The 60948-nt window shown below is 35.8% G+C and overlaps 7 protein-coding genes across 18 annotated transcripts; 2 read left to right on the top strand and 5 right to left on the bottom strand.

Annotated features, from left to right (window-relative positions):
* Nucleotides 1-14833: 14833 nt before the first annotated feature.
* EMB1379 (embryo defective 1379) lies at nucleotides 14834-18352 on the bottom strand. Its single transcript, XM_089600958.1, has 6 exons — nucleotides 18130-18352; nucleotides 17386-17582; nucleotides 16741-16821; nucleotides 15611-15838; nucleotides 15455-15532; nucleotides 14834-15375 (listed from the first exon to the last, which is right to left on the bottom strand). The coding sequence occupies exons 1-6, from the start codon at nucleotides 18242-18244 to the stop codon at nucleotides 15151-15153; spliced, it is 924 nt and encodes a 307-aa protein (XP_089457084.1). The 5' UTR covers nucleotides 18245-18352; the 3' UTR covers nucleotides 14834-15150.
* A 2017-nt stretch (nucleotides 18353-20369) lies between these two features.
* Nucleotides 20370-22919, bottom strand: LOC149381022 (Fe(3+) dicitrate transport system permease). The gene is made up of 3 exons (XM_089629880.1): nucleotides 22612-22919; nucleotides 21503-21830; nucleotides 20370-20671 (listed from the first exon to the last, which is right to left on the bottom strand). The coding sequence occupies exons 1-3, from the start codon at nucleotides 22757-22759 to the stop codon at nucleotides 20458-20460; spliced, it is 690 nt and encodes a 229-aa protein (XP_089486006.1). The 5' UTR covers nucleotides 22760-22919; the 3' UTR covers nucleotides 20370-20457.
* A 5242-nt stretch (nucleotides 22920-28161) lies between these two features.
* On the top strand, nucleotides 28162-30888 carry LOC149381021 (ethylene-responsive transcription factor ABR1-like). Its single transcript, XM_089602091.1, has 2 exons — nucleotides 28162-28453; nucleotides 30284-30888. The coding sequence occupies exons 1-2, from the start codon at nucleotides 28198-28200 to the stop codon at nucleotides 30661-30663; spliced, it is 636 nt and encodes a 211-aa protein (XP_089458217.1). The 5' UTR covers nucleotides 28162-28197; the 3' UTR covers nucleotides 30664-30888.
* A 1533-nt stretch (nucleotides 30889-32421) lies between these two features.
* LOC149381020 (Tryptophan/tyrosine permease) lies at nucleotides 32422-40083 on the top strand. Of its 7 annotated transcripts, none has more exons than XM_089630239.1 (14): nucleotides 32428-32748; nucleotides 32818-32858; nucleotides 33198-33290; nucleotides 33539-33613; nucleotides 34785-34814; nucleotides 35475-35564; nucleotides 35718-35774; nucleotides 36600-36665; nucleotides 37429-37530; nucleotides 37616-37668; nucleotides 38583-38733; nucleotides 38837-38921; nucleotides 39514-39642; nucleotides 39739-40083. In XM_089630239.1, the coding sequence occupies exons 1-14, from the start codon at nucleotides 32481-32483 to the stop codon at nucleotides 39921-39923; spliced, it is 1425 nt and encodes a 474-aa protein (XP_089486365.1). In that variant the 5' UTR covers nucleotides 32428-32480; the 3' UTR covers nucleotides 39924-40083. The 7 variants fall into 7 exon arrangements, with proteins under 7 accessions (XP_089486370.1, XP_089486365.1, XP_089486366.1 ...); XM_089630238.1 differs by having other exon boundaries at nucleotides 32429-32748; nucleotides 34785-34834; nucleotides 36596-36665; nucleotides 39739-40082; XM_089630244.1 differs by lacking the exons at nucleotides 39514-39642; nucleotides 39739-40083 and adding an exon at nucleotides 39021-39495 and having other exon boundaries at nucleotides 32422-32748; nucleotides 34785-34834; nucleotides 36596-36665.
* Nucleotides 40084-40543: 460 nt separating this feature from the next.
* On the bottom strand, nucleotides 40544-42969 carry LOC149381019 (putative E3 ubiquitin-protein ligase RHC1A). 6 transcript variants are annotated; one of them, XM_089630247.1, is made up of 2 exons: nucleotides 42830-42969; nucleotides 40544-41733 (listed from the first exon to the last, which is right to left on the bottom strand). In XM_089630247.1, the coding sequence occupies exon 2, from the start codon at nucleotides 41709-41711 to the stop codon at nucleotides 40782-40784; it is 930 nt and encodes a 309-aa protein (XP_089486373.1). In that variant the 5' UTR covers nucleotides 41712-41733; nucleotides 42830-42969; the 3' UTR covers nucleotides 40544-40781. The 6 variants fall into 6 exon arrangements, with proteins under 6 accessions (XP_089486373.1, XP_089486372.1, XP_089486375.1 ...); XM_089630246.1 differs by having other exon boundaries at nucleotides 40544-41730; XM_089630249.1 differs by having other exon boundaries at nucleotides 42695-42841.
* A 451-nt stretch (nucleotides 42970-43420) lies between these two features.
* On the bottom strand, nucleotides 43421-45518 carry LOC149381018 (Translation elongation factor EF1B/ribosomal protein S6 family protein). The gene is made up of 6 exons (XM_089600882.1): nucleotides 45304-45518; nucleotides 45093-45209; nucleotides 44928-45000; nucleotides 44083-44200; nucleotides 43852-43965; nucleotides 43421-43749 (listed from the first exon to the last, which is right to left on the bottom strand). Exons 1-6 carry the CDS (start codon nucleotides 45387-45389, stop codon nucleotides 43586-43588), a joined length of 672 nt encoding a protein of 223 aa, XP_089457008.1. The 5' UTR covers nucleotides 45390-45518; the 3' UTR covers nucleotides 43421-43585.
* Nucleotides 45519-54422: 8904 nt separating this feature from the next.
* LOC149381017 (uncharacterized) lies at nucleotides 54423-55541 on the bottom strand. The gene has a single exon (XM_089601269.1). The coding sequence runs from the start codon at nucleotides 55539-55541 to the stop codon at nucleotides 54423-54425; it is 1119 nt and encodes a 372-aa protein (XP_089457395.1).
* Nucleotides 55542-60948: the final 5407 nt, after the last annotated feature.

Here is a 60948-nt window from a genome sequence, read left to right as displayed (position 1 = left end):
TTCTTGTACCTGACAAACACAAAACCATACGGCAAAAATATAATGATGGGAATTTATGGAAGTGTGTTACAGCGGGAAATAGCCAATATATGTATAAGCTATACCTTCTCAAAATAGCATAAGGCCGTCAGCGTATGGATAAGGAATCGGAAAGTCAAAAGGGTCAGTAGCTTTATCACTGTGCCTGACACCATATCTTAAGGGAGTTAGTAGCCTGGCAGGGAAAAATATCTATATACATATACATGTATATAGAATTAATAATAATAAATATAATAAATAAAATGAAGCTCACGGATCCAGGTTCAACGAAATACTCGAGCGGAGCAAATAATTTCACAGGCGACAAGTCCTCCAAAAAACTGGGGGGTTAAATAATTTCACAAACCTCCAGGCGAGCTCGACCTCCAAGCGAGCTAGACCTCCAGGCAGGATCGACCTCTAGGCGAGCTCGACCTCCAGACAGGCTCGATCACCAGGCCGGGAAACGGAGCGAGAAGCCCGCGCCGAGCTGGAGAAACTCGTGCGGCTGTGCCGAGCTGGAGAGTCCGACGCACCGACGTACCTGAGGAAAGGAATTCTCGGTCGAGCGCGATCATCATGCGCCCGCCGCGCGCGTCAGAGATCTCGCCATGTGCGAACAAGATCTGAAAATGCTGCTCCTCGTCGTGGCCCAGGTGACGACCCCCGACGCATAGCCACGAGCAGCTCATACGGAGAAAAAGAAATGAAAGGGAAGAATGCAAATCTCTCGGATCTACAATCTGGTGGTGAAACCCGGAGTGCTCACCATCGACATACTCAGGCTAGGGAACCAAAGACAATAGGGATAACATCCGGACAGGCAACGATCCACCCCGAAGGCACGAAGTTTCTTGAACGACTAAGTCCTCCAAAAAACTCGGGGGTTAATATTGTGTAGGATTTCTCCTCATCCAAAAAACATCAAGGCCCAACTCAACCAAGGGTGCATGGCGACCCCGGCCCAAAGAGTAGAGCCCGGGATTAAGACAAGTCGAGCTCACCACTCAGGGGACCTCGACCTCCAGGCGAGCTCGACCTCGGCCTCATGAGCTCGACCTCGGCCTCAGCTCGACCTCGGCCTCATGAGCTCGACCTCGGCCTTAGCTCGACCTCGGCCTCGTGAGTTCGGCCTCGGCCTCAACTCGACCTCGGCCTCATGAGTTCGGCCTCGGCCCCAGCTCGACCTCGGCCTCATGAGCTCGACTTCGGCCTCATCTCGACCTCGGCCTCATCTCGACCTCGGCCTCATGAGATCGGCTTCGGCCTCGGCCTCAGCCCGACCTCAGCCCCATGAGTTCGGCCTCGGCCTCAGCTCGACCTCCAGGCAGGCTCGACCCCCAGGCGAGCTCGACCCCCAGGCAGGGTCGACCTCCAGACGAGCTCGACCTCCAGACAGACTCGACCTCCAGGAGTAAGTCCAACCCAAAAAATTGTGAAGGCAATCCCAGCCCTGGTAAAACTAACAAAACCTGAGGATCCTTCCGGTAAAACTCACAAAACCAGAGGATCCCTCCGGTAAAGCTCTCAAAACCTGAGGATCCTTCCGGTAAAGCTCACAAAACCTGAGGATCCTTCCGGTAAAGCTCTCAAAGCCTGAGGATCCTTCCGGTAAAGCTCACAAAACCTGAGGATCCTTCCGGTAAAGCTCACAACACCAGAGGATCCCTCCGGTAATGCTCACAAAACCGGAGGATCCCTCCGACCAAGTTTCCATAACTTTTCACATTCAAAATCCTATAAATACCTCCATTTTTCCCATTTGGAGGTAAGTTTTGGCTCACACTTACAAAACCTCAACTTCTCTCTCTAGAACTAAAAAGACGACACCTAGACTAATGTTGAGCGTCGGAGTGCCCGCCGGAGGAAGCCCCTCCGCGGTCCGTTAGCTCACTCTCTTCTCTTTCCTCAAGTGACGAGTCGTTGGAAATCCTTTTCCGGCACGGCAAAGGCATAAGTGTTGGGACAACTTCCCCGTTCGACCATCGCGCGGTCATAGGGTCCGACCCTAGACCGAACCGTGGACCGGTTTTCGTGTTGATCCATTTTCAGGCATTAACACTCAACACACACCCTTTAGTGTTCTTCACCTATATCACACGCTTAGCACCGTTAATGGCCATGTGCTCATCTTGTCTCGTGAATTTTTCATGAGAGAAAACTCTAACTCTCACTTTGGGACGGCACCATCCTGAAATTCACATAGGTGAAATTCTTACAGTATCTCTGTTACGTATAGATACTTGTCCTCAAGACTGAACTTCATTAAGAGTTTAAGAAACTCAACCTCCCGATTGTAACAGTCAACATTATTATATAATGTTACGAATATCCAATTCAATGACTTGTTCGTACCCATTGAACCTATTGTTAGTCATTTCCTAACCTTATGTTGGGTTGCCATCATTGTCAGATCACTACTCAAGGAGTTTAAGACCCATACCTCTCAAGGTCGATCTCACCAAATCTCTTGCAAGAGGTTTAGTGAACGGATCAGCAATATTAAGGCTTGATCTCACATATGTGAGCGAAATGATTCCATCTTTGATCAATTTCCTCACATAGTCATGTCTAAGACTAATATGTCTAGACTTTCCATTATACACTTCACTGTATGCTCTAGCTAAAGTTGATTGACTATCACAATGTATCGACACGTTTGATATATTGTCTTTAGCCAATGGAACTTCTATAAGAAGATCCCTCAACCATTCAGCCTCTTGACCTGCAGAAGCAAGAGCCACAAACTCTGATTCCATGGTCGAATGAGTGATACAAGTTTGTTTCTTTGATTTCCAAGAAACTGCCCCACCGGCTAGTGTAAACACCCATCCCGTCGTAGATTTGTTATCTCCGACACTCGATATCCAACTTGCGTCGGTATATCCTTCTAGTACGGCAGGAAACTTACCGTATTGAAGTCCAAGATTTTTGGTTTTCAAAAGAAATCCAAAAATTCTCCCAATGGCCTTCCAATGTTCGGCACTTGGATTGCTAGTAAATCTACTCATTTTACTAACAGCAAATGCTATGTCATTGCATCAAGTACATAAGACAACCAACCGCACTAGCATATTCCAATTGAGCCACAGCTCTTCCATCATTCTTTTCAAGTTTTACACTTGGATCAAATGGGGTATTCACTTCTTTGAAATTCAAATGTTTGAACTTATCAAGCACTTTTTCAACATAGTGTGATTGACTAAGTTCATAACCCCCACTGGTTCTACGAACCTTGATACCCAAAATAGTATAAACTTGTCCAAGATCTTTCATTTTGAAAGTGGAAGATAGAAACCTCTTTGTTTCTAATATTCCTTTCATCTCATTGCTAATGATCAACATATCATCAACATAGAGACATAGGAAGATCACAAGGTTACCACGCACCTTTGAATACAAACACTTGTCACAAACGTTAGGAACAAAACCATTCGAAAGTATGACCGAGTCAAACTTTTGATGCCATTGTTTCGGTGCTTGTTTTAATCCATATAAGGATTTAACAAGTTTGCAAACCTTTTGTTCATTACCCGGAAGCACATAACCTTCCGGCTGCTCCATGTAAATCTCCTCGTCGAGATCTCCATTTAATAATGCCGTCTTGACATCCATTTGATGAACATTGAGGTTATACAAAGAAGCCAAAGCAAACAACACTCTAATTGTTGTTGTCCTCGCTACCGGTGCATATGTGTCAAAGTAATCAATTCCTTCCCGTTGTCGAAATCCTTTGGCTACTAATCTAGCCTTGTAAGTATTAAGCGTACCATCACTATGATACTTCTTTCGGAACACCCACTTACACCCAATAGGTCTAGACCCTTTGGGTAGATCGACAATTTCCCAAGTGTGGTTTGACATAATAGAATCCATTTCATCTTGGATAGCATCTTTCCAGAAGACAGAGTCTCGAGAAGCCACAGCTTCATTATAAGTCTTAGGATCATCTTCAATAAGAAGAATAATAGGAATTTTCCGTGCAAAACTCTCTCTATTTCCTTCTACTAGGTAAAAAGAAATGATGCGAGAATCTATTTCCTTAGACTTACGGACTCTTTTGCTTCTCCGAAGTTCGGGTTGTTTCACAACTGCCCTAGAAGAACTTTCCTCTCGAGGCATCGAGCCTGCCTGGAGGTCGAGCTTGCCAGGGGTCGAGCTCACCTGGGGTCGAGCTCGCCTGGAGGTCGAACCTGCCTGGAGGTCGAGCTCGCCTGGGGTTTGAGCTCGCCTTGAGGTCGACCCTCCCTGGAGATCGAGCTCGCCTGGTCGAGGTTTTCATCAGTGAAATTTTGAGATTCTTTTCCTGTCGAGTTAAGATTCTCAAAGAATTCCACATCTCGGGATTCTACTATGACATTAGACTCTAAGTTTAGAAGTCTATATGCCTTGCTATTCATAGCATAACCAATAAAAACACTTCGCATCCCTCGAGGACCCAACTTGGTCCTTTTAGGATCCATGTTTTTGTAGTAGGCTAGACACCCCCACACTTTAAAATACCCGATATTGGGCTTTCGCCCTTTCCATACTTCGTACGGAGATATTTGGGTTTTTTTAAAAGGAATACGGTTTAAAATATGACATGCTGATAGTAAAACTTCACCCCACAAACTAAAATGTAATTCAGAATGCGTTAACATGGCATTTATCATCTCTTGAAGTGTCCTATTTTTACGTTCGGCTAAACCGTTTTGTTGTGGTGTTCTAGGTGCGAAACATTCATGAACAATACCATTTTCTTCACAAAATGCATTAAAATCACTAGGAAAATATTCACCGCCCCTATCACTTCTAAAGACTTTAATATTAACTCCTAATTGATTTTCTACTTCAGCCTTATACACCTTAAAAGCATTGAAAGCATCATCTTTATGTTTCAATAAATACACATATGTAAATCTAGAGCAATCATCACTAAAGGTAATAAAATACCTATTTCCCCCACGGGTTAACATGCCATTAAATTCACATATATCAGAGTGTATAAGATCTAACAATTTTGAATTTCTCTCTACACTATAAAACGGTTTCTTTATCATTTTAGATTTTACACATATTTCACATTTATTCAATTTATCGGATTTGCACGAAATTAAACCACATTTAATTAACCTTTTCATAGTGCTAAAACCGATATGTGCTAATCTACTATGCCATAAAGAAACAGAATCAAGCATATAAACAGAAGGAGAAAATTCATTGATAACATTGTCAATAATACATAATTTGACCATCCCTTCACTGGAATAGCCTTTGCCAACAAATACACCATTTCGGGTCAAGATAAGCTTGCCCGACTCAAACACAGATTTAATCCCCGGTTTGCCTAGGAGATCGCCACTAACCAGGTTCCTACACATATCCGGAACAAGGAGAACATTGGTCAAAGTGACCGTCTTCCCGGAGGTGAAGTTGAGATCCACGTTCCCGATGCCGACAACTTGAGAGCGATGCTCGTTTCCCATCTGAACTGCTTGTCCATCGTTGACTTCAGAATAGGTTTTGAAGGCAGCCCTATCATAGGCGACGTGAACGGTAGCACAAGTATCGTACCACCACCATTGAACCTTGCCTTTGACCGCCATGAGTTCGCTCAACGTAGCGACTATGTTAGTGTCGGTCATAGTGGCGTCGACCTCTTTCTCTTCCGTCTTGCGGTGTCGACAGTCTCGAGCATAGTGACCGGGTTTGCCACACACATACCAGCCCCCTTTGGACCCCTTGGATCCGGGCTTGTTACTGGACTTGGATTTGCCGGAATGCTTGAATTTCTTCGAGTCCTTTTTGGAACCCGAAAAACTTTCCTTGTCATTCCACTTCCTTTTGCCTTTAGCGCTCACCGCATTGGCCTTGGAAGTACCGGCATCCGTCTTCTTCTCTCTCATCTTCGATTCCTCCTCGATTCGAAGATGTTTCTGAATTTGCTCCAAAGAGAAGTCCTCGGTATTGTGAAGAAGTTTCTTCCAATAGTCTTTCCACGAATTGGGCAACTTCACAATAATCGCACCAACTTGGAAAGACTCCGGAATATCTATCTTTACAGCCCTCAATTTGTTGACAATAACTTGCAATTCATGAACTTGAGCAAGTATAGGCTTGTCATCAAACATCTTGAAATCAAAATAACTCGAGACAAGGAACTTTTTGGTACCTTCTTCTTCGGCCTTGAACTTGTACTCGAGAGCCTTCCATATCTCGACCGCCGATGGATTGTCGGTGTAGAGATCGTAGAGTCGGTCTGACAAAGTGTTCAGAATGTGACCTCGGCACAGCAGCTCGTCCTCTTGACGCTTCTTCCGGTCCGCCTTGAGTTCTTCATCGTCATCGTCCGTTGGCTCCGGGATGGGCACCAACGCCGGGTCGAGTACGTAGAAGATCTTCATGGCGGTGAGGAAGAACCGCATCTTGTCCTGCCAGCGGGTGAAGTTGGTGCCGTCGAAGCGGTCCAACTTGACGAAGTCCTGGCTCATCACTTTCAAACTCGAAACAGACGCCTCGGTAGCCATAGCACAAGATACTATAAGATTGTTAGATAATTCTTCGAAATTGAAGACTTCGAGGCTTGAATCACGCATAGGAACGCTTTCCTTATAGTATTTCGAGTATACCGCAGGATACGACAAGCCTAATTCGGACTGCACCAAGACAGAGTGAAAATCCGAAAATAAGCAAGAACTGTGTTTCTGGATAAGTGTTTCGGGAAAAGAGAAAGTTGGTTCGAAAACCCTGTGTTGATTACTGAATCCGAAGTCGGATTATATAATCAATCATACCTGTTGGCGAAGAGGTTCGACGAACAGACGCACTGTTTCGGTCGAACTAACGGTCTTCGCGAACAAACGTACTGTTTCGGTCGAACTACGGTTATAGTCTCAAACGACACGACCGTTGGCCAAACGATAGTTCGTTTCGAAGAGACGTGACCGTTAGTTCGAACGGTAACAAAAATAACTACTAAATGAGGAGACGCGACCGTTGCGAGAATCGTCGCGAGAAACCCGCGGATCGTACCGTTTCGCCTAGAGGTCGAGCTCACCAAGGTCGAGCTCACCAGGGTCGAGCTCACCAGGGTCGAGCTCACCTGGGGTCGAGCTCACCTGGGTCGAGCTCGCCTGGAGGTCGAGCTCGTCCAGTCGAGCAGAAATGACTTTGTCACTTCGTCCAGTCGACCTCGCCCAGTCGAGCTGAAATGATTTCGTCACTTTCTCATTTACATTAGTATTTTGTTCCATGTGGGACTCTTTCCCACACATAAACTCACTTTCTCAATCAACAACACACTATTTTGTCTTTTAGTGAACAAATTAAATTGAGCTAATTAAAACACCTATTTAATTTTACTCAATTTCTAACATTACCATGCTATTTTCGTTCGTGCACAACATGAATTTACTCTACACACGAGAAATAAACCTCTGATATGTACTATAAACTATAAAGAATCATACCAATCGTGTAAAGAGTCAGTGAGTTGTTTCAGCAAAAGTAATAATATCATCATTAATCAACTCCCAAATCCAAATTTTGTACATGGGACAAGTTTCGGTGGTCATTTGTAAATGGGACAAGCTTCGGTAATTTTTTTAAAGTATGAATATTTCTCATTTACGATCAGTTGATAAGTAGAGAAAAATGTCAATTTTTTTACAATTATGTCAACAAATCATGTTGATTGTTGATATATATGTCAACAAGTTATGTCAATTGTTGATATTTATGTCAACAAATCAATCAACTTTTCAATGTTTCGATTTGTTGACACGTATATATGTCAAAAAATCATTAAAACAAACTCAGATTAAAAATAAATAATAAAAAAACCAGATTTCTTGACACTATCTAGATTCAAAGAATAAAAATTAGATAAAAAAGTACGGAAAAAAGAGAGTAAAAATAAATTAAAAAAATATTCTCTCTCCTCCTTTTACTAGCATTTTTAAGTAAATTATAGTTTTGATGTAAAATGGGAAAAATATTATGGGATGATAATAATTGTGGCAATTTCTCTTGTATAATCACATCACTTTATATAATAATTCAATGAAAACTCAAGTGATGTGACATATCAACGATTGATTATTGATTATAAGTTTGATGTTTGTATTTGACGGACATACATGCATAAAAACTATCTTTTACTTTCTCCGCAGTTGTTCTAAATATATACTCCTCGTTTACCCAATCATAAGAATAACTTATAATTTTCTAGTTCACTTGCGCTAAGAAGTTTACGGATAAACACTAGTACAAAATATAGCATCAGGTGCGACTTTTTTCGCACCTGAAAGTGCAAAAGTCGCACCTGAAATTATATGCGACAAAGTCGCACCCGAAAGTCCGCACCTGATAATCCTCTTGATTATCAGGTGCGACAAGTCGCACCTGAAAGTCTTCTACTTTCAGGTGCGACTAGTCGCACCTGAAAGTCTTGACTATCAGGTGCGACTAGTCGCACCTGATGCTCTTTATCTTTTTTTAAAAAAATTAATATGCTGATTATATATTACAATATATAATCAGCATATTAAAACTAATCAAAACTAATTTCATTATATTCCTAATTGATAAATTACAATATATCTTAATTTTAATTTCATTAACTAATTACAATTCCTAATTGATAAATTACAATATATCAAAACTAATTAAAACAAAAACAAATTTAAACTAATCACATTATTACAATTACTAATCAATTAACTAATTACAATTCCTAATTGATAAACTAATCACATTATTACATTATTACAATTATTAATCTTAATTTTAATTTTATTAACTAATTACAATTCCTAATTGATAAATTACAATATATAAAAACTAATTAAAACAAAAACAAATTTAAACTAAACATTAACCTAAACATATTAGTATATCACAAACTAAACTAATTACAATTTCACAAACTAAACTAAACTAAACATATTACTATTTCACAATTTCACAAACTAATCACAAATTCTAAACTAAACACTAACCTGCAGAGACTCGGGACGAGGCGAGCGCACGGCGGAGAGTGAGCAGGGGCTGAGCGCACGGCGAGAAAAATCAAAATCGGACCACGCGAATCAGCAAACACGGACCCTCACTCCTTCTTCCTCCTCGGATTTTGCGGCGTCGGTCTCACAAGAATCGAACGCTCGACAAACATAAACAAGTCAAAAGAATTCCCGACACCCTGACCCACTAGCGCTTAAGCCATCATAACTCGAGCTACAAAACTTGAAATCGATTGATTCTAGTGGCAAATGAAAGTAGACTCATGTATCTTTCTTACGAGATTACAAGCATATATACGATAAGAATAGCTATCTCAAAACCAGCCCGTAATTCACTGTTATAATTCTGGAAATTCCGTTTTACTGTTGCGAAACACAAACTTTGGAAATTCATAACTCATTCAATACTCCATGGATTTACATTTTCTTGGTCATTTTAGAAAGCTCATACAGTCTACTATCCATGAAAAATATCCACAAAAATTATCTCAGACCATATCGGACTGTCTACGTCCGTTTACAGAGGCTCTTCAAACAGTTTATCAAATCAAACGAAAATTCGAGAAATCATCACAACTCATCATTAATCCAAGTACAACCACCAAGAATTCGAGTCCAATCACATAAAAAACACATCAAAATAGCTCGGAGAAGGAAAGCCCCAATTCAAAAATAAGAACCCTAATTTTCGGATTCAAAATTTGGGAAAAAAATCAATTCCTCACCTTGAAGTGAAGATGGTAATACGAGCTTAAATCCTTCTCCTTCGACCTTGTACCACTCCGAGAAGCTTCAAGGACAGCAAAACCGAGAGAGAGAAAAAGAAAGAGATTCAAACCCTTGATCTTCATGTATGGGTTTTGAAGATGAAGAGCAAAGAAGTAGACAAGATGGAGAAGATGACGAACGTACACTTACCTCGAAACCAAGATCCGGTCTTCGTTTCTTCTTCCCCGAGCTCTCTCTCTCTCTTTCTCTCTCTATCTCTCTCTCTCTCTCTCTCTCTCTCTCTCTCTCTCTCTCTCTCTCTCTCTCTCTCTCTCACTTCTGATCTCCCTCTACCTCTCTCTTCTGCGTTTTTTTTTTAAACCGAGAGAGAGGAGTTGTTGTTTTTAAAACTGAATGAAAAAATGAGGGAGAGAATTGGCCCGGTTAAAATTTTAAACAATCAGGTGCGACTTTGTCGCACCTGATAGTAATTTTAAACTATCAGATGCGACTAGTCGCACCCGAAAATCATTTAGATGCGACTTTTAGGTGCGACTAGTCGCACCTGATAGTCATGCGCATCAGAAAACCAAATTTTTAGTAGTGAAAATTGGAAAAATTTCATAGCTAACTTAAAACATACGTCACTTTTCATATTTCACTTAAATTTTCAAAGCATTTCTTAGTAACCATTTCTCTTTTTTTTTTCTTTTTTTTTTTGACAAAACCAACTATAGATTAAGGTGTTACCTTAGTTGTTTGGTCTTCAAGTGGTTGAAGATGATGGTCTTCATCAGCTTGGGGCCGTGCTTTCTTGGCTTCTTCTATTGGCGATTATACTCCTTCGTTGAAGTCTCGACAGGGGCTTGTTTCCTTGAAGTCTTGAGAGCCAAGTCATCAAGTTTGTGGAATTCCACCTAAATGGGATATAAGAAAACAAATTAGCCATGACTATTTGTCGAGTCACTAAGCTTGTGAAATTACCTTTGTGAAGTTAATTCTCATAATAGCGGCCTCCTGCACGAGTCCACTAGACACCGACGTGGAAGTTGACCCCAAAATATTTTTATGCTTTTTTCGGAAACACAATTTTTTTCACCCCTACAAAAATAAGTCAAGCACATATAAGTGAAACAATGACAAGTCAATTATAGGGTATACAAGTCAATAACATAACCTATGTGACATAAACTGGTTGATTACGTGAAACATCGGTCATGAAATTGTTGATTTCGTGGTCGATGTGTCACAGAATCAACCAGTTTGTGAGCGATGTTTCATGGAATCAACCATTTCGTGACAAAAATCCACTATTCTTGATACATAGGTCAAGAAAACGTCCGAAATCAAAGAGTTCATGACCAAAACTACCTACAATTTGTCCATCTCATAGAGTCACACACAATCTTTTTTTCACAATCTCGACATGAACAAACAAAATTTTCCCTTTTTTTTCACAAAATGGGTTTGTAATCCATAATTTTTTTGGGAATCTGGGTTGACGGTGTCTCCTAGACTGATGATCCTTTGTCACAGCTTCTTAAATTGGGTGCGACCGATGCGACCATGAACACGTCATTGTCGAAATCGTTCGTTGGCTTATCGGTCTTCCTTTTCGAAGCACTCCTAGGGCTTCGTCGGACTTCTTTTGGCGTCGAAGCTTCAGCCTCGCTCAATTTTGATTTCGACACCTTCACCATTCTAATGGACTTTGATTTAGGGTTTGGATAATGGAGAATATGATGGATTTGGAGAAGATGATGGGTAATGGAGAAGATGACGGGTTTGGTTTATGCGTAGTTGAGAGAGAGGGATTTGAGTGAAGTTGAGGGAGTGATTTAAGCGAGGGAAGGATTTCTAGATTTTTTTAATGGTTTGAGGGAATTTTTTCGTTTTTTATCAGAGTTAGAGGAAAGTTTTTTCGTAGTTGAGAGAGAGTGAAGATAGAGAATGAGCGAGTGAAGAGACACAATTGTGCGAGAGAAATTTTCCCTTTTTTATTTTATTTGTTTAAATGATATTTGAGGGTATAATTGTTTTTACCCTCTGGGCTTGGTACTAAATGTGTCAATATTTGAGTTTTTGGTGATTTTTGATAAGTGGCAAGCCAATGGTATTATTGCTATCGATTTTCCAATTGCTTTTAGCTAGAACACTCATCATAAATTGATATTGTGTAGTTGTTATCAAGTAAATAATATTCCATTTGCAAAGTTGATGAGAAATATAAATTTCTTATTGGAATCTTTCTCAAGTATGTCCTAATGTGTCAGTATGTAGTTAGGCAAAATTGTTTAAAGATATTTTATATCATATTTTTTTATATCTTAGAAATATGTGTTGGCTTGTTTGGCAGATCACGCCCGACTCGATTTATTGAGTATTTTGTGTAAGTTTTATTTTAATTGTTATTCGCTTCCAATTTATCTCCACCGAATCAAATTGAGGCGATCTACAAGGAAACTCTAGCAAGGATTTGTGGTTAGGGTTTGACTCTTATAAAGAGCGTTTTGCCTATATGAGTCTTTTACTCATTCTAGGTGTGAGCTAAAATTTGTTTTTATATGTGCATGTGTGATTTACTCAGTCTACATTTCATATATGCTAATTTGCGAAACAAAATAGGATTTGTGTTTTTGTGATATTGTAAATATCACGTACAATTATAAACGTTGATCAAACACTTGTGAGTGGTTTGAGCAGAAGTGAGGGGATTTCAGATTTGGGGGCGAACTTAGCTGAAATTCTTAGGTAGTTTTATGAAAATAGCACTGGAATGTTGATCACTCAGGTAAGACCGTTGTATACTATTTCTAAAATTGACTAGTGAATTTTCTTTTCATCAGAAATATCATCTCTCAAAACTTAGACGTCGTTGGTCGAATTGGATTACCAATCTTGAGTCTTATTTACTTTCACGTGTTTGTCTGTGTACATTTAATTGATATAATACATTGAAGAATTTGTTACAACTAGGCAATCCCCTAACTTCTCTTAATATTCTAGTCAAAGTTTCATTTTATTGATAAAATACATAGCTCATCATGCCAAAGTAAATTAAATTAACTCAAACATTTAATTCAATGTACTTTGACCAGAGCAATGTAAATTGAATATACTATGTGAGTGAATTCAATTTAATTCGGTTTGGTGAGCTATTTTCTTTTAAAAAAAAAAAAATTATGACTATTTTTCAAAAGAAATGTGTTATTGGGCTACTGACATAATTGTCCCACAATATATTTCGTCACAGAAGTTGTCACTAATATTAAAAGTGACATAAAAATTACAAAAAATTAGCTAAATAAATCAGCGAAAGTCTAAGAATTGCTAGATAGCCAACAATTTGTAAATAGTCACCTCAACTTATTTACGACACTAAAAAAATAAAATACCAAAAAACATTCTCGTCTATTTTGAGTTTTTTTTTTTGTCTTTTTGAGTGCCGTAAATAAGTTGAGGTGGTTATTTACAAAAATTGACTATTATATAAATCGATTTAAGTCAAATGACTATATAGCTAAAAAAAACCCTAAAAATTATTACCAACAAAAAGGAATCAAGTACACTTATAAGTTGCAGCAAAAAAAAAAAAAAATACACTTCTAAGATGGATTCTTACGTGATAATTTAAAATTGTATTCACAATTCAAGGTTTGTGTCTATGATTATGGTTTTCTTAGCTGAGATGTTGATTGGACCCTTGACATATCTAAAAGCTCGAATTAAAAAAAAAAAAAAGCAAAAAAAAAACAAAAAACAAAAAAACAAACTAATCGTAAAATCTTTCAAAAGTCGCTCTCTTAGAAGACAGATTTATCTGTAAAACCACGCAAAAGCACAAGTTGTAGAAGACATGATTAGGCATGAACGGGAATGAGCTAGTATTGAATAGAGAAAGAAATTATGATTTGACAATCCTACATTGAAAGAGAGAGCGTAATTAAACAAAATAAAATTTAGTGTAATGCATGTGATTAAGATCTAAAAATATTCAAACTTTATAAAGTGAATCCCTCTTTGCCTTTTAAAAAAAAAAAATGGCTTCGTACTATACAACAGTTTCATATTGTCAATTACTAGGCAACCCAACGACATAATTAGTCTCACCACGTGTCAGGTAAGTAAAGTAAAACCTGTGTTACCCAAACTCTCTTTTCCCCTTTTCAGTATTAGTTTTTGCATAATGTAAAGGATTTCTTTCCAGATATCTTCTTCATCAACAATGGTTCCAATCTCACTAGAGGAAAGATTCCCATCATTTCCATAAACAGTAGTTTCATAATGTCCGTGTCTATAATAAAATGGATTTTATCTTCAAGCATAGGAAAAGAGAGATGGATGCTTGAAAAGTCATAAACTGAACTACCGTATTAAGAAACGTATAGTTTCACACGTATAGCCTGCAAATAAAGGTTAAATATTGTCCTAAATTGAAGGTCTAACGTGAATTTAACAGCTGTAAGGAAAAAGTGTTAAACAAGTTCTCCCAAGAATATTTATATTATATATCTCTACACCTGGTTAGAATTAACAAATACATGATTTGTACAAAGTTAGAAATTCGTACAAATATTCATATTCATACCAAAATATATATATATATATATAGCGACATAAATCAGCATTTGTATATTAGCTAACATTTTGTAAATTTTTTTGTAAATACCCATAAATATTTCGTAAATAACCAAAAATATGACGTAATTAACGAAACGTTGGTTATTTAGAAATTTTTAACATTTCATATGGTTAGATAACCACTAGACCAAAAAAAAAAATCAGAATTTAATCACTGAACATATGTATGGTATTATTAATTTTAATAGTAATAATAACTATACCTAAACTTGATTTTATCCCAAAACTCAAATAAGTTTGGATCATGTTAATAAAATTGGGCATTAGGCAACCAGAAGTAAACCCCCTTTCATGAGCAAGAGAAGATCAGTTTGGTGCAAATTTCAAATGATGAGTTTTATAACCCATTGTTTACATTCATTGCCTCTGAGTTTAATATATTCAATCGACATAACATGCAGTTTCACTGTATTCTGGATAGATAAATTTTTTAAAATTTTGGTCGAATAAAAACATTAGGGGATTTAACTATCCTGCACATTAAAAACCATATTACACTGAGAATTACGTTATATGTAACCATCCAAAAGCAGTGCAAACAACATGCCCTGCTAAGAAATCAACACTTCTGCAAGGTATTTGGCACTATATATATATATATATATATATATATATATGTCGATACCCCAACTTAAGCAACATTTGTCCGTTCCATGTCACGCAAGTTGGTGTCGAAATTCGGAAAGCGAAATCGATAAATGTTCTAGATTGTGCTTGTTCCAAAATATATACCATAGTTTCATATACCAGAAAAAGGATGTTGTGTCGGAGAACGGGTTTATCTGGCATGGGCATAGCTTCGAGTGACTCTTCTTCTTTGGAGAGAATCGCCACCTTGAGAGTTACATTCAGCTGTAGTATCAGTCCTTGGCCTCTTTCCTTTGCGTTCCAAGGGTACGGGAGCAGAGGCTATTGGATCCATGTTCTCGTCCTTGACGACGACTTCTTCATCGGGTCCATGGAATTTCCATTCTGTCTTACAACAAGGACAAACTCTTCCACCCTGGAAAAAATTTGGAGGATTATTCAAGGTGCAAAGTATTTCGACTGTCACCTGTAGAAAATTGTATCCAGATTGACACCTTGCGCTTGGCAAAAAACTTCTTCAAGCAATACAGGTGAATTCGGGCGGTACAATCTTCATTCTGGCACAGCTCTGCCTGTTGAAATCAACCAACCATATGTCAAGATTCAAATATTCTGTTATGGGATATTAAGAGAATGGTCTGTTGTAGAACCTTGACTCCGGCTTCGTTACAAGCTTCACATGAGGGAACGTCGCTATTACGAAACCAACTTCGCAGGTCGAGGAATGATCGCATTCCAAGTGCAATATTATCATCCGGGGTTCGATTAAGCCACTGGTCATTGATGAGTTCTTCAATGGCTTTTTCCTTTTGAGATAATGAGAAGTTTCTCAATGCAGCGCAACAGCCACCTTGTGATTGTGAAGCACCTTCAGGAGCCTGAAGATGCAGAACAAGCATAAAACAGCTCTACCATTGAGATGATGTTCAGACAAATGAATCTAAAAGGAAATTACTCAACAAAAGATGCACACTAACACAATCTTTATGTTGTCTTCTTATAACACTTAAGATGGATAGATAATGCATTTCTAGTAACCAGAAACTTTTTCCAAGAGGACATGCCACGGCACTTGTACTTCGGATTGCTTTTGTAATTCTTAAAAGGTACACGGGTGACTAAATAAAAAAACGTATATATAGAAGTTTCATAAAGTTTCACAAAATAGACCAAGCACTTGATAATATGCATTCCTCAACAAATGGAGTGTGTGTGTGTGTGTGTGTGTGTGTGTGTGTGTGTGTGTGTGTGTGTGTGTGTGTGTGTGTATATATATATATATACACATACTCATTGAACACCGGTAGCTTCTAAGATCTTATTCAATCTTCTAGCATTATCATAAACCATTACTAAATTTCCCATTGGATACCTGTAGCTTCTTTAGCAGCTAACTGTGCCAGCTCTCATTTCCCTCAGATCATCATTTAATCATATATTATTCGGATAATCGTGAGGTTTGGACATGTATATGTTCGTTCTTCAGTAACTAAAAGTATTGTACAGATCCAGAAGAATGAAACATCATTAATAATACTTCACTGTTTCTTTAAGAATGAAACAAATAAATAAAGGAATATTCTTTCACAGGAAAGTTAGACATATAATTTTGTGTTAAATGTTAAGGGAGTGGGAACCCTTAATCGATTATCATTTGGAAGAACAAGGATAAGGATGTGATGTACGTATAAAAACAACTTGTTAAATAACTGCAGGTACAGAACAAATAAACACAGCAACAATAGCTATAAGCCTATAAATGAACAACAGTGCGGATTACCTGACTCTCCAATTGTAGATTCAGAGCACAAATGTTGGAAATGGAACCTTGAGCAGTAGTGTTCAGCACAATCGCTTCTATCTGACATTTGAACCAGTGTAAAAAGAAGAAAAAAAAACTGCATGACAATTTAAATGCCATATAAGACTTTACATTTAAACATTTATATTTCCATCTTTTCTTTTCCTTATTTTGCGCGAGTTTGAGTCTCAAAATCAATGGGAACAAGTACATAAGGCAGGAAAGAAGCCCTTCTAAGAATTAGTTTTTTCATCATTAAAGTGCACATGGCATCCAAATCTTCCATTTTCAGATGTTACACTCCAGCATGACATGGCACATTTGAAACCATGGAATTGTGAACCCATCTGTTCATTTATCACCATCTTTTATCCCTACCCCCACCAAGCTATTTCAGGGTAAATTCCCGAAGGCAAGAAAATTAAGCTACAACCTATGTGAAAATTTTGATTTTCCAAAATACGTAAATACAATGGAATAATATGGCTGTAGAGGATTTGTTCGGTTTTCTTCCAACAATGCATCTTATAATCACATATATTATGTGTCACATTCGGATTCAAGCACTGAAAAGAACCAAATATTATGCGACAATCAGGAGTTGAAAATCAAAGAGGTACTCACTATAGCCTTGTAAAAAGCAATCTGGGGAACCGAGTATTTTGTTCCCATCTTTGACTGCTCATCAGATATGTTATTGACAACTCCGTAATAAACACGGCCATCGTACTGATTTCTGCAGCACCGGAGCTCAAATTGGACATAAGAAAGCCCCTTGTTTATCTTCAGAAGATAATCATCAAATACTTGCTGATTCGTAACTGTGACAAATCACGAACAGGTCAAGCCACACTAATACACTACTTCCAATGAACAAAATTTGAAACAATTTTGATATAATACTACATGAATCGTCCTTTTTATGTGCAGAATCAAGAACTTGATTTTGCTACCCAATTCCAAACAGTGCTTTTCGACTTATTTATTTTCTACTAAAACAAAGCAGTTTCCATTTGAGCTCGGTAGTTGAGAAGATCATGGTGGAAATATCAATGGATATACAATACATTTCTTTTACTAGGTCAAATTTATGATAACGTGAATAGGTTCTACTGAGAAAGAAATATCCCGTGGAAATACTATGTCTCTAAGAAGTTCTAAGTTTCAATTACAATGGGAACAACTAAAGTGAACGAAATTTGTTTTACGAACTCGCGTTTCGTCAATCCTTTACTAAATTTCGAATTTTGATTCTCTCTCTTTCTCTCTATCTCTCAAAAGTTAGGTTTAGGAAAAATGAGTGTTAATGTCAAACTGTCATTAAAGCCCTAAAACTAAGCGAGAAAACCGATTCGGTGAAAGAAAAACCTGCGCTTTTTCCGGTGATGCCTTTGAAGACTTCATGAAAGTCGACCTCCGTAAGAGGACCTCGAGAAAGCAGAGCCTGAATCAGCGTGTGATGTTTCCAACTCAGTTCCGTCATCTCTTCTTCAAAGTTCTCTGCGTAAACAGGACGAGTGTTTAGATAAAGGAAGAGTCAGAGAGAATGGATGAGAGCTTTATTTTATTTTATTTTATTTTATTTTTTTATGCGAAGAGAATGGCGGGAAGTAACGCAGTAGGAGAAGGGATTTCGGGGTTTGTTCTTTTAAAATTGTTTTTGGTAATAGTGTGCATATAATTGAATTTTAAATTAAGATGTTAAATATTTAAAAATTATGGGTTTAATTATATTTTAGACAAATGTAACCTTTAAACTATTAATCATTCTGTTCTCCCTCTTTGATTTTTGTTCAACAACTAATTTCGAGTTTTCTGGGACATTTTGTGAATATGTATTCCCCACTACTTATTCGGTTTATTAATAAATGATTATCTCCACTAATAGTCATTATAGAATCTAGTTTAAGTTTTCTCTACCTCGACGGCCTTGGGTTCAAGCTTCATAGACTGCAAAAATGCATGTCCCATTTACAAGTGGAAGATTTATCATCTTTTACCTTAATGTATTTGAACTAAATCATGTAATCTTGATCAATAGTGTCACATGCGCTTGTACTGCTAATATATCATGTAATCTTGGTCAACAATGTAACTTATCAAAACAAAAAATTCTCTAATTTAATATATAAATTTATAACACATAAAAAAAATCAAATCGTATGATAGAAATGTATATTTATTTTATGAGTATTGTTATGCGTCAGCACGCTAATGCGTCAGCGCACTCACATGTTAGATACTCACTTGTCAGGTGGGACCCACCTCTTGTGAGTGTGTCAACGCCATCAACGTGTTGATGCTTATCATTTTTGTTATTTTATTATTTAGCATTTAGAAAGATAATATTGGATAGTCAAAAGATGATCTACTTCAACATAATACATTCGCTGAAAAGTTTTGATGTTTAAGAATAAATGACTTGGGAGATGGAAGTGGTACCAATGTGAATTTTAAGGGAGTCTATAAAAAAATGTGAGCGAGATGTTTGTGGAAGGAACACAGAGGTGTAATTGGGAGAAAATTCGGAAATGATATAGGAGTGGGGATTCTGGGAATCCTTGTGGAAAACAAGCGTTTTGTTGGAGTATGACCCTAAAGAGAAAGTGTACGGGTCAAAACCAAGGTTTAAGTTACCGGGATAATCGGTGGATTACCGCGCGATATACCGTTTATCGTCATATCCCGGTAGCGAAACGTAAACAATCGTGAAATATCCGTAAAATCGGAGTTTACCGCGCCAGTACTGGTAGAGAGGATCCCGAGATGCAAAAAAAACCGGCTAGATCTAGTTAAAAACTTCATAAAATCGAGTTTTACCGCAATTCTATATAAAAATATAAATAAAATAAATTTAAATAAAAAATAAAAGTTATGAAAACTTATTCCATATTTATTTATTATGGAAAATTTACCGATTTTTTTTTCGGAAAACACATGGTAAATCCATGAGGTAAAGGGTATACCCATAAAATCTGAGTTCCGGCACAATAACGATAAACATCTCAAACCTTGATCAGAACTCCAAGGATTTTGATTAATAATAATAATAATAATAATAAAAACAGATGAATGGCTTCAACATCCATTTTTTAAGTGCGACTATGTGACACGATTATGATTCGTTGAAGGTTTTGGTTGAAGATGAGGTGATGAGATTGAACAAACTAGTTTTGACCTTCTGTGTATGCTTCTAAATTTTATCGTTGAGGCGAATAAGGAGATTATAACCTCTTTAAACTGTCGATGAGCAACGGTGAGCGTGATGGAGTGGAGACAGAAATTTCAGGGCTCGTCAAGTGGCTGTGGCGTCGGATCACTGCTTAATTTCCGGGAAGAGGTTGAGAGATGTAGCACATGTGTTAAGTAGGTAAAGTTGCCGGAGAATATATTTCACGAATTTTTATTTTTATTTTTTATTTTTTATTATTATCAAGGGACACAAGAAAGCCATTATAAAACAAACAAATTAACCCTTGATTAATTTTCTCAGCCAACTTATAACATATTAACGACAGCAAGAGACCATTTCAAATGATCTTGAATACCCATTTAAACAATAAATAAATAAATAAAAAATAAAATAAAAAAAGCTCCAGGTTACTATATGTGTACATACAAAGAAAAAGAATCACTATATAATTGATCACACAAAAATACACGTTCTAAGATGACCAATGAGTGTGACATTTGGCTTCAAACGCCGAGCTTCCGATTCATATGCATGTGCTCGCTGGCTGAACCGGGTTCCCCGTCGTGGTGGTGATGGTGGAAGAGGAGTGTCAAGATTCCGACCAAACAGAGCACCGACCCGACAAGGAGTTTGTCGTAACGCTCCACCCAATGAAACTTGAGTTGGCTTGCCCCGTAGAACGACAGTGCCACCAGCGATGTCATCACCGCAATTGTGCTGAAACAATTACATACGATGGATTTTTAATGAACAGTTGATCGATTGTAATGGCATTGTGAAATATCGAAGATATTCATTCGGAGAGAGGCATATCTTTGTATCACGTTTATCATACATCGTAGCAATTCAAACAAGACATATTACATACCCATAACTTTAACAAAAAATTAGGAAAATAGTCAACTTAAACGTTTGACTTTGCTAGATAGCCAACGTTTGGTAAAAATAGCCGTAAATAATGATGTGGTCTAATATATGGAGGTGGCTATTTATCTAAGATTTACATCTGTAAATACATGAAAATGACTATTCACCTAAAATTTACCAAACATTGGCTATTTAGCAATGTCAAACGTTTAAGTTGACTATTTTTCTAATGGACCCTAACTTTAATATATGATAGCATTCCTATTAAGCTGAAACGGATCACTGGACTGATCTGTTAGAACTCACTCCAGAGAGCCAAAGTATTCGGTGGATAATAATAGCACGGGTTTTAGAATTAATCTCCTTTCAATCCTCTCTTAAATCAAATCAAACAATGGAAAACTATACAAATTTGGGACTCGTGAAACTCTGGGTTACTTTCCAAATAAAAGGCCACGAGGAATTGAAATACAAATCTCGTGGGAGCGAGCCACAATTGCTCAACCAACAGGAGATATAACAATGTAGATGGTATACACGAACTGATTAGGATAACCATGGCTCCAAGTCAGTAAGTATAATTCTAAAGCTGAGATCTATGACACAGAGAAACTAAAGCCTTGGCTTTTTCCTTGTCCATGAAAATCGAAACTTGAAGCGAAAGGAAGCACAGAGTTGAACCTGAATAGGAGGACGATGATGGCGAGGATCATCATGGACGAGGAATTCCCGACGGCAAGAAACACGGGGAGCGTTGTGGCGCAAGGAGAGAGTGCGGGCACGAGGACGAGCCCGGCCACGGCCATCCTCTCCATCGGCTGGTTGTGGGAATGGGTGTGACCGCCTCTCCCCAGTAGATGCAAAAAGACGTAACTGCCCCCGAGGACTACCAGCAACAGGGAAGCCAGCTTGTGCACCGTTTCTTCTCCGGCGATCGTGTTTGCCATTGTCACCGCCATTATTCCGAGCACCGAAGTTGATATTACGTGCAACACGGCTCCAAATGCAGCTGCGTAACAATGTTACAGGTGTCGAGATTAGTTACATTGTTGACAGAGGTTAAATGTTCGAATTTCGTGAGATGATCAACTGCTAATAAAGAGCCATTTACTCTAATTAAATTGGCATTGTTCATTATTTCAACAACATCGTCTATTCTCGGGAGGGAAAAAAAAAAAAAACTAAGTCATTGGAGTTATGCCACATTCACATGTTGAACCTGCAAATGGTATCTCAACATAAATTTGACTAATTTGTACACACGTATTAGTGCATTAACTACAAGGTTATTGAAACTTGGAATATATTTCTTAGTTCAAACAGCATATGTTAAATTATTTTTTTTCTTGGAGGACCACTCTATTTAGTCGCACTTAATGATGCTTTTATTATAGTAGCATGGCATCTGAAAGTAGCGATTATTACGTTATTACGGAATATTTAAATTACGCAAAATTTCAAACTATACTTTTGCTTTGGCTATATCAAATCTGCAGGCTCCACATCCTAACAAACAACCCAGAATCCGCCAAACTAATCTCAAAGACAAAGAGCATGAGTAATCGACGAAATCACACCGATTTTCTACACTACACATGCAAAATATACAAATTGCTCACGCCTACATATTGCTCGATGAAATACCCGAGAAAGGAATGTATATATATTTGGTTTTTTTTCATGACAAGCGTGAATTGCTCGTGAATGTCCATAAACAATGCTGCTAAAGCAATCGGTAACGTAAGCGAAGAAAACAGTAAAGTAGGGCATAGATCTGAGAGAGAACGTACTGACTAGAAGAGTGCGAGAGAGAGTCCACTTTTGGGCGCGACCGACGACGGAGAAAGGGAGCCAATGCGTGGGAATGAAGGAGTGAAGAAGCGACACCGTCGCTATCCCTCCGATCGTCGACAGATCTTCGGCACTGAACCTTTCCATTTGACGCAACTACAACCAGAGATCCTTAAACTTACGCACATCAAAAGTTGAGATTTTGATCCCTTGTTAGTGTTTTTGTTTTGGGGTTTTGGACTCGGCAAAATTTGGGTCCCTCAACTAAATCTCGTCTCGTGCCTCGTTTCCTTCTTAAAAACTGATTCTCTCGTGGTTGCGATTAGTAAAGAGGTAATGACTAATGACACCGTAAATAATAAATAATGTTTTCGTATTAATGAAAAAAAATATATACGTACAATTTTTCGGAAGCATAAATATTAACTTTATTATTTAGTTGCACCATCAATACATGGAGATTGTTAAAATACTATAAAAATTAACTATTTCTCTTTAAAAAAAATAGCGACATAAATATATAATGTTTTCGTGTTTATTAATGGGTCTTTTAGCTATATGGTCATTTGATTTATAGTGTTTTGTATAATAGCCAACATTTGGTTAGTTTTCTGTAAATAGCTACCTCGACTTATTTACGTACGGTACTCAAAAAGACAAAAAAAAAAAAAAAAAAAACATGCGGAAATGTTTTTTGGTATTTTTGTCTTTTTGAGTGCCGTAAATAAGTTGAAATGACTATTTACAAAAAATTGGTTATCTAGTAATTTTAAGACTTTCGGTGGCTTATTTAACTAATTTTTTTGTTTATTTATTTATATAGCCAATGTTTTCACAAAAATGATGGTGAAGACACATGAAACTTGACCGCCGCTAATGTGTGAAGGGGCAATTGGCGGTGCGATGTCTAAAAATATCAAGTCCAACCGTCGCTCAATGCTCCGAGTGTGGAAAACAAAGACAGAGTTGTGGTTCTGAGTCACCATCGTGGAGGAGCAGAGCACCATTCCTACACGCCAATTTGATTACCATAGCCTTACCGTAAAAACTTGCATCTCATCGAAGAGAAAAAAGAGAAACACAAAACTTAAATGAGAGAATCAAAGATGAAATTAAATGGCTAAGGAGTTACTGAAGAAGAACGAGATAGATAAATGTTGAACATGCAAGAAAAAGAATGAAATGAATAAGATCATAAGAAATAGTGGCGGTGGACGACAACAATTATTTATTTATTTATTTAAAGACATGGTTGCTAATTTGCATGCATGAATCTCTTTAATTATGCTATTGGTTTAAACGATAGGTATATAATTATATAAAAATTTGACGCAAAAAAAATATATAAAAATAAAAATAATAGTTATGTATGGCGGAATCATTTTAAATTTATAAAAATTATATAACATGATTAGATAAAGAAATATAAGTTAAATATATATGGACTATAAAAATGGAGATAACAGATTGTCTTATGTGGGAGATCCAATATAATTAAGTGTAAGAAATATCATTTTTTTAGTTTTGGGCTAGAAATACTCTAAATAATGCCCCTTTATAGAATTAAATTAAATTATTTGTAAATGTGACATATTAATATGAAAAAACATAAAAAGGGCATATAAGCCAATTATTATAAAATAAAAAGGCAATTAACGCCAATTTTTCAATAGAGTAGAACAAAACAAAATACATATTGGTACATCGTTGTTTTTCAAGAGAATATGATATGGGTTATTCATAAACTAGACCTCTTCAATACTTTTAGACCAAAATCCAATATGTCAAAATAATTTAAAAGTATGACTTTCTTATATTTGTTGGTACAAAACTACCCTCAATGAAATATCTTTTTTTTCTTTTATACTTCGTCTGTTTGGTGTATTTACATGATCGTCAATAATCTACCTGATTTATTGACATTGTCGACATTACAAATTTTTTTTTTAAACCTGGAAAATCTAAAGAAAAAAAATATTCAAGCAAACCAAACAAAAATCAACAACTACACATCCAAAATCAATCTCGTTTTGAGTCTCTCTCTATTTACTAACGATTATTTAGATTTACTTGTCATGATTTTAACTTTAAGGTTTGAGTTTGGATTTTGGTGTTTCTTTGTTATTTTGGGTGGAGAAGAAGAAGAGGAAGAAATCATGATGGAGAAGAAGAGGAATTGACGTGGGGGGGGGGGGGGGGGGGGGGGGGAGAGAGAGAGAGAGAGAGAGAGAGAGAGAGAGAGAGAGATTTATGTCATTTCAACGTGTTTCATGATTTCACTCCCTCCAAAGCCTCGAATATACATAATAATTTGAGAAATCTGAAGAAAAAAATATTGGTTTAAGAATCTGGAAATTTGTTAAAAGATTTATTGACATTTTGTCTTTTTATTAACATTAATGTCAATAAATCTACAAACGATTCTGAGAAATTCTTTGAAGATTTATTGACATCGATGTCAACAATTTTTTTGGATGTCAATTCTCAAAGAATTTGGTCTGTTGAAGATTTATTGACATGCATAAAATTTATTGACAACGATGTCAATAAATCTTCAAAGAATTTTCAAAAATCGTTTGAAGATTTATTGACACTCATGTCAATAAAAAGACAAAATGTCAATAAATCATCAAACTATTTTTTTTTCTTCAGATTTTCAAAATTTTCAAGTTTTTATTTATTTATTTAAATTTCAGATACCAAACGAGAAATGATATCTAACTTTGCTTTTGTGACCATTAAGTAAATAACAAAATTAAATACAAAAAAAGATATTTCATTAAAGGGTATTTTTGTACCAACACATATATGGAAGTCATACTTTGGATTAATTTTAACTTATTGGACTGAGAAAGTCATAGTTTAGGAATAATCCCAATATAATATCTCAATAAGAGAAAATTTTCAATTTTTTTTAGTTAGGTAAGGCTCGGACCCACCTCACCTTATGGGCACTTAGAATGAGGGCCTTTTTAGTTGAACGAGCCTATTCAAATGGAACAAGCCCAAAACATAAAACCTTATCCAAGAATGTATCCTAATCAAACGAACCCAAGATCCTTGTCCTGTTTCGACCCTTGCCGAGCAAATATTTACTCCTCGACTAAATGGGTCTTGCCTTGCGTCCGATTCAAGTCCTTGTCAAGAGTGAAACTCTTCCATATCTGACCTCTTCCATATCTGACCAAGACAAGCCTTCGTAAAAAAATCTTCCATTTGTGAGCATAGCCAAGACAAGTCTTCAATCGAGATCAACATTGCCATGGAAGAAATTGCTAAGATCCACTAGGACAAAAAAAAAGGCCCATTAGTGACAATTTCCGCATAAATGCCTAATTTGGTTAATTGGACATTAATTTATTTTAAAATAAACCGGTCCGGTCCGGTTTAACGGTGTTTTAAAAAAAAACCGGACCGGACCGTTTGTAATGAGTAGACCGGACCGGACCGGAAGAAAAAAAACCGTTTTAAACCGGACCGGCGGTCTAAAAATCACCGGTCCGGTCTGGTCCGGTTTACGGTTTTTACGGTTTTTTGTGCTGCCCTACTTCTAACTATCCAACGAAAGTAATGCTACCCCAACTACTAGAATTGGAATTTTTTATCTCTTCGAGTTCCGACGCCCAATATTATATGGTACTAGACATCGATTTTTTTTTTTTTAAGATTTTACATTCAATAAAGACTTTCACATAACTCCATACCTTAGCTTGAGTGAAAAGAACGTTAACCTGTTTGGTGGATCTCCTGCGTGATAGCGATTGTTCAATTTGTCATAAGTTATTTTTTTGAAATTTGTGCTTATATGTACTGATGATATAATATTACAAAGTGTAAGATTTACTATATTCCAAAACAATAGACTCTTACATCACATCTTTCCATTCTGATATAAGTTGAGCTTAAAAAGGTTGACCATCCTAGTATAAATTGAAAATAACCTATGATTTTACTATTTTTTTCCATAGACCTCAAGACCACTTGTTCACCGGCAATTGAAGATGAGCATGCCAGCCAAAGATTTTGAAAGGGATATTCAAAGTAACAATCAACCATGCGATGTTGAAAAGAATATAAACACATTTAATGACAGTTTTCAAAGAAGAAAAAAAACTCATGTACTTTTTAAATCCTCTCTTGCTATAAAGTTAAGAGAAAAAACTAATACTTTATGATAAGTTTCAAAGTTCTGCTTGTATGCAAATAACGACCTTATATTCTTTGTGTTAGTCAATCGTTATTTTTTGATGCATTTTCAATATTAAAAATCATACATCTTTTTAGAAATTTGATGAAGTATGAACAATAATACATGGAGTTGAATAATTTTTTTTTTAACAGTCTAATTCTGATTGCATATTGCGATAATTGGGAAACCATACACATCTTTCAATTTCCGAATAAAACACCCTTATCTTTCTTCCATTTTCTCATCTCATCGTGTCCATCTCTCTCATTTTGTCTAACAAAACACGCATTCAAAATTCATTTTCGACCTAATACGCAAAATATAAATACGTTTATAATAACCGTTTTGACCTAAAATGTGAAGTATGTGTTTGATTTTTTTATCGGAGGTCCAAGTCAAGGAAATAAGTTTATTTTATCATAATCTAATCATATAAGGTTTTCAACTAACTTTATCATATTTTTGAATGGTCTTTACAATATGGAATTAGATTTTTCTCTTTAGTTTCATATTGCAACGCATCAATATATATTTTTTTTATTATGCATTCAATTATTATATATATATATATATATATATATAACTTAAGTTTATGTATATATTATGTATATACATATATAGATCACATAAGATTTTTAATAATCAAAATCTAGAGCGTTGTCTATTATATATACATATATATATATATATATATATATATATATATTTGATAAGGTTTGTGCTATCCTAGTTTAAGAAATTTCATTTAAATTATAATATGAAGATGTTCCATTCAATTTTAAGTAATTTTGTGGTAAATGCGTGTAAATAACGTTTATTTGAAAACCAAACTCCAAAGTTTTTCACCGTACAATCTAAAACAGGTTGTCCATTAACGAAAACATTGAGAATACTTGTACTTCTATTAAGAGCTAAATCACTATCTCTTCATGTCGGCTAACAAAAGTGAATCCATTTCTAGGTCACACAATCACCGCCCAACTAAATCATTATCAAACCAAAAATTCAATGCCGTACTCGAATTCTACTTGCATTTTCATCACGAAAGAACCATCAACAAGCTTTTTATTTTATTTGAGGTTCACACTTCACACAACTGTCAGTTGCTTTGTCGACATGAGATAGATCATTTATTAACCGGTTGTCTTATTTTTATTCTTAATTACCGAATATACGATTATTTATTTATTCATTCATTCATTCGTGTAGATAGTATATAACTTAATGTTAAAGACACGTGCTAAAATTCAAAGATCACCTCTACACCGACTCTTCAGTCCTTGACGGCGTGCGCTGATTGAATACATCGATATATCTATATATCTTTCCGTACATATGGATACACCTATAAATACAAACACACAAACCCATCGGCTTCTTAAAAGACAAGGGTGTTATGAGGAGATACGATGAGAGAGAATATGTTTTCGGGTCGTTGGGGATGAGAGAGAGGGAAATGGACGCCATGGTCTCTGCTCTTTCTCAGGTTGTCTCCGGTGAATTTCCCTCCGATTCCGGTGGAAATATGATAAAAAGAGAAGAAGATCATCAACAACAATTCAGTGGATATAACGACACATTGTTGAACAATGTTGATCACCGCTTTCCTCACCACCACCACCAACAACAAGCCTTGTTTTTTGGTTCACCGGGTAATTTTTTTTTTTAATATTTGTTAGTCATGTTATGCTCTGTTTTAGTATGTTTCAGTTGCTCTTTTACAAATCAATTGTCCACGAGTTAACACAGAATTGATGTTACAAATTGTTCGTGAAAGTTAATCGAAACAGGAAATCCCAGTTTTGTCATGTAAACACAATAACGTACAATTAAATATTGTCCTAAATGTTCGATAAAAAAAAAATATAGTCCTAAATGATAACAACAAGAATATTCTAACAAGAAGAATATTCTAACAACAAATATAAACCTTTTGAAACCTACTCGTCATACCTGACTTGTCAAACCCATAATATTCCGTTTGACAGAATCTATATTACTGTTGGCGTGTAATTTAAAAAAAAGAGCTTGAGTAAAGTATCTAAACTTAAATTTGGCAAATTAGTCTATTCTCGTTTAGTTTATTCACGATATAGCCTATAAACAACATTAACCAATTTGATCGGACAAAAATATATTTTGTATTAACAAATATAAATTAATTAATAAAAATAAAATAAATAAATGGAAAACATGACAATAAATAACTCTTCTATTAATATATTAAAAAATTCCCTAATAAAAATATTACGAAATCTTCACCACCAAGTTAACTTGCCATCCCTCACTTTCACCGCTTCTATTTCGGCCTGCTCTGCGCGAAGCAGTGACTCCATAAAACACGCATGCTTGCCGTTTCCGACTTGAGCCATCGATTTTTCGGCCAGAAATGCAGAACCTCCCTCGCTTTCACCGCGCTGACTCAGCGAAGCAGTCACTCCGACTGAATGAATTAACACTAAACGAATTCATAAATAAACACAAATAAATTGAAATTAATATAAATTAATCGAAATAAACACAAAATAAACCAAAATTAACTAAAAAAAAAAAAGTTACAACCCCTCTCTTTTCTACATTCGCTTAAAAAGTTCAAACACACCTCCACACAAAAAAAAAAAAAACAAAAAAAACAAAAACAAAAAAAGAGAGCCCAAACCCTCTTGATGTCATCATCATTGCTGGATCAAACTGATGAGAGCAATCAAATAGGAATAAACAGGATAAGGTTGTGTTCCCTGTCACACAAGATCCAGCCCCTCTCGGACTCCCCTGCCACCATGTGGGTTGCGTTGAGGCAGAGCCAGTCGGTGTCGTCGATGGGCGGGGCATCAATTCTCCAACCGGAGACGTAGATCCTGCTTTCCCCGCCTCTGCCTTCGCCCGTTCCACCAGATATACGAGGCGATAGAGATATACCTTGGTCAAAACTTCTCGCGGGCGAAGCGATATCTGATAGTGAGCAAGCCGGAGATAGATGAATCAATCTCTGTCGCCGTGAGTGTGACGAGAGCGTCACCGATATTTTCTTCAACGTCCTCTGCAATTCCATCACCGATCTCATTGGGCTCCATCTTGTGTGTGTGTGAGAGAGAGAGAGAGAGAGAGCATAAATAGATAGAGTGACCATAATGAAAGAATATTAACTGTCAGTAGAGATATACACGTAGAGAATTCAAGAAATAAAATCATTTATCATAAATAACGATAACGAATTAAAATAAAAATTGACGATTTTTTAAACTCATAAGGACAAAATTGGTATAATATTTCACATAAACTGTCATATATATATATATATATAAAAATGGATATTTTACCAAAAAAAAAAAAATTAAAACTTTGGCTAGTTTATAATTTAAACATTTGAAGTTGAGTAGTCCGCGTGGTTTTTCTTTAAAAAAAAAAAACCTAATTTATTGAATAAAAAAAAAGTTGTGTTACAATATTCTTATTATCATTATTATGATGAATATATGAAGATCCATCGCAATACTCGACGACGATGACGACAGAGATGATGACACCAGCGACAACATACGAGTACCACCAGGAAGTGCCACGTCAGCAAGAAGAAGGAGGAGTGGGAGAGCAGAAGAGGAAGTACAGAGGAGTGAGACAGAGGCCGTGGGGGAAATGGGCGGCGGAGATTAGAGACCCTTTCAAGGCGGCCAGGGTCTGGCTTGGCACCTTCGACACCGCCGAGGCCGCCGCCAGGGCCTACGACCGCGCCGCCCTCGGCTTCCGCGGCAACAAGGCCAAGCTCAACTTCCCAGAGAACGCCCAAATCCCCACTCCCATCGTCACCACGTCGTCGCCGCCGCCCTGGGACTGGCCCGCTTCTTCTTCTTCCTCCACTTGATCCCAGTCTCCTCTACTTGTGTTCATATTTGTTGAATGAGTAAAAGTATGCAGTTTTGTATTATTATTATTATTATTATTATTGTCACAAATTTAATATTGGCATTTACTTCCAAATGACACATTACATACACATGGACATTGTGACTCTAGGCTCTAGTCGTCTCCACTTCTTTTCTTTTACCGATTTATTTTGGAATTTGAATTATGTTTTTCGAATTTTCAATTGCGAAATAGTATTTGGCGTATATATGTAATTTGAATTAAGAGCCAGAATTAAATGAACAATTGAATTGTTGCGTTGAGCATAATATCAAAATCTTCAGTTTTGACCCTACTAATAATAACAATGTATGTGTTGTACACTCTATCGTAAAGTACATTCATTATTCGACTAAATAACACAAACTCTCCTATATTTTATACAATATCATAAAAAGCCTAACCTTTTGTGTGTACGATTTAAACTCCTACGTTCATATTCTTTTAAGGGTATTTAACGTATAACGTTTTGTATACTAATTAATTTTTTGTTAATTTTTTGTAAATAGCTACCTCAGCTTATTTATATCACTAAAAAACATAAAAAAAATTCAAAATAAGCCGGAATATTTTTGGATATTTTTATCCTTTTTAGTGTCGTAAATAAGTTGAGGTGATTATTTATTAAAAAAAATTTACAAAAAATTGACTATCTAGCAATTCTTAAACTTTCGGTGTCTTATTTAGCTATTTTTTTTTTGGAAAGAAGCAACAACCTTAATCACTTAATTTTATAAGGTTCATTTTATAAAGGAAAAAAAAATACCAAATAACCATCCAAAATTAACTATTTACAAGATAATCTAAGTTGTAATTCTTACCTAAAATAGTCAAAGTTGTAATTCTTACCTAAAATAGTCAAAGTTTTGATAAACGTATATAAATTTATATGCCGTCTAAAAATTCATTGACACCTAATATTTACAATTTTCAGGAATTCATATATATCAATATATATATATATATGTATATATATATTTATATTCTTATATATGATAAATTTTTTTAATAACTTTTAAAAATACATTATAAATTATATTATTAATTCATTATATGTAAATAATAATCAATAATATTTGAGTTTATGTTAAAAATTGGTACCATTTGAATACTATTTTATTATTTGTAGTGTGTATTTTGAATTTATTTGTTGTATGTCTTGAATAAGTAGAATTTGAGAACTATTTTCTAGATAAATTGCCCCATTTGCCACTAATTTTATAACATTTTCCCACTTTCCATCAAAAGACTAATTTGGCCCAAAATGCCACCGAGATGTCAACATTGTTGACATCTCAAAGTGAATGGCAAAAATAGTTGTCAACATTGTTGACATAGATGGTGGCATTTTGGGACAAATTAGTCTTTTGATGAAAAATGTGAAAATGTTACGAAATTGGTGGCAAATTAGGCAATTTCTCTTTCCATATAATAATAAATAATTTTTTTTTTATATTTTGGATTTAGAGACATATATATATTTTGGATTTTTTGTATAAATTAAATTTATTATAAATTTTTTTTCGATATATTAATCCACAGTTGATATATCATCGATACTATCAGGTATTGAAATTAATTATTAGATACCTATCGATTTATTCATCAGTAGTGATATACCAATAAAATCAAAACTCTGATATTGGTATGCGATATCTTCCTGTGAAAAACAGAGTTCGGTAGTATTACTAAACGCCCAGTTTGCGGGACCCACCTAATCTCCAAAACACCAAAAATGGGCAAAAGCAAACGAGAGGCAATTGGAGAAACAAACCAATGGCGTTGTGTTTCTCTTGTTGCCTCAACAACTCACCATTAATCTTGAGAATCCCCTCTTCGCCGCTAAAACACCTCCGATCGCTGGGAGAATCAAATCTTCTCCGCCGCGATTGCTCCGACCGCCTAACAACCATTCATCTCCGCCGTAGAGATCATTCCTTCAAGCGCTTCTCGCAGAACCAGTCGCAGTCTCAGTCCGAACCCGAGCTCAAGTTCGAGAGGCTCTTCTCGAACCTCAATCAAGACACACTGAAGAGAGACCCAGGTTCGTCTGTCTCTCTCTCTCTGGATTTCAGTGCAAATGGAATGAACGGTTTTGTATTTGCTTGTGTAGGAAGTTTGTTAAGCGCGATTTTACTCGTCGCGGGAACCACGGTACGCGCGAAGTTTCTTTCTACATGAGTTTCATGTCACGTTCTTATTTATTTTCTGTAAGATAGCTCATATTTAAGTAATCGCAGTGGTTTAAGAAATTACACTATGTAGAAGGAGAGAATCTAAGATGACCAATTAATTTTGGATGTCAAGTGAGATTGTCCAAACGTTTTCTTGTTAATCATTATTATCCCTTTTCCATAAAAAACACTCATGAAGTTCATTATAACATAAAAACTTGTGATTGTTTGTTCCATTCCATCCAAGTCAAAGTGCGTGTCTTTATCATTTTCTAGGTTGTTTTCGAGATATGATCAATTGAAATTAATTGACATACAGATCGGTGCTGGTATTCTTGCGATACCAGCTGTGACTCAAGAATCTGGATTTCTCGCATCTGCAGTTACGTGCATCTTCTGCTGGGCTTACATGGTACGATCAGGTCACGTAATTGTATGTTTTAATTTTCATAGGAACTTTCTGAAAACAAACAATCTGGTTAGATTTTTCAACTCGCAGCCAATAAATACCGCCGGCTTTGAATTTATCAAATGAATCATCCGTCATTGTTGTTTGATATTCACAAATGGTAAAACTTTGGCATAAATCTTAGATATTTTTGTTGAGTACATGTGTACATAAATGAGTTAAGTTTGAAAGAAGTAATGAGAACTCTGCAGGTTGCAACAGGACTGCTAGTTGCTGAAGTAAATGTCAATACCATGTCCGAGTTGGGTTCTGGTGGTGTATCATTGGTAATTCATCAATCCTTATGTTTAAATTATTTTTTGGTTTATGTGTTAGGATTAAAGTGTACTAGGTTGGCCGTGACAATTTTTTCTTCCTTGAATTCATATTACTTGAGGGTCTAGTGTTTAAAACATTACAAACAACGTGGTATACAAGTTGTAGCAGAGGTTGTGAGCTGTATTTGTTCATACTTGTTGTGAGTTGGATTTGTGATCTGTTGCGTTTTTCATTTTTATCTTTCTACGATTCTGATGTGTTATGAACAGAGAAGAAATATGAGGTCAAAACGGAGAGGAAATATGAGGTCTAATGTTTGACTGTTTAATCGAACAACAAATTAAGTTTTGTTTTGTGCTTAATTTTGAAGTTTTGTTTTGTGCTTAATTTTGACTTGTTGAATTCATTTTTTATGTCTTCTTTTTATCGCCCTGTCACACTTCTTTTTCTGAGATTCTGTTCATTGTGAAAGTGTGATTTAAGCATATATTCACTATCAAATTACATAATTTGTAAGATGAATATTTGTTAGGACATTGGATAAGGATATTACAATAATAAGTAGATATAGTTAGGGATTAAATATATAATCAATTAATTGAGTAACTAAGCCACCAAAATTTGGAGATTTGCTAAATAACCAACATTTTGTATAGCCATTATGGGGATGTTGCATTGTTTGGACTTTTTTAGCATTCCATTTATGCACTTGAAGTCTGATGGTTATTTATAATTATTAAAGAATATTTACAAATATTAATGTTGTTTTGGCTTTGTTAATAATATCTCGTGGCTATTTACTTAAAATATAACAAAGGTTGGCTATATGGAAAAACTTGAGTTTTCATGTGGCTATATATCTAGAGAGCCCATGTATAATAGCCCGTAGCTGTATTACTTGATGAATAAGAGAGATTATGAGAGTAAAGGGTAGGAAAATTGTGTAAAAGATAGTGGGAGGAATGGTTCCTTCGGGCTTGCATGGACCTCTTGCTAATACAAAATATACCAGTTCGTAAAAAATATTGTTCGCAATATAGATGATCCTGCGAGTATAGAATGTTTGGCCTAATTTTATCTTCATGGTTGTGCTTATCCTTTATCTATTTTCCACACTTCGTTTCAGTTTACTTTAACTGTGTTACATTTTCTTTTTTTTTTCGTGTTTCCTAAATTCAGGTATCAATGGCCAATAAAACACTGGGGAAGGTAGGAGTCCAAGTTGTTTGGTGAGTTGATACTTTGTGAAAGTATATGATGCATTTGTGCTGCTTATGAATAGATATAACATGTTGTTTACAGAGTAAGACAACTTATCAGCAAGGATTAGGAGTTTATATGTATACATACATATGTTAGAGCAAAAGTTGTGTATAATAGAATAAAAACTAAGAAAATATAAATGTAATACAAGTCTTTTGCAAGAACAAGGAAAATGTGATACTCATTTTAACCAGTCTTCATTCATATCGTGGTAAGAAAATCTACAAATGTCCAAATTTTCTTCTTTTTAATAAGCTTTCAAAAAATCTTTTTGAAAATGAAAATTTCTTGCACAAATTACTCTCCGCAAAAAATACTGGCTGTATGAAGTTACGAGAGAGCAGCGCGATTGATTTGATAACTTGAATATCGTACCTAATTTTAAACTTAAGAGAGCATGTGGTATTTTTTTTTCAAAAGTTTTTTTTTCCTGATAAATTAGTTTTCTGTTTACTTTGAATTAATAAAAATATGAGGCTCTAGGCTGCATCAATTTTTCTTCATGTGTTTAATTTAGAACTTTGAATTCAAAATTTATGTAAGTGATATTGTTGACTCTCATGCGTTAGATTTCACATTGTTTTCCACAACAAAATTGTTTTGCAGTTCGACGTACATCTTTATACACTATGCCATGCTTGTTGCCTATATTGCCCGTTCTTCAGATATTTTGACGAGCTATCTCCACATCCCATTGTACGTATCTCATATTTTTATGTTCTTGTTGGTAGCATGACAATACACAGTTTCCAGTTCTGTTAGTTTAGTAAAAAGTAGTTTTAATTTTGTGTTATTTCAAGCTTATTGTGTGTGTTTGTTAGGTGTTGATGACAGAGTTAATGGTTGCAGATGGGAAAGCGCGATCTTATTTACTTTGGTTCTGGGCGGCATGTGCTACGCTGGAAGGTAACTTTGGTCTTCTTTAAACCTAATGATATTGTCTTGTTTGGTGATTAAGGGATTTTTTTTTTAATTTTAATATTTCATTCTTTTACATAATCATGTAGCATACATGCACATTCAAATATATTGAACATTGTAGCACAAATTAAAAGGATAAACATTAATCTTCACAATATGGTAGAACTTTACATAGGTGCTATTAAGGTAGTAATTCTTGTTCAAAGTAGAATGCTTACCTTTTCATAAGCAAGAAAGATGGTCTTGTCTCCTGGTTATCACATAACTTCTAAAGAGATCAATTGCACGTGATAAGCCAGAAGGTGCTCATAAGATATACGTGTTTACTGAGTCAGTCTGAACTCTCAGCATATTTCTGAACTAGGTGCATGATTATGTGCTTCATCATTGTCCTAATTGCCAACTCAGGAACTTATTACCTCAATGTCTAAAAAACGTGGTACTCCAGACATATTACAATTTTCAAAATAAAATAAAAAAATCAGGTGAAATTCCAAATCAGTTATGGGATGGATATCATGAAAGCAAAGTAATGACATTTTAGGTCATAGGCATATGGCAAATTGGCCATCTTGATCAAGTACCAAAGCCTGCCTGGACTCTATAATAACTTTTCCGTGATGTGTCAAAACTTGTTTAGATCACATTGTAATAAAGGATTTCCAATAATATTGCATGTGACTACCCTAATAATGTTGATTATCATCGATTTCTACCAAGTTTCTATTTCTTAGTGATACGAATTTAGTTCTAAACTGTGTGGTTGCTACTGGCTTGTAACTGACTGGTCTTATTTTCATTTCTAGCCAGCGGTTAATTGGTGCTGTTAATGGGGTTCTAGTGGTTGGAATCATTGTTTCATTTGCCGGTCTTGTGGTAACTTCCTCCACCTTGGACATTCAAACTGACCACCGCCTTTTCTTGAATTTTCCTTCCCGTTTTGAAAAATTATACAAAATAGCCATTGAAACTAATTGATTAGTAAAATAGCCAAAATTTCAATTTTTCAGCAAAATAGCCAAAGTTATGTTGTCAATTTTTTTTTTTACACACTGACTAATTTTTTTGACGATTTATATAAGCAATTCATCACTTTCAAAAAATTTAATCATAGGGTTAAAAAAATTATTGAAACCTAGTACTTGTACATTTTAGTTATTTCACTAATGTTAGACAAACCTTGCCTATTTTGTAAATCCATACATTTCAATTGGCTATGTAGCTATAACAGCCTTTTGTTTTTTTTACTCTATGGATCATGCAAAATAAAGCACTGTTATAAAGATAGGATGCATCCATATATCAAATAGCACCCGTTTTTATTTTTTATTTTATTTATGAAAAAAAATGCTGTTTTCTTTTTCTCTTCTTCCAGGGAGTTGTAAATAAGTAAATAAAAATTTCTTTAACAATGGTGTTTTTGAATATCTAGGTTACTGTTCTAATGAAATTGTCAAGTGAACTGGGTTGTTTGATTGCTACTGTCAAGTTCAGATTCAGAATCAGCAATTGCTCATTTTACTTTCACTTGTCTGATTGTGAAACAAGCACATGTGGTTCTTGTTTAAGATTGTGAAACAGGAAAGTTGAATGCCCTCAGCCATGTTATTGTCTCGAATTCTCAAGTCTTTTTTCTTAGGCAGTTGCCAGTGGGGGTCTACACTGGGATGCTCTTCTTAAGGCCAACTTTGAAGCAACTCCAATGAGTATACCCATAATAATGCTATCATTTGTTTACCATGTAACATTTCAGAACTTTCACCTCATTCTAATATATTGTTCCTTTATACTAACTTGTATCTTTCTTGTTTCTTTTCCTTATCAAGAACGTGGTCCCAGTTGTTTGTACAAATCTTGAAGGAAACTTGTCAAAAATAAGGTAAACAGTTTATATTATTTCAATGTATATAGACACGATCTAGGAAAATTCTGAGAGTAAACATCTGAGCAAACGTATCTTTCTCTTGGAAGTTTATTTAAATTATCTAAGATGGCATGGGCAATAGTTAATCAAGTACCTGTAGGTTATAGCAAGCAAAAACACATAAGCATGTCATTATTGATTCATTGTAACCGATCTTTTACGGGATATATGTAGAGCCATTATCATAACCCTTTCTTGCAGTACAGTTATAGGTCATACGTTGGGTGCATTTCTACCTGTCTCACCCCATACAAATGAAATGAAAATATTTACATGTAAAATGGATAAATTTGTCCTATCATCCATTAAACCACGGGGTTGTTATTACTCTAACACTTGTAAGTATATACATTGCTTCAATAACCAGGCCCTTCCCGGTGAATAATGTTCACCTGTACTTCATTTAAAAAATTACCGTTAGAATGATGAATAGGGTGATAATGATGTAGTCAAGGATATTGATCTGTTTCTTTTGAGAATATGCATTCGTAGAATTAGCTGTCTTTTAATTTGATGGCGAGTAATTTTTCCATATTCGTCAAAAATCTTTTGAACTATTGAATATTAATTACTTTTTATATAATCCTTGCATTCCCACCAAAAGCCATAAACGCAAGTCGAGCTGAACTTAGCGATAGTGGATGTGTCGTCGTGAATCATGAGAACATTGCATATCATATAGGTTTGGTTTTAGTTTTTCGAGTAACTTGGGTATTTCCTGATTCAAAAAGAAAGTGAACAAGGATTTCCGTTCTAAAAAAATGAAAAAATAAAAAATTGTCTGGTTTAGGCACTTCTTTTCTAAAACTGTCTGGTATATGTATATGTCTGATTATTTGGAGTCATTGATTCAACATCTGATCTTACAGGACAACTATTATTCTAGGAAGTGCAATACCCCTTAGTATATTTCTTGTGTGGAATGGCGTTATACTCGGAACCATCACGAATCTCGGAATAAGCCCTGACCAGATTACAGACCCATTACAACAATTACAATCTTCCAATGGAGCTGTTGGTGTAAGTTCTAATTCATATTAGTTTATAGCATAAAAATATGACATCGTGAGGGTATCGGTTTATTATATTGATGTCCATGCTCTTTTTTGATACAATTCTACAGCCTATAGTTCAGGCTTTCTCGCTTCTTGCCATCGCAACATCATACATTGGATTTGTGCTGGGTCTCTCCGACTTTCTTTCCGACTGTAAGTTACCATCCCACTTTTTGGTCCAATGCATAAACATGAAATATTAATTTTAGCAAATAATTGTACTTAACTCCCTTATACAACCAGTATCTACAGGTTAGAACGTCTCAAAGAAAAAGTGGTGTACATCTAAATTGTTCATTAACATGTTTTGAGACGCAAGCGTTGGTAAATACGTTATGGACAGTCATCTGTCAAGTTTGAACGTAGTACAGATAAGCCCAAAAGAAAACCATGAAGCTTGATATACTAAATATCGGATGGGTAAACATGAAGCACATTGTTCAAAAAGATTGGTGATGGTCTTATAATGTGGTTTTCTGGTATAGGTCCCGCTATTTGTGCCTTACGATGCATGATTCACTATCTATGCATCAGTTTGCAACATAATATTTTGGATTTACACTGATACCGATATAGTGATGTATGTACTTTACAGTGTAGTTTATCTTATCATTCATCTAAAAGAAATTATAAGTTCTGAAAATAAAAAACAGGAAATTAAAAGTAAATTGCGTTTTAGATCCTAGAGAATTACTTAACTGCCAAATCTCATTACATCAATCTTTCCTTTGTTCTAAATTCGTAGTGCTGAAACTCCCTGCCGGAAAGGGCAGCCCTGTCCCATATTTTCTGACACTTGTACCACCCCTGGGGCTCTCGTTGCTCGATCCGGAAATATTTTTCAAAGCATTAGACTTTGCTGGTACCTATGGAGGTACTGTGGTTTTATCAATTATAATGAAGATGTTTGGAAGTTGATTTCCTCTCAACAATACGCACTTAGCTCTGTTTTTTTTTTTTTTCCTTCTAGTTTTGGTGCTGTTTGGGATTCTTCCAGCTGCTATGTCATGGTCGGAGAGATACTCGGACTCATTGCCGTCTATGAGATTGCCTGAGTTGGTTCCCGGAGGTAAAATCACGCTTTCACTCTTGATCGGAGGAGCTGGATATATCATTGCCTCTGAGCTCCTCCAGAACCTGGGACACCCTACTTGACATTGACTCACAGTATTGTATCATAGTAAATTTAGATTTTTTTTTCTTTCTTTCTTCACAGGTAACAAAACTTTAGTCACATACACCAAACTGTGTTTATAATCCATATATCTAATAAAAGCAATCAATTTTGGTCAATCTGATTAGTTTCATCGGTATGATTGGCAAATCCTAATATGAAAACACAGATACACAAGTGGGTATCGTGCATCATGTGATAATTGGGTTGGAATTTGAATCAGTGGGATATACGGAAGTTGACAAAACGAAAAGTATTCCACAACTGTACAAAAGACATTATATAATATGGAATGGAATAATTAGAAAGTGACAGAACACCAATCACTCCTAATCCAATATTCCATGCTCTATGAAGATATTCACCAGCACCACACAATCCTCACGAAATGCATGAACCAAAACATAAAAAGACATTTCTGGATTCTCAATTCCCGTCTCACTAACTCCAAAGAGAATGCAATGCGTGCGTGCCGTTGGTATGTGAATTTGATCACGGACAATTATTAGCAATCGTATTTGGCCTCGCTTGAAATAATCATAAATATGCCAACGAATTTTGTAATCACCATCAACAAAAACAAGAGGGAAATGAAAGAAAGAAAAAGAAAAAAAAAATTAAGCATTCATTGGTCCTGTGAAAAGTCAACCACCTTTTTAAACAACTTAAATTCAGCATTTACATGAAGATCAACAAGCTCATGTTGACCTTTAGATACATTTAAGCGAGTATGTAACTGTACTCGCACACACACAGACACACAACATACCATATATTTTTTTCTTCTAGTTTGGCATGTCGAGTAAACTGCGAGCAGGGAACAAAACAAAACCCGAGCATCACTGGTAATCAAAAGGCCAGCCAGAGTAGCCCCGCCCGTTGTTGGGCTCGTGAACAGCGGAGCCGTCGTTGCTTCCGGACTCGGAACTATGCCGGGCGTTATTCTGAGTGGCGGAGCGAAAAGGCCAGAGAGAAGACAGAAGATTTCTCCGGCCGGCGTTCTGGCGAGCCGTCCCGTTCGATTCCGCTGCGGCGGCGGGGCGGGCCCGGGCAGCGCGGGGCCCGCCGGAGGCAGGCAGCTCGACGCGGCAGACGGGGCAGGAGTTGTGCTGAACGAGCCACGGGACGATGCAATCGGTGTGGTACATGTGGTTGCAAGGCATTTCCCTCGCCTCCGACCCGAGCTCGAACTTGTCTTGGCAGACGGGGCAGTGCAGGTCCGTGCGCAGGTGCGTCTGCGTGATGCGCACCGTCGGCATCGCCTCGATCGCCGATCGCGCCGCCGGGGGCGGCCCGCGCCTGTCGTTCATCGTCAGCTGCTCGATCAGATCTTCCAGCCCGGGACCCACAAAGTAGTCCCCGAGATCGCCCCGTCTGCGCAAGGCCATCCCCGGGACTTGGCCTTGGAACAGAAGAAACGGGGCCGTTCCCGACCCGGAGACTTCCCAGTTGGGTTCGTGGCTGTATCTTCCTCTGACGTCGAAGTTCGGGTTATTTCTTCCGGCCAATCTGTGTCGGAAAGTTTCGACGAATCTGCGGTCCGGACCGCTTCGACCCATCAGGGCTAGCATTAGCTCCAACACATCGGGGACGTGATAAGGAGAATCCGCGTCCCGTAGAAACGGCTCCGGCGGGGCCGCCTGGACGTTCATGTCGCTGAGCTCTTCCACGAAGCCTCCGTCGCAGAAAGGGCAAAGAGCTTCTCCGCCGCGGAGCCGAAATGCGCTCGAGCATTGGTGACACCAGTGCGTTTCCCCGTTGCTAGACATCTCTTTCTATATTATTAACCTGCTAGAGGAACCAAAAAAAAAAAATTAAAACTTAAAGCAGCAAACTTGGGAATAGTTCTCACCCTTATGATGGAACTCGGAATTATCTCCAATTCAAATCACATAAGCTCAGCCTTGTAGTTATAAGAAACCATGCTACAACATGAAAGATTTTAACTTTTTCTCTTTTTTTTTTTTTTATCATTCTTGAGCTGAAGCAACAACTTGAATTACAGATATTTAGTGGCATGAAGATTATCTTCAACGCCATTTAAAATCAAACGCAGTTTTCAAGCCATTTACTCTTGGAGACTATTTTTTAGAGTTCTGTAATTACTTGCTCTGAAATGAGTATTTCGTGAGACCGTCTTTTCAACTGAAACCCTTCATTATTTTCCAAACTAGGATCGGATTTAGTAAAGCACACCTTAAGAAAGTTTTCATAATTATTACACCAGACATGAGTACCTAAATCTACATCTTACTGATACAAAGTCACTTAAGGCAAAATAGCAAATGAAATAGAAACACAAAACTAACACAAGATAACTGATTAAATAGAAAAGCAATCAGACCCAAGATGTATTCTACAAATCCGAAGAAAAATTTAAAAAGGAAAAGAAAAACAACATGAAAGGCTCGTGGAATTAACCAGATTTTACAAAGCAGAGGACCACAAACCAAACGGGCATTGAATCTAGACACAAAACTATTCAGATATGCAATCAGAAGATAGTTTCACACGATGAACTTTTTAGGCACAAATACCCACAAATTCGTACACGCAAAAAAAAGGCCGTGATAAAAGCAAAATCAAGTAGTAATAATAATAATACGATGCCGATTAGTACATTCGCTTAAAAAAAAGATCCAGCCACACCACTGAATCAAAAAAATAATGGTAATTCAGATTTGAGAAATGAGGAGCTACATCGATTGACAGAGAATTAAAAAAAAAAAAAAAAAAAGAAATTTAGGCGTACCTTAGAACAAGACAAAAAAGATTGACGGAAAAATCAAGTCATAGTATATGCTTAAATCTTGATTTATTTACCCAAAAGCTATATGCCGATTGATGAGAGAGCGAGAGAGGTGAAATAAAGAGGAGGACGACTTACTTTGGCTTTCGTGGTCTCGTCGCTTTATTGGAAAGAAGATGAAGACAATAAAGAAGAATACTTATTTATCAAAATAATTATTTAGTCACATTTTAATATTATATATTCCGCAAAATAGTCGCAGTTTTTTTTTTTTTTTTTTTTTTGACAAATAGTCGCAGTTTTCTCATCTGTTTAGTTTTCGTAGTGAGAGAACCAGGGAATTAAACTCCTAAAACAATTTTTTGGATACTTAATTTAGTAGTATTGTAGAAACTTGGATTTTTTATTTTATTTTATTTCCAAGAATTTTAGAAGCTTATTTGTCTAATTTCATAGCAAATGTCAAACTACTGTAGTTGCATTACAAAGTTAGTAATTTAGCATAACTAGTACGATGTCTAGCAACTTAAATAATATTGTTGATTAAGTTGTACTATTATAGCTATATTCTGTTTAGTTTATTAGTTTATTTGCAATTAGGATTATTCCATTCCATCATCTGAAAATATACATTATCATCTATATCAAGGATTGGAAGAAATATTATAATTGTCGGTGCTATAGGTTAATTTTTCTTCAATAAACTCAATATCATGTTCAATCAGCGACTAGAAAAGAGTTGTATTTGATATTTGATGATAATTTTATGTAGAATAAGATGTCCACATTTTTTTTATCCTCTCAACAAAACATTGGTCAAAAATAAAAACAAAACAGAAAAAAAAAGAAAGAAAAAAACACTAAATATGAAAAGGCTAATGATACAGCAAGCACTTAAATCTTGTTGAAGGCAACGATATCACAGCTCTGGATGTACTCGTTGCAGGGCTCGGCAGTGAGACGGTCCTCGATGAGGTCATCAACGGACACGAGGTCGTCCACGATGGTCATCATGATGTGCAATTTCTTGATTCCATAACCCACTGGAACCAATTTCGCTGCAACAAATTCATCCAAAAAGAAAACCCTGGATATTAGCAAGTAAATTACACTAATGTTTTATGGGGAAAAAAAAACTATAAAGGTCAAGGAAAACATACACGCTCCCCACAAGAGCCCGGGAAGCTCGATACTCCGAACAGCCTCTTCGAGCTTCTTCATGTCGGTCTCATCGTCCCAAGGCTTGACGTCCATAAGGACGGAAGACTTTCCACCTAAAGAAATTCGGTTGTTGTGTCACAAAGAGACAAGGCATTCATTCATCCAATAATATTGATTTCCACATTGTAATTAATACTCATAGAAAGTGCAAGGTTTTTTTTAGGACGTACTCTCTTTCTTCTTTGAAGATGCCTTTTTAGCAGCTTCCCTCTCCTCTGCTGCTTTCTTTTCCTCTTCGGTCTCTTCGCCAAAGAGATCCATGTCGTCATCGTCCTCCTCTTCAGCAACCTGACAAATCAAAAAGAATTTACAAAATAAAAAATAAGTGCTTTCGGATAACCCCAAGCAGAATTACTAGCAGAAGTATATGCTATGTGATTAAGTAATTGAAAACGCAGGGAGCTCTAAATGCAGAAAGTTATCAACCCATTTTGGATAAATGTCACAAATCAATCGAACCTTTCTACCATAAAATTCTAATTCACTACCAAAGACAATCAACAGCCAAAGGAATGAAATTTCAATTGATCAAACTAAACTAAAGGGATTACAGAAAATCCAACTCCACTTTACTCAACCAAACGCAGTATATGCTATATAAATAGCACGAAAATATCAATCTGCAGATATCAATCTTAAAGTTCACTTAACCCCATGTCCCCATCTATCTTAGAAACACCAGAACACTAGCAGAGACAAGTATTGATCCAACTCAACTAAAGGGTCATAAAAAAAGTCCAACTATTCTACTTTACTCATCGAAATGTGCAAGACTTGAGCTTTCTGTTGTTACTGTCGATCTGAATTTGGCCCATTTCTCCATAAAAGAAATGATACCTCTTTAGTTTATAAGATCTGAATTCATACGTTACGCACAAGAATTTACACTTCAGATGTGAACTAAAATGAAATTCACCCACTCACAACTGTCGAGATCCATACTCATGACCGGAAAAGAAAATTCTGTTCGAACAATTACAAACCAATCCGACGAAACTAAAATGAAAAAAATCACCTCTTTGGGAGCTTCGGCCGGGGAAGCCGCAACTTTACCGCCAGTTTTAACTCCAACAGCTTTTCCTGGGAAACTAATCACAGCAAAGAAGACACCACACATCAATTGGTCACCTCAATTTCGACCAAATCAGCAGAATCGATGCCACGATGAAAAAGAACGAACCTTGCGGCGAGGTGCGACGAAACGCAGTCGTACCACCTGTCAGCGTTGGGATACGAGTCGCCGGGCTTCTGCGACACGGCGGCGAACACCTTGATGTCGTCCTTCGTCAACGCATCTCTGTCGAAAATCGAACCAAACAAAACCAGATCAAATCGAATCGCGTTCAGGTTATGCCAATTGGGAAGATAGAGAAACCCGAAAAAATACGGACCCGGAGATGTAGGTCTTTCCGGAGAGGAAATCGTCGAGCGACTTCAGGCCTGACTCAGCGTGGAGATCGGAGAATGTGATTGCCATGGCTGTGGAATGGAGAGAATTAGCGGCGAAGAGCTCAAACAGAGTGTCGTAGAGGGCAGTGAAAAAGGGTTTGTTCGTTACGAGAAATTAGGTTTTTATAGTCCACTCTTCTATGTGAACCCTAGATACCCATGATTTATTTTCTCAAAAATTTAGATTTATTTATCATGAGAAGATGTCTTATGGATCCTTAGTATATTCTATGAATTTAAAGAGACATTCATAATTTTATGACTTCAAATGCGGTGAAATATCACAGTTATATTTGAAGCACGGATTGAAATTTCGCAGATTTCGATCGGAAATTGGACCGAAAATCATTTTTTTTCAAGTTCCAGTACCTATATGTACAAAACCGGAATCTTTCTTGGATTCCGAGGAAACCGTTCCGATTTCCGATGTTTTCCGAGAAATCCTTCCACTTTTCGATTGTCTTTAGACAAATTCTCACGCATTCCGACAAAAACTTACCGGTAAGTGATTAAATACTGACAATTCTTAAAATCTGATGATATCTAGTGTTTTTCACGAAATTTGTCGTTAGTTTTTTATGATTTAATTAAAATTCTTAGTTTCTAACTTCGTTATTGTGTTTAATTATAGTTTGTATCCAAATTTTTTCAATTTTTTGGTTACGTAAAAAATTAGGGTTTAGATTTGAATGTGTTTTTAGCTTCTTTTTTTTGTTATATTAGTTGTAGAATATGAAATTCTATGTATAATTAGTTGATTTTTAATAAGAATATTATCATTATTTTGATTTTGTACTTTGTATTGAAATATGTCATTAAGTTTATGTTAGATTTTTGTTGAACTATTATTGTAGACTTTTTCCAATTTTATGTTATGTTATGCATGAATTTTTTTAAAATATTTATTCACTACACTCCTCTCGGTAAGTACGGTATTTGACGGTATTTCTCACTTTTTCTTTTCATTTCTGAATTCCACGGTATTCCTCTAGCTTACCTTCGGATACCAATATAATCTGAGTCATGGAACGGTAACTGTAACGGTATTTCGATCATTGATTTGAAGTAGAAAAATTTGAGATTTTATGAAATTTACGATGGAATACGATTGACTATGATGTAATTTAACCATTTTTACGATGAAATTCATGTTGAATTAAGATAATTTACGATGATATATGATAATTTACGATGATTTACCATACACTATAGAATTTTAGATTTTCCGTGACAGGATTTGCCTTTGGTCACGCAAAGTCCATTTTTTGTATTAATAATTTACGATGATTTACCATAAGTTAAGATAATTTACGATACGTTACAATGGTTTACGATAAAATTCCTTTTTTTCATTTTGAGTGGTGAAGGTCAAATTTACGCAAAACTTGTCCACCGTAGGTCGATCATATATCGTCGGAATCGAGTTTGAGAAAGACCGAGTGAGGGATTGAGAGTAGAGAGTAAGGGTGAAATGGAAAGAGAAGTTTGAGATGAGTTGATTTTATTTGAGGGGCATTTTTATTCGATTTTGGGTCAAAAGTTCAATTTTAAATACTTTCCAACTAAAATGTTTAATTTTGATATTTTACCACTTTTGAGGTCCACATTGTGAAAATTCTCAAAATATATGTATTCCATATCATTTCTTAATTCCAAAATTATAAAATAATTTGATATGTCAATGGAAAATTAAACAAAAAAAAAGTGCGAAAAAGTAGAAAACTATTTTTCGGTAAAATAAAAATTTTCGACAAAAAAACAAAAGAGATCTCGACAAAAAATAAATTACGGAACATATTAACACAACGTAGTTTTTAATAAAGTCAAAACATTATAAATTATGCATCAATAGTTTTTAATAGACCACACTTAAATTGTTAAAAATACAAAAATAATTAGTTTAATAATTACAAATGATGCATCAATAATCTAATTAATTTCAAGTTTTAATTCAACTTCTCATTTCAATAAATAATAGCTATAAAAAGTGACATTAAAAAATCAATCAAAGAAGAATGACACCATTTTAAAAAGATGCGTAAAAAAGGTGTGCAAAGCATAAAACCTGAGCCCAAGGGGCCGCCTTGTTCTCTTATTCACCATGGTCTCCCGCACACCAAGTCATGTTGCTCGAAACCTCATTAAATAGGACCGACCAATTAGGACAAATCTCAACACTTCAAGAAAAGCCACGTACTTAAGCCGACCTTCGACACTCCAAGGAGGGCAACCCGCCTAGGCCGACCTTCAACGCCCCAAGGAGGGCCACCAACCTAGGTCGGCTTTCGACGCTCCAAGGATGATCAGTCACCTAGCCCAACCCTTGAACCTTAAAAGATGGCCGACACTCAACAAAATCACAATGGGGGCCAACATCTAAGCCAACCATATACCCCTTGTAAGGCATGCCTTTTAGAGCCGACCCTAAAAAAACACTAAGGGGGCCTGCCACCTAGGTCAACCCTCAACATATTCCAAGGGTGAGCTAGCCACCGATACCCTTTGGAAGCTACCAGGGCCGGCCCACGATTCTCCAAGAAGGGTTGACCCTAATATTTCCAAGGCGGGCATGCATTCCCCTTTTGAGAGGGGCCTGTCAATTCGCTTTGAGTTCGTGGGTAGTTAGAGAGAAAATCACATATGTTTCTCACTTATGAATGGTTCAGACACTAGGAGCATGATGTATCGGGATACATGATCTGGATAAATCTTGATAAGATGAGTCGTTTAAAGAACCGCTATGACTCACAAATCAAAATCACAAATGATGGTCACATTAATAATAAGGTTATTTACTAAGCTCTTAGACGAATTCGTTCATAGCTGCAAATATAATTGAACACTTGTGTTAAAGACCGGGCTATAAAAGAAAAGAAAACACAAGAAATAGAATCCATCTCTTGTCAACAAAAGTTTATATTCGCTCACATGATAGCTGTATCCATAATCAAACGATTATCAACATCTTTGCTCTTTGAGTGGTACATGAATCTCTCATTAGGGAGTCAGTTTAACAAAGAGCCAATATATTTATATCTAGAAGGGTATTACGGTAATATACTACATTCAAGCTATATGGGCTGAAACTGGAGGGTAGGGGCTCACGTATTAACTATAGTAATTGACACTATTTCATATGATCAAGTAGATACAATTATGATAACTTTGATAGTGCATTCTTAAGATTTTATTCGATATCTCCGTGATTAAACGAAATATAAGTCAAAGACAAAAATTTGTATTATCTCTAATTCATGTTCCTTTTAGATTTGAGTTATTAGGTCTATAGTCATGGAGTTAAAGAAGAAATTTCGGTTAACTGAGGTTAACCTATAACCGAAATATTAGGTTAACGGTTAATTGTTAACCTAAAAAAAATTCTCTCAATTAACCGAAGTTAACCGAAATAGCACTTAACTTGTATTGTAAAAGTCAACAATGACGGTTGTCTTGTAAAACACCGTATAGCTTCACAAAACTGTGTCACAAAGGCTTTATAATTATATCATATTTTTAATAAATTTATGAAAAAATTCGGTTAACCTCAATTAATTGATAATTTACTCGGTTAAAATTAACCGAACGGTTAATTTTAACCGAAAATTCGGTTATAATTAGTTGCTCAATTAATTTTAACCGGTTAATTTCAATTAAAAATTAAATAAAAAAGAATTGATTAACCGAAATTTCTTCTTTACATGGAGTCGGCTATGATAAAATGAGTTAGAGCACTCTTGTATATAAGTATCTATATTGGGTTACAATATTACAATTGTTGATTGACCGCAAACTTTTTGGTATGTAAAAGAAACTTTTGCGAAGAATTTTTTTTTTATTAATGGTCAAGTTATTTGAATTTGAATGAGTTTATGAAGAGCCTGCAAAGTAGAATAAGACCTTGTGTAAGCTTGTAACAAGTTTGCATGAGCTTTAGATTTTGTTTGATTAAGTCCGAATGAGTTGGAGTTTGTTAAATAAGAAATAAATAATATATTGGACATACGAAATAAATAATATAATTAATATGATCTGATTTATAAAACATATAATATTATACTATTTATTAGGATATGTAAGAGATATTATATATTATTTTATTATTGAAATAATATTTCCTATACTAAGAAATAAATAATATATTTATGATTGGATATTATTTATTAGAATACCTAGAAGTTATTTTATATTGTTCTAATCTTGGAATAATATATCTCAAATTAATTTGATATTAAAATAGTAAAATTATAACAAGTGAATATTTGATACAACTTTATCTCTTTGAAAATGTCCATTATTAATATTTATAATAATTGTTCTTTAATATATTCAAATGACCAATGAACGTCATAGACAATTGTTTATGGGGGATCAGCAACTTATATAAAGTACTAAGCAATGAATGTCTAATATAGCATGACTCACTCATACTAAATTTAATGTATAAGATATGGAAAAGTCAAAGGAATAATAGAAAAGCCCACGTAAGAAAGCCTAATAAAACATTATATAGACATTATATATGTAGGTAAATTTTTTATGGAAGTTATATATCAAGTTATTTCGGAAACTATGTTATAATTTTGAATAGGTATATAATATATATATATATATATATATATATATAATATATCGAGGTGTTTCTTATTATATTTATTATAAGATGGCATAAGCGGTATATCAATAAAATATTATCGATACAATCCATAATTGATTTTAAATTCTTCATACGATACCATTCAATATACCAATCAGTAATAAATATATTGATAAAATCAAGACCATAGTATCAAAATCAATATTTAAATCCTTGGCCAGGCCTCGTCCCAGCCGCTTTCGGCATCCTTTTATGAGAGAGGCGCCTTACGCATATCATTAACAGCCAAATTTATTGGAGGCTTTGCCTTTTGTGAAGTTTTTTTTATTTTTTATTTTTATTATTCTTCAATTATCTATGAACATCACTCTATCTTTTCTCTCATTGAAGTTTCCAGAGAGCGTGCGTTTGTTAAAAATTTCTTTTTAATTTATGGTGACATTTGTTTAATTTAGCACTTTCTTAAGGTGGCCCACGACAATGAGCCCATTCTGAAGTCCATTGTGTCCTCTCTTAGGTTAAAGCAGTTTGTCCCACCCTTTTCGTTTTACCCTTATTCATTTTTTCCTTCTCTATATTTTTTCTTCTCGGTTTTTTCCTTTCGATTTTGACCATGTGCTAGATGGTCTGTACGAGACATCAAGTTCGAGTAATACAATGTCCTCTCCATATGGTGATTTGTTTCTCGACCAATCACACATAAACATATACCACAATCTCATCAAGACAGCCAATGAATGGTCAATTGAAGTGGCCTAAGTAAATCCAGCGGACACCAGAGTAACCCGTGGCGAATTAGATGTTGCAGGCACTGTTCAAGAGGGTGTGGATTCTCTGCCAGAGCTTTTAGTAGAGAATCGCACCCGCCCACTTGGAGGCAATTTGGAAAGTGCCAATGACTTTACGTGTAAGGGTTTGCCAACCCCGACAAAGGTCCCCTGACAGACCTCCGCTACTGTTTTGCTAGCGCATCTCAACGAGGAAGGCGCCTATATTTGGGTTGAATAATGAGCTTCGATTTGAGGATCTCTACACCCCACCAACGCACTAAGGCGGAGAGGCCCGATGGAGCCGTCAATGGAGTCACCGATCTTGATGGAGGCCTTGCAATGGACCTCTGATCTTCTTTAGCTAACGTCTCCTAAACCAAACCATGTAGAGAGGGAACTCTTTGGACCCATATTGATCTAATTACCAGTCAAACACTTATAGTACGACTTGTATATATCATCCACCTCACTCATTATACTAATATTAATGTTGAGTGTCGAAGAACACGCTAAAGAAAGCATTCCGCACACTTGTAAATTCACCACGCCGAGTGCGAATTATGAGGCGGGCAAGTCCACACCTTGGTGTGGGAGGTGTTGCGTCTCGTCAATGAGGTCCCACCTAGGCGGGACCTCGGCACAAAGGGTATGCGCCTTCGCTTGAAAGTCTCATGTGTCATTATAACCTAAGTCGTTTAAATCGAATAGCGAACTGATAAATAAGTAATTGACGGGTGAAGTTATCATTTATAATTTTCCCACTCAGGGCCATAGTTGTAGAAGAAACAGTGAGAAGTTTGATTGCTACAATCGTTATTCTTGACAGGTCAAAGTATTTATTAAGTTTGGAAGCAACTTTTCTTTATCGTGGGAAAGACATGTTTTTCTCTTTAAAGAAGATTCTGCCTGAAATTGAACGCTGGAAAAATTACCCTCTCGTTACGTTGACTCCACCACAAGAAAAAAAAGTTGACATAAAATAGAAAAATATAAATAAATAAATTTTATACTAAATAGTAGTACACATACTATATATTAGGCGTACTATATATACACAATATAGTAAACAAAATCTCTATTAAAAAATAAATTAGTCAAAGAGTCAATATTTAGATTTATTTTCTTCTTGGAATTGCAACCGATTACAAGGTTCCATTAATTGAAGGACCGCTCTTTTTGTAAATAAAAAAGCCATTTATTCGGGATTCTAAATATATTAATAAGAGAATTATTAAATAGTTCATTAACCTAATAATGACTAAATATTAATCGTGGACTAAAATATGACTAAATAGTTCATACATTGTTAAATCATTCATACATTGTTAAATCATGTTCTATAATCTGGTTTGATCTTGTAGTCCAAATAATCCCGTACCATGATGTATCTATAATAATAGTCATTAGTAAATCAAACATACTTGTACAAACCAGCAAAGTACCCCCTGGAGCCGTATGCAATATGGAAAAGATGCTCGTACGGTTCTAGATTGATTATCAAGCAATTGGTTATTTTAGGCTACATGATTTATAATTTTGAGACAATATTTTTCAGTAAATTTGATTGGCGAGGCTTTTAGTGTGATATTTTTTTGAATCAATAATATAGAAGTGATGTGTTTAACAAATAAAGTGAAATTAGGTGAAACACATACGCTCACAAATCTAAAGGATTCACTGGTGATATCATAGGAAGACAATTTAATTGAAAAAATCAAATGAAGTTAAACTAAATTAAATCAATTATAACTTCTTTGACTGATATTATATTTCTCAAAAATATTTTGACTCTAGAAATATAGTTGACCAAATTTTAGAAAATTAGAAAATATAAAATGTACAAAAGAATATTATCTGTCCGTAAATGTTTGTGTTCCGCAGTGATGGTAGAATCTCTTCTCTCGTAAATTAGAATGTTGTGTGTGTATATATATATATATATATCATTCGAGATTGAACTAATGCTAAGTTTATAAATTATTGAGCATTATTAACGATCTTATTCCGGTAAAACGTCCGATCGCTGACGCTCGAGCAAGCATCCTCATAACTAAACGGCGTATAAAATATCTACGTATAATGAACCATGACTTGAAACATATAGATGCATAGTTTTCATATTTCGAGGGGTTGACACATGCTTTTATTTGTACAAAAAGAGAAGAAAACAAAAGGTTTCTTACTATCTTTCAGGCCATCAGATTTGATTAAATATAGTCTTTCTCACAAGTCACAATATTAATTAAAAAAAAACCACAATTTCCTTGGCAAATGTTAAAGGCCTGAAAACTTTTCCATTATATTAGAGCCGTACCTGATTTATTTTTAAAATTTACAGCTATAGTTGATACTGCCGGAATAGCCATTAAATCCTGGTAGTTTGCTAAGTTTTTTTTTTTTTTTTTTTTTAATTTTGTTTTAGGATTAGGCAATGATATCATTTGTTTAAAAATTGAATGCCATCAGTTTTTATAGGGTTCAATGACTATCTAGACATATGAAAAGTTAGAATTTTGAAATAACCAACGTTTAGTTAATTTTTTGTAAATAACCACATAAATCTATTTACGCTATAAAAAAAAATTAAAAAAAAAGTAAATATGGTTATTTATCAAATATTTTCAACAGTTTTTGACTATTTACGAAAAATTTACAAAACGTTGACTAAAACACAAACACATATGTTTATGTGGCTTATATCGCTAAATTTTTGTTTTTTTTTATTAGAAACCCATATATGTACATGCTAGCCAGATTTTCAAAATAGAGTACTGGGTAAGTGATTCAAAGATTAATTTATAAAGGGAAAATATCAAGAGTATCACTCGTGTTTAATCGAAATGCGAGATTTATCCCCTATATTTTTAGAAATATCATACATATTCCTTCAGTTTAATATAAATGACATATACATCCCCTAAAAATGTTATATTAAAAATATCACATTTTTTCGTTTATTTTTTACAAAAAATAATTTGAACTCTCCAAAATACCATTAATGAAATACTTTTTTATTTTTTATTCTATAAACAAAAAATTAAATTAAAATTTTTTTGTATAAAAAGTTAAAGGATTTTTTTTATAAAGAGATATTTTGATTTCTTTTACTAAAATAGTAAATAAATATTTATTCTATTAAGGGTATTTTGGGGAGTTCAAATTATTTTTTTGTAAAAATAAACGAAAATGGTGATATTTGTAATATAACATTTTTTTAGACTAGATATATGTCATTTATATTAAACTAAAAGAATATTTCTGATATTTATAGAAATATAGAGGATAAATCTCGTATTTCGATTAAACACGAGAGATACTCCTCCTATTTTCCCATTTATAAACCCCATTAACTTACAAGTAATGCTCAGATCGAAATCACGGGGGCTATAACTTGGACCTAGTTAAAAAAAGACCAGAGGATTTGTAACTCAGAAAACCGGAATTCAAAATATACAAAAACAAATTGAAACAAGGTATAGACAAAACAGTCCAAACTAGAGGTATATGCAAAATGATGCTACAGACTGAGAACCTTTGACTAGCATATCATTTGGCGCAGTATAGGCATAGCATATCAGTTGGCGCAGTATAAGCATATATTATTTGCTGGTGAAAAAAAAAAAAATTCAAAGCAAATTTTGAGTTTTTGATAAGCTGTTACACACAATACACTCTAATTATTGTCATCTAGCTTTGCTCAAGGAACCTCATTGAGATCAAAATCGCAAACACTGTGCCCTCGGATTGCGAGCCCCCGTGCGGTTGATGCCTCCGTGTCAGTTGATCCCATATGGGGCTCAAAATCCTTAGGCAAGTTATTGAGGGGCTTATTTGTTGGGAAGTTGAGCTTCTTCTGATGATGATTGACTGGAATCTGGTTCTCTTTCTCCTCTTGATTATTAGCCAGGATAGGACTTGCGTTAGTAGTAGATTCAAGTCTATTGTTACTATTAACACTAGTTGCAATATTATTCTCAATCCTCAACATTGGCTTATGATCACTGCTGATCTTCTTGTTGTTGCTAACATATCTGTTGTGAGTTGATCTATGCCCTCCCAAACCCTGGAAACTTGAGAAAGATTTCTCACAATCCACACACTTATACAGCAAATCAGCACTTCCATTATCATCATCAACCGAGATCTTGCGATGACCGCCATCACTATCCGACACAAAATCAGAAGAGCTCTCTTCCGTGACTTTCATCATTGTCATCATCATCTTCTTCTTCCTCTTGTTCTCCATCTTCATTCCGTCGTCCCCATCACAGTACTTATCACCGGCGGCGATTAATTTACCTTTGGAGCAATGATTCGGATCGAGGGTAGTGTTGACGATCCTGAGCTTGAGAGAGGAAGGGTTGAGCTTCGTCGTAGCTTCTTTGAAAGGCGGCGGCGTTGAGACTGTACTCTTGGAAACCCTAGACATGTCAAGGAGGACCTCAGCTGCGTCGACGATCTCGGGGTCTCTTCCCCGGCCTCTCTTCTCTCTCCCGATCCAGCTCAGAAGCGGCGGTCCCGTGAGATTATCATCGGACGGTGGAGAATCATCATTGACCCGTGGAGGGTTGATCCCTCGCCACTCTCTCTCGGGGTGGGACCTCATGTGCCCTCCCAGAGCCTTCATGGATGAAAATCCCTTCTCACAGACCGGACACCGAACCTGAAATTTGTTCTTGAGATCAGAATCATCATCATGATCACGATCTTTTTTGGCGGCGACTCGGCAGGACCTCCAGTGGCCTCCGAAAGCCTTCCCGGAGCTGAATTCCTTTTTACAGCGATCACATGTGCGAGTTGTAACCTTCTTTTCCATAAGACGAACTGGTAACTTGAGCAAGGAAAATTTAGTTAGTTAGGAAGCCATGAGACGTAAGTTGAAGATATTGAGAGTTGAAGAGAAAGAGAAAAAAAAAAAAAACCTTAGTAAGGATAGACTCGCAATGGAGTTGGAAGTTGTGAACCTTTGTCTTCCTTTCTTAGGTTATACGAGAGAAAGAGTATTAGAGGAAGTGACGAATGAATGGTGAATAGTTTTAATGACATTGAATTAGAAGAATGCTAAATGAAAAGTTTTTGGCAAGTGAAAACTTAAAGAAGGAAAGCTCCGCTTTTATAGGCTTTGATTTGGTTGAAAAATATCGAATCCCATTGGCATATAAAAAGAAATATCTCACTATGGCGAGATATAAACAGACAATAATGGTATCCTTTACCAACTTCCCAATATACTATAGACGCGCTTTCTATAGGTTTTTGTTTTTCTTTACCACTATAATAGAACTGATTTAATTAAATAGAAACTTCCTGCTCTATTTATTCGGCTTCTAGGCTGTCTTATTTTATATTATATGAATCCGTATATGTGATACGATTTGACTTTTGGCTTATTACCTTCCACTTTATTAAGGTTGTTTCTCACATTTTTTGTTTTTTTTTTCTCTCTTCCGAAATCTTTTCTGCCAACATCATCGTTGATTCTTAACTCACTCTTCACTGATCTGAATATTTGAAGACTTGAAAATTTTACTTGTAGGCTGTAGCACTGATGGGGGTATATTCATTCATATCTACCCCATTTGTTCTTTGTGAATTTACCAATAAATGTATAAAGCATAATAGAAAACATATGAGAAAATGTAATTATGACAAGTAACATAAAATTGAAAAATAAACGAAGCAAAAATGCGTACCTTCATTGAAATATAATTTGGAAAATTGTACAAAATAGCCTTTTGAAACTTATTAATTAGCAAAATAGCCAAAGTTTCAACTTTTCAGCAAAGTAGTCAAATTTACATTTTCAAAATTTTTTTGACAGCCAGGATTAAAATTTTTGACGATTATTATAAACAACTTATCACTTTTAAAAAAAATTATCTTTAGGTCAAATTTATTTTTTTAAATCAGATTACAGCACATTTTGGCTATTTCACTAAATTATGACAAACCTTGACTATTTTACAAATTCATAACTTTAAATTGGATATTTAGCTACATCACCCAATATAATTTAGGTTTGACTAAATTCAGTATACATGTCATTGACCTTGATTGAATGACAAGTAACTTGGATGAGTAGGCCTTTACTGAATTATAGATAACTTGGCCGCGAATGAATTTCAAAATTGTGACGCATTCTTATTGGCTATTGGAAAAATCTTTCGAGGTGCTTGGTGTGTTGACATAAATTAGTACAACAAATGTCTCACTAAAAGCACTTAGTTTCGAGTACGCAGTCCCGAGAACTCCGATTGTCTCGACAAAATTTTCTCTAAACGATATGTGAAGTTTTGGACTTGTGCTTTAAGTGGGAAAAAGGAAGTGTGTTCTTCTTCACCGAACTCCTCTTCTATTTATAGACGTCTTGGGTCGAGTACGTGTGGTGATCAGTCCCACGTCCTTGACAGTTATCAAGTAACCGCTCCCACAACGTGTGTAGCGAGTGGTTATTCCTTGTGTGCTTGGTCATAACCGTCGAGTTGAGCGTTTTGCTTTACTTATGTATAGATGTTTGCTTTGTTTTGACTAGTCTTTGGCCTACAATCTTATCTTCTCTTCAAAGTTCTACTTATGAACGAGTCGTTCATTAACTTTCGATAGTCCTCGGGCCTATTTGACTTGACTTAATGCTGGATATCTTTTGTTCTCGGACCATCCGAGTAGCTTCTTGGAGTGTGTAAATATTATGAGTAACAGAAGCCTTCCAGTTTCTTAGTATTTTAGTAAAAATGGTAAGGAACTCAATGGTATGATCTTTAATTCAATTATACCTCATACACTTTTACTATTTTGTTTCCTCTGTACGAGCCAAGAAGGTATATTCTCAGAGCCTTCTAGGCTGAGGTAATTATACGGTGTCGTTTTGCTTTTGTTTCGTTTGGAACGTTGCGACCTTTCGCCCCTGTTGTTGGATTTAAGAATTCTTTGATACGCTTCATCGTAGCCTCCCACCTCGAGTATATAAGGTTCTTTTCGGATTTTGGACTCTTATTTTCAAGTTTCTTCTCCGAATTCCTTTGCTTTTTTTTTCTCTCTCCGACTTTTCAAGCAATTTTGGGCGAGACCTCCGATTTTCGGGCGTCTTTGAACTCATTTTTTTTTTTCTGGGTAAGTCATAATGCTCACATATGCTTCTTGCACGAAATGCATGTTTTTTTTCTTTTGTTTATTAATTTCGAGGAATAAGAAACTAGTTGCAACAATTCTCGGACCCATTCCTACGTTCTTTTTTCTTAGGAATTGTAGTTTTTAATTGGTATATTAGGAAATGAGGGGTTTTTTGAGACCGGATATGAGAATCGACTCTAGAGGTGGTCAGAAGGACAAAACCGGATCCCGAGAAAGTCACTCTTCCTTCTAGACTTGACGTTCCCTTTTTTGGAACTTTGACTGGTATCACATTCCTGATATCGGTTGGGAACGTCCAGTATTCGTGATCGCCTTATCCAAATTTTGTCATCGGCCTCCCATACACACCGAGCTCATCAGTAAGGAGCTTAAGGATAAGATTTTGATCCTTCCTCGCTTTATCGCAGGGAAGACATGTCCACGGAATCGAGTGCTTTAGCTACCGTGGTGGGGATCAAGGCTTTTCTGTGTTTGGAGTTAGAGCCTCGTACTCCTCGGACTATGGAAATCGAAGATGCTTCATAATCGATTCCTGGGTATGAGCAAACTTGGACCAGCGGATGGAATTTTGGTGTTGACCTTCCTGCATATGATTATGTGGAGGAATTTTTTGAGCAAAAGAGGGGTCATTGGTCGGCGTCGCACTGGACTTCTCGGGTCACGAACAAGTATATTGAGAGCCCGCATAAAGAGTTTAATTTTCCCGAGGGAATTACTATCGCTCAAGAAGAGCACGAGTGAACATGCAATCCTTGTCTTGAAAAGGTTGCATTGAAGAATGCTTTTAAGCGTGATCGGCGGGTTACCGATGCATCCGCTAATTTCCCAGTTTATCTCCGATATGGGATGCGCTCCGACCTTGGTTGTTCCCAATGTCTACAATATATTCATTGGGATGACGGTATTATGGGCCAAATATTAGAACGCGCCTCTAACTTAGAGGATTTTTCTCAGCTTTATAGCGCTTCAAGTCGGCTCCTGATCAACACGGTTGGTATTACGCCCGTTCTCATCAGGAGTCCGAGTGTATTATGGGCCAAATATTAGAACGCGCCTCTAACTTAGAGGATTTTTCTCAGCTTTATAGCTTCATGTCGGCTCTTGATCAACACGGTTGGTATTACGCCCGTGCTCATCAGGAGTCCGAGAAAATTGTTATCCGCCTCCCGACCAGTCAGAAAAAAATGGAAGGAATACTTTGTTGGCATTGTTGCCCACAAGAAGAGTAGTAGTTGTTGCTTATATGCATTTGATATAATAAATTCTCACAAAGACTCTTGCTTGTAACTGGTGAATAATTAATAAAGAGTTGAAACTTTAATTCATTCTTCCTTGTTTGTTTGAAGCTTTATGATAAACCTTAGTCTTTAGTCCTTAAACAAACCTAACAACAAATGAAGAGTCAAACACAGATTTGCATAAACAAACTCTTCATGGTTTGCTTAAAACAACATATTCACAATCTAAGGATCAAATGACTATTGATCTCAGCATGATTGTTAGGAGAACCTATGATGTCTGGTTATGAGACATAGAGAGTTAGAGACTCTATAGTTCTTCCTAGGTATCTTATGAAAGATACTGAATTGACCAGTGCACTTCTAGAGACAATGTAAGAACAAACCATTTAACCTCTTCTGTCTCAAAGTCACTATGTATGAATTGCATCATGCTTACCTCAATCCTGAAATGAGACATATCATTTCATAGCTTACGTATTCTCATTTGAGAAAGTCAGAGTTCTAGATTCACTATGTGATATAGACAAGACCTATTGGTGAAATACTAAGTTATGAAGATGTCATGAGTAACTTTGTGAAGATCTCATAGATATTGAATTCATTTACAAGATTGCTGAAATGCAATGTATAATACCTCATGCTTTGTTCCTTGGAATGTGAATAAATGAACTGGCCAGTGTCCAAATTGAGTCATGACTCTTTTGGATGAATCAATGTGACTTGTTAGCTCCTTGTCAATACATTGTTTCTAACTTATTCACAAGTGACAAAGGAGTTGAGGAAATAACAAGTAGAAGGGTAAAATGGTAATTTTATAAATCCCATATAGTTGATGATATTCATGAAGGGTAAACATAGATAATATTCAATGGATCCACTCATCACAATCAAGTAGAATTTTGAGTAGAAAATATATTCATTTGAGCCGTGAGATTTTTTAGTGTCAACTATTTAGTGGAGTCAGTTGACATTAAGCTAAAACTTGGAAAAAGTTTGTGAACTTTTGTGTCCAAGTATGCTAGCTCAAGCTTTGTTCGTTTGGATCCATGGTCACTACCACAAGTCATTAGAGTTGGATTAGTTAAAGTAGTAGTTAAGCCAAAACAAGTTCAAATGTTGAACTAGACGAATTTTACGAAAATTGTCTAAAGGGTAATTTTGTCCATAAGGAAATAAGATGGTATAAATGTCAAAATAACATTTTGGACATTGTCATATGATGTCCACACGGCCATGAATAGGATTTGGGCCTTGAGGATTGAATTTAATTTTATGTAAAAATTCTACATGGGTTTTTCTTGTATCGTCATTAACAAATAAAGAAACATCTAGAAGCTTGTTCTAGATGAGAAATTCGTGGCCCTCCATCAAAAGAAAGCGGAAATTATTTTGTGCATTGATGTATGAAGATACTTACCAAAAAGAAGAAGAGGAAACAAATTTATAGCATATATGCTATATGTTGGACGGCCAAATAAGAGAAAAAAGGGAAACAAATTTACAACCTTGGTATTATTATGATAGGGATGGAAAATAAAGATTGTGCTCATGAATATGTGATATTCAATAGAAAAGAGGAAATTAACTCTTCAAGGTAATCATTTCTCCTATAAATACCACACCTCATTCACAATGTTGAAACAAGTTTTTGTGTGAGACTTTCTTTCTCTAGCTTGGCCGCCCACTTCTCTCTCCCTCTCTTCTTCTTGCTCTTTTGTTTTGGCACCTAGATCCTCATTAGACCTAGTGTTTTTTATTAGCTTTGGCTCGAAGACTAGTACTTGAGTCATTGTATTTAATAGTGTCCACACACTAAATCCTTTTTAAACTCGAAGACTCTAGTGGTAGAAA

Source organism: Urtica dioica, chromosome 11, assembly GCF_054948205.1.
Source record: "Urtica dioica subsp. dioica isolate 48M chromosome 11, U.dioica_male_clone48M_v1_H2, whole genome shotgun sequence".
NCBI lineage: Eukaryota > Viridiplantae > Streptophyta > Magnoliopsida > Rosales > Urticaceae > Urtica > Urtica dioica.
Note: the sequence above shows the minus strand (reverse complement) of the source record. Positions and strands in the feature narration are given on the sequence as shown.

What these genes read in the sequence shown, in the direction of transcription:
- EMB1379 (XM_089600958.1), bottom strand. Translation starts at nt 18,244, where the DNA reads ATGACGGAACTGAGTTGGAAACATCACACGCTGATTCAGGCTCTGCTT. An exon ending in CATCACCGGAAAAAGCGCAG is followed by an intron (nt 17,583 to 18,129) that starts GTTTTTCTTTCA and finishes GATTTGTCACAG; the next exon opens with TTACGAATCAGCAAGTATTT. An exon ending in GTAACGAAGCCGGAGTCAAG is followed by an intron (nt 15,533 to 15,610) that starts GTTCTACAACAG and finishes TGATTTCAACAG; the next exon opens with GCAGAGCTGTGCCAGAATGA.
- LOC149381021 (XM_089602091.1), top strand. Translation starts at nt 28,198, where the DNA reads ATGAGGAGATACGATGAGAGAGAATATGTTTTCGGGTCGTTGGGGATG. An exon ending in CTTGTTTTTTGGTTCACCGG is followed by an intron (nt 28,454 to 30,283) that starts GTAATTTTTTTT and finishes GAATATATGAAG; the next exon opens with ATCCATCGCAATACTCGACG.
- LOC149381017 (XM_089601269.1), bottom strand. Translation starts at nt 55,541, where the DNA reads ATGGAAAAGAAGGTTACAACTCGCACATGTGATCGCTGTAAAAAGGAA.
- LOC149381018 (XM_089600882.1), bottom strand. Translation starts at nt 45,389, where the DNA reads ATGGCAATCACATTCTCCGATCTCCACGCTGAGTCAGGCCTGAAGTCG. An exon ending in GGAAAGACCTACATCTCCGG is followed by an intron (nt 45,210 to 45,303) that starts GTCCGTATTTTT and finishes GATTTTCGACAG; the next exon opens with AGATGCGTTGACGAAGGACG. An exon ending in CGGGCTCTTGTGGGGAGCGT is followed by an intron (nt 43,750 to 43,851) that starts GTATGTTTTCCT and finishes AATTTGTTGCAG; the next exon opens with CGAAATTGGTTCCAGTGGGT.
- LOC149381022 (XM_089629880.1), bottom strand. Translation starts at nt 22,759, where the DNA reads ATGGAAAGGTTCAGTGCCGAAGATCTGTCGACGATCGGAGGGATAGCG. An exon ending in CTCTCGCACTCTTCTAGTCA is followed by an intron (nt 21,831 to 22,611) that starts GTACGTTCTCTC and finishes ATTGTTACGCAG; the next exon opens with CTGCATTTGGAGCCGTGTTG. An exon ending in ATCATCGTCCTCCTATTCAG is followed by an intron (nt 20,672 to 21,502) that starts GTTCAACTCTGT and finishes TAATTGTTTCAG; the next exon opens with CACAATTGCGGTGATGACAT.
- LOC149381020 (XM_089630238.1), top strand. Translation starts at nt 32,481, where the DNA reads ATGGCGTTGTGTTTCTCTTGTTGCCTCAACAACTCACCATTAATCTTG. An exon ending in GGCATGTGCTACGCTGGAAG is followed by an intron (nt 35,775 to 36,595) that starts GTAACTTTGGTC and finishes TTTCATTTCTAG; the next exon opens with CCAGCGGTTAATTGGTGCTG. An exon ending in CTCCGACTTTCTTTCCGACT is followed by an intron (nt 38,922 to 39,513) that starts GTAAGTTACCAT and finishes CTAAATTCGTAG; the next exon opens with TGCTGAAACTCCCTGCCGGA.
- LOC149381019 (XM_089630247.1), bottom strand. Translation starts at nt 41,711, where the DNA reads ATGTCTAGCAACGGGGAAACGCACTGGTGTCACCAATGCTCGAGCGCA.